The sequence below is a fragment of the Cygnus olor genome, chromosome 1 (genome assembly GCF_009769625.2).
Source record: "Cygnus olor isolate bCygOlo1 chromosome 1, bCygOlo1.pri.v2, whole genome shotgun sequence".
Classification (NCBI taxonomy): Eukaryota; Metazoa; Chordata; class Aves; order Anseriformes; family Anatidae; genus Cygnus; species Cygnus olor.
In genome coordinates this window covers 37,678,107-37,750,195 of record NC_049169.1, presented here as the reverse complement: position 1 = coordinate 37,750,195, position 72,089 = coordinate 37,678,107, and the positions used below count along the sequence as shown (strand labels likewise).

Sequence of the window (72,089 nt, the reverse complement as noted above, 5' to 3'; positions counted from 1 at the left end):
GAGGACAAATAGAAATGCTGTCTGACCAGATAGGGATTAAGTAGTGGCTTCAGTACAGTAAGCTGCTGATACCTGTTCTAGCACGAAGTATGCATAATCTTGGAGGAAAGCTTATGTTTGCCCACAGAAGCTCCTTTTCATTGCACGGTGCCTTTCTGATGAACTTTGGGTTTTTAAATGAAATCCCAAGCACCACTCCAGTTATTTTAAAGGTGAAGATAGCAAAACCATTGCAAACTCAACTTTAAGTTGCTAAAAGCGTGTGACGGATGGGTTTTCCCATATCTGGAACATATGACTCAAATCATCATTACCTGCTTCTGAATAAGAGGAAAATAAGCTGGTTTTGTTGCTGGCTTTCAGTTTTTCATCAACCGTCCCTGCCAATGTGGGGGTCCGGTGGAACAGCACTCTTCTCCCACCACCTCCCTGGAGCGCAGCTGGGGACAGAGGGCTTCGGGCAGGAGGCACTGGTGGTTCTGCATCGCCTGCTGCCAAGGGCTTGGTTATCAGGTGTGCCTTTATCCTCTGTTTTCCTACAGAGAAATCCTCCTTCGTGGAGACTCCACAACAAATGTTGCTTAGGCAGGGCTTCCTGTTGGATAGGAAGGAACGGGAGCTCCCTTAGCACTTCTCTGTTCCCATAAGTTCTGTTTTAAACATATTTGTGCATATTACCTGCTAATAATACATATTAGTCAAATCAAACCCCCTCTGTGGCAAGACCAGTCCCAGGAGGCTTTCTTCAGACATGGAGCCTGTCGAATTATCCATCAAAGATTTATAAAGAATATTTTTAAGGTTTCCAGGACAAGGATTCATGGGTTAGGAGAAGCTGTCTTTAAAGGCATGGTCCAGTGCTATGCAAACACAAGGTCAAAGGAGGGAGAGAGGGAACTAGGGTACTGGTTTTAGTCGTTTGCTGCTGCATCACTGAGGGCATCTCACACAAACATAATAACAAGTTGATAAATCCCCACAGCTGCTCTGAAATGTAAGTAAATGTTATTTTCCCCCCTCCTCTCCCCAGCCTTCCCTCCCTCCCTCCCTGCTTGCTGTCATTCCCTTTACCTGCTGAATACAAAACTCTTTTATTCTTTTATTTTTTTTTGTCTCAGCCACAACTCTCCCAGCTACCTTCTAATTTCTGCACCAAGATGGGGCTTCTGTGTCCATATTCTCCTTTCCTACAGAAACCCAATTAACCTCAAACAGGTTCCTTTTTGTAGTGAGTGAAAAGCCATACACAGCCCTACCTTTGGGCATTTGTTAACCTTTGATTTTGTGGTGGTAAATGCCTCCTTTTAACTAGTTAGCTTAAGAAGGATGTCTTTACCTAGGATAGTTTATCAAAAAGGAAACTGAGCCCTCTCCCCCTTCATGACTTCCATCACTAGGAAGCAGAGGGTCATGTTGGCCTTGCAAATTCAGCATTTGTCTTTTATGTAGTCAGATTGTGATGGGTTTGGAGGTCTTGCTCCAGTTTTCAGTGAAAGAGAACACAGGTGATAGCTACACAAGGGGGCCGTGGTGTTACTGTCCAAGGCCAGACCTTTGCAGGCAAAACTAATGGAGTAGTTGATGGTGTTAGTGCCTACCCCACCCCAGTACAAAGCAAGATTAGAGGGGGCAGAGCATGGGTTTGTCAGTGGGTTTAAGGAGGTGCTTTCAAAGGATGTGTATTCTCATGGACAGACTGCTCTTGGTCCTCCCAAGCTTTGCTCTGAAATTAGAAATAACATGACCTCGTCCTTTCTGGTGTCTCTCATACCTGGCCTGTTTTTCCCATGCTCATTTTGGAGCCTGCCTATTTCATCTTTCTTGGACTCTCCCAGATGGCACTGTTTAAATTTTAGTCTGTCTCCTCCCATAATATCTTGGTCTCCTGGTCTCCTTGTCCATCTGGTTTCAGTTCTCCTTTTGTATCTCCCCTTCTCCTTACCGTTTCCTACTGCCTGCAATTTGCCCCTTATTTTCCCTTTTCAGTCAAGCTTTCTACGCTGAATCTTAGTCTTTCTGTCTTCCTACAGTTCCTTGCAGTCTCAGGCTTCATGCCCAATTAACTTTTCTTTCTGGCTTCTTTCCTGCACAGCAGTTCTGGTCTTCTCTCCCTTTCCTCCCATTTCCTTGCTAAACTGCATACAAATGATTTGCCCCCTCTCATCTCCCATCCTACTGTTTTGTTTCCCCATCTACTCTTTCTCTCCCCCCTGTTCTGACTTTGCTCCTTCTGTTTCTGCCACCCCAGCTCACAGAAAACTGTTCAACTGTGAAAAGCTGTATTTTCAGGAACAGAGTTCATTTTGAATCAGAACAGAAAGCCAAGGACATGGCAATTTTGACCAGATGAAAATCCCGCCAACAACACATTTCAGAGATGCCAGTGCCAGTGTTCCCAAAGCAAAGTGCATCCCTCGTTGGCTGGAGCAGATCTGGTGACCAGGATCTTCATGTCAAGCTAAAAGACTTCAGTCATTTTTGCCAGTTGTGAAAAACAAGAGAGCTGCAAAGAGAAAAAAGAGTGTTAGGCGTTACTTATCGTAAGCTTCGGAGTTTCCAGCACCATGTGAATCATGGGTGTTTTAACAGGTACAGGAGCAGCCTGCAGCTCAGGGAGCTAGGAAGAAGGGCTCGTTGCAGTCTGTAGGACTTAGGAGCAGAGCAATCTACAGGGATCCTCACTCAGTGGCTATGAGTGACGGAGTAGCAAGGCAGTGGTGGTTGGCAGAAAAGCTGGCAGATTTTTGGCGGACATCTCACAGATCCTGTAGGAATCTACTCTGAGTTCCTCTGTGAATTTGTGGAAGCGGGATAGTTTCTGCAAAACATTTTAACTTGAAAATTTGAAACATTTCTGCCCAAACTGCTTGTTTGATTAGTCTATTTCCAAAGAACTCAGAGGAACTTTTAGTGTTGAGCTTTGTCCTAGCTTGGAGCAGCTGGAAGCGACCACTACAGGGTACATCCTCCTGTTCTCTTTTGAGATGTAATGCAGGGAGACCTGCTTAGCTGCTCTGTAATGAAGTCACATCTGCAGTACTGCTGCCTGCAAGAGGTCTGAGAAGGTGCTTGTAAAGTTTGCTCAGAGCTGGAAAGACTGAGGGGCTGTGGAGTACTTGGTGAGGAGACAGGCGCATCAGATCTTTTATCTATTAAGGTGGAAGTTTCCTAAACTGATGCAAACTGCACGTGCATGGCCATTTATAAACCGCGGTCTCTTGAAACGTTTATATCTTGGCTATGGTTGGTCCAGCTGTCATGGCAGCAGGAGAAAGGACTCCTGACACAAAGCACACCCACTATTGGGTTTCATCTGGCAGAGAAGCACACGAGCTGTCAGAAAGGTCAGCAGGTTCCGTTAGCATCAGCAGAGCAATGCATTTTTTTTCCCCTTGCATTTTCTTGGAAGTGATTAAATCATTTCTAGTGAAAAAAAAAAAAAAAAAAAAAAACCCTCTGGATTGAACCCTTTGCATGGAAAAGCTTAACAGTTTAAGTCTAAGAGGGCTATAAACCATTAAAAAATTCTTCCACTGGGAAGAGTCCAGCAACATAAACTGTGGTAGTATGGCCTGCTCTGCCTTAAGTGTAACACCTTTGTCACACATGTGGTTCCGCAACTTTTAAATGGAAAAATGTAAAGATGGTTTAATAATATTCTTTTACTGGCAATTAGAAATTTATAGCAATTTGACATCAAACCAACATTTTTTTCTTTAAATAAGAAATAATCATCCAGAAACTGCCAACGTTACATTTGTATGTACAAGTGAGAAATGAAGTACAAGCCATATAGCAATAGCTTTTCTTCAGCCTTTGAAGGAATGAAGATTTCTAACTTTTGCCTATGTTCTGCTTCATGTGCAGTTTCTTAAAGCTGGGGATTTTTGAGCGCTCAGGTTACTATGGGTATGTGTGTGTATGTAAGACAAAGAAACAACTTTGATGTAAAATTTGTGAAATTCATTTAAAAAACTAAAATAAACTACACTAGGTTAAAAATATTGGGTTAAAGTTAAGGTTTGTCACTTGTTAGATACGTGCTTTGCTTAAGCCCTCAAAAATATAAATTCCAAAGGTTTAGTAGTACTTAAAAAGCAAAGGATTACTTAAATAGGAAATATTAGATCCTCAGATGATAAATATCATGAACCATAGCACATTATTTCCCAACACTCATTTTCATTTTCCATTTTGCGTGTATAGTCTGTCCCTATGCTGTCATTTTCAGTATGTTACTTTTTATGTTTGTTTTTTTTTTCCTGGCAGTTTGTTGACCAATTACAAATTTTTTGCAAGTACTAGACATTGTTTGCATCTATACACCACGTAAAACTTCGAAAACACCATAGTACCCTTTAGACAGAACAGTGAAAAAATATTTATTTTGCAATTAAGAACTAAATCATTAATATCAAACCACTTAGTCAAATTGCATTGCATTTAATATCTTAAAAGAAGCTTTTCGTTACTGTCTGTTCAAGTGGTTTAGAAGCAAAAAAAGTTCACAGGCATCCCAGGCAGAAAATGAGTATGGCCCATTCCTTCCTGTGCTGGGATGGCTTGTATTGCTATCTAATTCAGGTTCGTACACAGACCAGGAAACTTGTGTCCCCAGAGAGAAGGGCTCTTTTTTTTTTTTTTTTTTTTTTTTTTTTTTTTTTTTTTTTTTTTTTTTTTCTGAGGCAAACTGGAGACATGATAAGCTGAAATTACTTATCACATTGGCGATCTGACAAACAGGCTGCACTGTACTGATGAGGGTCATTGCCAACCATTTCCTCTGGCCACGGTGGAGGAGAGTTTCTGCAGTTTAGTTGCTACCTGACTTGGGATGCCTACAGTCAGTTTTCAGTGGTCCAGGTTGGCAGGACCTGGCTCCATGCTCAGCCTGCAGAACCTCTGATTGCAGGGGCTACATCCAAGGGCAGAGTTTGCCTAAGAAAGAGGGAGGTTAAAAACGTGAGTCACATCTGGGAGACTTGGTTTACTCAGTACAAAGACAGAATCTCCCTCATTTGGAGAAAACCATCTAAGACATCCGACTAAATATCTTAAATGCTTCTCTGCTGTCTTTTCCTGTTGTTTATGTTGAGTCTCATGCAGTTGATGGGTAGCAGGGGGCAGGTGCTGGCCTTCCATACATGCAGGAGCCCTGAGCTCGGTGTAAGTTGAGGTCACTTATATTTCTTCCTTGCTCTTCAGGCATTACGGAGTACAGGACTCAGTGATTATGAGATATGGAAAAAGGACAATTTCTCCCTCTTGTCGTTGTGTTCCAAGGAAATCAAAGTCACTTTGGTGTCATACTAATATTCTTGTGAAGGCACCAAGATAAAAGCAAACTAAAACATTTCCTGGAACAGGTTCGCTCATAAAATAATATCTCTGCTAGTGCAAGATAAGGTATCAGGCAGCTATCTTTGTATGCTGCAGTTAGTCAGATATTAATAGTATGCTGACCACTATAGCCACAAGAAAGCACCACTAAACTCCAGTCTCTGTTCCTGTAACTGCTGCTTCCCTCCAAAAGCTTGGCTTCCCTGGGATAAATATTTTGGAGGTGGGTCTGAGTTAAGCAACTGGTATGCAGGTAACGAGAGTCAGCATCTTTTTCCCAGAAAAAAGGCCTGACCTTAGGTACGGTAGTGTTTTTTCCATTTCATTATGCAAGGCAATTTTATTTATCAGTCATGCACTATGTGATACAGTTAGCAAAGCCTACACTAAAAAGTGACCCTATGACACCCTGCCATAAGGGTTTTTGGCTTAAAGTCTTTCAGATCTTAACAAACTTCACTTACTGATCCAGACTCCTTCATTAGAGATGCCTGCCACAGACTGAATTGATTTGTTTTTGTTATTTTGTCTTAGGAAAGGAGATTTCTGCAAAATGTTTTCTGCCCATTTTTTTTGAACAAGCTTAGGTGGAAAATGTTTTTTGCCTCTGCTAGAAAGTCTTTAGCAACCCCGTTAAAAAGCACCAATATGCCCACAGTTTGGAACTCAGATGGAAACCTTGGCCAAAGGGTTGCTCATCTACCAGGTGAGCTCACTGACCTGAGCTAGCATTTGTTCTGTGAAGAAGGCCAAGCAAGCACACAAGGCCACAGGATGACCGCCTCATGTCCCCCACAAAGGGTAGCAGTCCTTCACTGCCATGGGGTGAAATCTCTTCATTTCATTATCCTCATTTTAAAGTAGGGTTAATATCATCTTCTTTCTTGATGGGGAAATAAAAGCCAACAAAGAAGTTAGGAACGGCTTTTTCAGAGAAAGACTCGAGTACTGTGCCATACAAATGGCTTAAGGCTTTATTAAGCACCAAAGAGACTATTGAGTACTTATCAGATGAGCACGGTGACTCCAGCAGCATAAATGGGGCAGGTGATACACAATCACCATGATCATTAACGACACTACATTAACTATGCAGCAAGATTAACTTACACAGGCAACCTCAATTCCGCCATTTCCTTGTTTTTTATGCCTGGCCTTCCAACAAAACTAACATTCTTTTAACACTCTGTGTGTGTGTGTGCGTGCTTCTTTAAAGGATTCTTCAGCAATGTGACAGGATGAGCATTGTCCAGGAGGAGTTTGGGAATGACTGAACAGGAAAAGAGCTTGAACTGAACCCCGAACCTGTTCTATGCTGTCAAAGTACAAGGAGACAAAAAAAAACTTTCAACTTGCAAACATACTGATATCTGATTTCAGTTTGCATATCCTCTTACTGCAATTCATTATCCAAATTTTTGCACCACCATTTTTTCCCATCATTTTCATGACAGAGTCATTTAGGTGTGAGCAAAGAATGTTCATTTGAAAAGCCCAGTGCATGTGTCTGCTGTGATCTACTGGTGAAGGTCAGTTGCCATCATTTAGACTGTAATCCACATTAAACGAAAAAGACACATAGAGAATTGCATCACTTTCCTTGGGATGTTTTCATTGTCAGGTTCCTTGACATTTAACAAACTAACTTGGATTGTGGAATATTCATCTGTGAAGTGCTCTCTATTTCCTCCCACCATTCTCTTCCAAATATAAACAATAACAATGAAAACAAGAAAAAAAAATAGAGAATAGTCATTCTGTATGACAAATGAAGTGACAGATTTTTGCCCTTATATGGCAAAAGGAAAGTCAGTCATTTCAGTGGAAATAGGGATGGGGTCAGGGTGAGAAACTTTGAGGCTTAATGATAAAGTCTTTTTCATATAAACAATCAGAAAAAAGAGTCATCTCCAGTCATACTGTAACAGAATAAGGCTCAGTAAGCCAGAAAGATAAGCCCCAGTTCCTTCTCCTCTGCATCCCGTGGCAGCAGCAGTCCTCCTCAGGATGAGCAACTTCAGTGTTTCCCTTCATTGTTGGGAATCCTAGAGCCAAGAGTAGCCAGAAGGGCTTCATGGTATTGAAAGCCAGGCAGTGGTGCTTGCTGGGGAGCTGAAAACGCATATGAATGCACTGGGAAAGGGAATGGCAAATAGAAATGGAATATTTGCTTTTTTTTTTTTTCATTTTAAAATAGGAAAGTTTTTCATGTGTTGAAAATGTGGTTACTATATTCTGCTCAACCCAAGATAGCAGACACTCCATAACAAATGGTGTATAAACTCTGTACTAGATGGAGAACATCTTATCCTTTGGGAAGCAAGATTACCTGTCTTCAAAACAAAGAAATAACATAATCACTTGACTGAACAGAGAACATTGTAGGAGGGAAGGGTACTGATTTTTCTTCAATATGAACAAAATGACCCTATTTGTTTTAGTTTAATATATAGATTAATCTATACAGTTTATATACAGATTACAGAGATTGTGACAATTATATAGTTACCTATTATATTAATCTGTTTCGTTGCAGGAAAAAAATAGGTTATTGTTATTTATGCTGCTAATGGTAACCAAGTATGGAGATGGGTTTAAATATTACAGGAAAGATTTTCATACTGTTATGAACTTTGTAACCTGAAAAATAATTTGAGAAAATAGAACTACACTGATTCACTATTTTCTTATTTATGTTGTGTTTCATTCAAAACAGAAAATGAAATCAATCTTACTTGGTACATCTGACACATACTCTAGAATACCTTTGTTTCAATGTAATTATCTAATATCTGTGGTTACAGCTATAATTTGTAATTTACCTCCTACTATCTTTTTATTAGTAACTTGTGGCTTTCTCGGTGTTTCTGTGTTGTTTTGAGCTTTTATCTTCTATGAATCTATGAAATCATTGTGCTCCACTGCATTGCTGTTTGTGACTGTTCTTTACAGATAATAAAACAGAAAGCCCTGCAAGATGAACAGCAGAGCTCACTGCTATCTTTTGAACTCTCCTCTGCCTTCCTGCTATCAAAATGGACAACTCTGGTGGGGTAGTTCTTAAAGATAGTGTGCATTGGCTTGAAAGAGACTCTTTCTCTTTTTGAAATCCTTTTTTTTTTTTTTTTTTTTCCCCCATAAACTGCACATTTTCCAGCTTTCTTTACAAGAGAAATAGAGCTGTTATGAGCAGGAGTCTCCACTACGCAACTCAGAGTCTTCCTCCACATCTTGCCCCACATGACCTGGCAGCCTGTGGGTATGAAGATTAAAGCACACTGTCGTCTAATTGAAGATTATCATTATGTACAGAGAGAAGGGAGACAAATGACTGCTGTATGGTTGCCCTGAGCTGTAGCATTTCCTATTTTTGGAGTCTTGCCTTTATTAAAAGTTAATGTTCTATTACTATGCAATTTCCTAGGTTTTTAAGAGAAGTTTATTAAAAGAGATCCCAAACCCAAGAGTGGCTCTTGCATAGCCCCCAAAGCTCTTAAGAGTAGGGTTAAGCAGAGTTACCGTCTTGGGATCACAATGAGAAGCTCAAAGGTTAAAACAGAGATTTAGTATGTACTGGAGAAATGTTCCTGGGATATGCTGGAGTAGACTGAAATCATCCTCTTTTGCTTTTCTAAGTAGCAGACAACTCAGAATGTTTCTTGACACACACCTCTGCCACATGAATCGATCTTCATGAAGGCTGGTCAGGAAACATTGTTTTCCAGTTCACAAAAAACAGGTAATGGTGCTGACCATGGGAAGTCTGCTCTTCCTTGGCTTCAGAATGGAAACAAGACTTTTTGATGTCCTGCAACCAAATTTTTATCAGTGATCTAACCACCTTAACTTTCTCATGACAGAAACAAGAACATATTGAAATATTTCCAAGGGAAAGAAAATAAGAAAGGAAGAGGTATTCCAGAATGGTTTAGGCTGGGAGGTTCTCTGAACCAAACCCCCGCTCAAGGATGGCCACCTAAAGCAGGTTACCCAAAATGAAAGAAGAGGAATTCAGACTTAAACTACTTGGTGAAGTAATTTATAGTTTTAAGATGCTTTGTCTCCACTGTAATATGGATGATAAATGATGTTGATGGCTAAAATAATAAATAAAAATATTGTTATAGAAATTTAATACAGGCTATAAATACAAGTCACATGGCTTCCCATTTTGATGTCAAGTTTTGTGATAGCCTTTATCTGGTGGGACAATTGGGAAAAGAGTGACAGAGATACCCAAGTAAAAGGGCAAACAGTTTGTTAATTGATGGGTTTCTTCAAGTCAAACCCTCTAGCCTCTAATAAAACCTCAGATTAACAGTTTTTAAATATTTTGCAATGTTTAAAAAATATTGCAATGGAAAACTTTTAAGAAACGTTGAGCAATGTTTACTATATACCAGCAAGATGTAAATGTGTCTTTGTTTTTACTGTGAGCTTCAGTTATCTCCTTGACCACAATGAAATATCTAAAGGGTATATGTACACGGTGGCTAAAAGTTTGAGTCCTGACTCCCTCTTCCCAAAATTTCAGCTTGTTTTAATCAGAATATAAATAATCAGAATGGTTTTGTCAAAAATTAGCATTTGGTGCTTTATGACTTACTTTAAAACCAGTTTTGCACATTCTTCAGCACTTCACTTTGTCACAGGATATACTTGCTACCAAGAACAGTTGCATTAAAATGCTTGATGAGCCAACATGTGCAGTAAGTTGTCTAAAGTACTATGGGGTTCATGTATAACACTTTCAAAATAGAAATGCCTCACATTAAAACCAAAATACTGCCTACTCTGGAGCAGTTTCGTCTGATTAATTAGTTGTGGCTGTTGCCCCCTCGCTGAAGTACTAGTCAGAGCTATGATTGCTGCTGAATGAAATGCAGAAGTCACAGCAAAGTATGAGAGCAAAGCCTTCGCTTTGCTATGGAGCAAATCTTGTACATCTTTACTATTTTTTAGTTTAGTATTTAGAGTTGCTGAGGTTCTTCTGTCTATGATATAAAACACCTTTCAGATGTGACCTCTTGCCGCAGCAAATGCTCCCAAGATGATATCAGCTTTCAGCTAACTAAAATCTTCATATTGATTTTCAGTCCAGCTATAGAGAAAAATACATACTGGTATATTCAGACTCAGGCTCGGACAAATTCTTGGGATTTGTTATAATCCATTGTAAGAAATTAATTTTTGTTTTGTTTTGTTAAAGTTAACAAAAAGATGACTTCATTCAGAATCCAAGAACTTCTTGCCATTTCTGCCTTGGAAAAATGTACTAGGGACTAGGCTGTGCATCCTTTGTTGCAAGAGAAGTTTCTTTCCCAGATGTTAGGCCCAATCCAGGCCCAGCATGGTGGTGTCCAAACCACTAACCCTAATAATGGCTCTTCTCTGATGCTGAGGTGGGCTGCTGAGGGATCTGTGCAACTGCACATCCATCAGTTTATCCTTGTTTTTCTGAAGGGCAGCCCTGTCCCACCCAGCAGGTGCTGCAGCCCAGTGACACAGGCAGTAACATTCAGGAGTCTCCACCCTGATGGAGAACATCAGAGCATGAGTGCAGTGGGATGTGCGGTCATGGAGGCTTCTGGAGGAGTTGGATGTTGAGAAATGACCCTGCCCAGAGCCCTGGGGGTATGTGGAAGGCTTGTTGTCCCTCTGGCACTATGGCACCCCCGAAGGAAAGGCCTCTGAGTTAAACAGAGCTGAACAGGCAGGTATTTGTTACCTGGTATTTTGGTAGGCAGAAATGAATCAGCTCTCTGCAGTCCTCTCAGGCACACTGAGAGAAGGAAGGGATAAGTTCTCACAGGGAAGATATATGAAGGAAGAAGGGGAAAAAAATGGACAAAAACGCTTCTTTGAATGAAAGAGCCAGTCAGTCAGTGGAAAGTGTCCTGGTTAAGCCATTTATTGCACACAGATGGTCACAGGTTTGGTTTAAAGTTTAGCTAACAGAAGCATGCTGTTTGTTATGATTATACTGGCAAATGAAAATGTAATAGTACTGGCCAAAACTGTCAAGAATGAAATCTCATCACTCTACAGGTACTATACCACAAAGAAAAGTGGGCTGCCTGAAAGCACCTAGGTAGAAGGAGAGCAAAGAAAAACAGTGAAAAACAAAAATGCTATGTAGTGAGTGATACTTTTCAAGCCAAATTCACATAAGAAGGAGCCAAATTCAACTCCATAAAACCAAGAGAAGGTGATGAGAAATGGCTTTTCTTCTTGACATAAACTCTCAGGGGAATGTGGAGTATTTCAGGCTTTTGCCCTCTGACAGTCTTACAACAAGCTGGAAAGGACCCTATCCACACACCCTGCTCAGTTTCCATCTTGTCTTTGCTAGCAGCTGCCAGAAGATGAAGTCCTTATAAAAAAGGAAAACCTCATCTTTGCCAACAAAATCAAGTTGGTAGTAAAGCAGTTTTGTCTCGGACATGTGAGTGTGTGTACATACATGCATATACATATACATTTATGTACATGTACATAAGCACACACCTTCAGTAAGAACTGCACAGCATACTAAACATATTTTTAAAAGAAATTTTAAAAGAAATTTAACAACAACAAAAAAAGTAAATCCCTAGTGCATATATTTCTCTGCTTCTTAGCAAGGCCAGGTTGCCTCTACCATATCCTCACCGTCTGCCACTTTGGCCCTTGGGGCTTGATGTTGGCTTGATATCTGGTGTTCATGGTGGCACTATGAACACTCAGCTGGTGTATACTGTGTGGCTGTAGTGTGTGTGAGGAACTCAGGGCAGCTGAGGGCTGGAGGGAGCCCTCTCTGTTTCTGTGAGTAGCTCAGATAGGCTGGTGGGAGGTGGGCCTTGTGAATGCCATCACTCAGATGTGGAGGAGAAAGAGGTGGTGGTGAGGTCTTGGAGGAGAAATGAACTCATACAGCAATTCAGATTGGGGTCTCACAGTGAGAGTCAATGAATGCTCCCTCTGTACCCTTATCACAAAAGAAGCTTGAGGTATTGCATTTTCTGGAAGAGCACCAAGAGCTCTAATGGGAACTCAACCCATTATCTTAAGGCTGGTCCCATTTGAGGACGAATTACATGTCCAGGAGCTCTGTACAACAAAGCCACAACTGCAGAGTTACCATCTTTGCACCTTTGCAAAGCATTGCTCTCATGTGATAAGGAAGAACATTTCTATTTTGGGCTCCTAAACCATATGAAAGTTCTGAAATTGCATCATAGTTAAATGCATCTAGTAGAGACTAAAAATTAAAAAAACAGAACATGCATAGAAATAGAAACAAATACAAGTGCAGACGGCCTCATGCTAAAATAGTTTTGCTAACATACCATAAAAAATGGAGAGAAGGTGAAAACAAAGTGGTACTTGAGTGTTGCTGTGAGATGAAGTTATTATGAAATAGAGTGCATTTAACATGGCCAAAGAGAACTATTCATATCAGATGATCTGGCAGTGTATACCGTCTTACACCTTCCAAAACCTGCTGATTACAAACACACCTCACCCTCTGTTGTTTCAGTAGAGAGACACATAGGAAAGTGTCTTATGCATCTATGATTAGAATCAAGCTTTTAGAAATGAGTGAGCAACTACTTTTGATCTAACACCAGTATGTATATTGTTGCAGTCTTATCTCACTTAGGAGATTCATATCTTGAAACTAATTTGGACCTTATCTTAAAAGAGCTTTTTCCTTAAGCTTTATTAGTCTACTACAGACTTGCAAAAAAAAACTCATTCCACCCACATTTAAAGTGGGTTTCCAAATTGCAATGGTAGATAAAAGATAAGACATTCTTGCTCATAATGATATCTTGTCTCTTTATTAGCTGTGGAAAGAGAAAATACAGCTAGGGCTGAGACGACTTACAAGATTAATGGAGGGTACAGAGAATCTATGACTACAAACTGATGACCCCAGGGAAACAACTGCCTGACTCTTCTAAATTTAAGGGTTCAGAGTTGAGTGACACATTATGACATCTAGAGAAATTGATGACTATCCGGTAGTAACAGATCATCTAAAATTTTCAGAGGTGTTTGATGTGTTCAAACGGGTCTTTCTACTATTTTCATGTATGGGTATGGCCATGATCAACAACAAGTAGACCCTGTTTCTGTCAGAAACTCTTCTTGACCCCTAAAAGATTTCAGGAGGAGATCTGAAGGGGACACGATCTGAACAGGGTTTTATTCTCTGGGAGAGTAAATCCCATCCTCAAAAAGTAAATTGCAACCTCACAAAGTAAATCCCCTGAGATTCCTCATCTCAATGGTTGTCCTTCAATGAGCTTATACTCAAAGTTGGGTAGCACTGCACCAGAACTCCATGATGATGGAGCTAGCTTCAGGGCAAGTCTAGTTCATAAGAATTATCTTGTGAAGTTACATCAGACCAATGTGAGAATGATGAGCTAGGCTTGATTGTTTTGGCAATGGTGACATAACAGTAAATATTATATACCTTTAGGACTCTATTATTTTTTGATAAAATATGTTTAGCAGTTCCTAAACACTGTATTTAAGTTCTTAAAAGTGTTCAAATTTACCATCATGTACTTCCAAATTATTTCAGTGATTTTAAAATGTCTGCCAATTAAGCAGTTTTCCTTCTTGTTGTGTAGCAGTGTGCCTCATCGATACCGCTTTTTCTCAAGTCTCATTCAGATGCTTTTCCTTATGTAAGTGTTTAGCATGAACACAACGTTGTGTATATACATTTGCCACTTACTGCTTTCCAAACTTTTGAAAAAAATACACCTGTTTGTCAACTCTGATTTCGAAATTCAGTGCCAAGTAATGATGGAAAGTACTATAACTCCACAGAGAATACTTCATCTAGCATCCAGCCAATCCATTCAGGTACAAGAATAGGGTGTGTTTGGGGAGCGTTGTTAATACAATATTGCTCCAAAAAGAAATCAAAACTCTGAGGTCCTTAAATGTGGACAGAACTTTCTGCCTTTCCATGAACAGTGGATTCTTGAGTCAGAGTCCACAGGTAAATGGACTTATGGAACAGTGATATTTTAAAAAATGCACTGACCTAATATTCATGGAAGTCGTTGGTGCGTGCCTTAGCTGTATGAACATATATGCACTGCAACCTTTCCGTTATTCAGGAATGGAAAGCCTCGCCGGGAAAACATAGCCAAATGATAATAATAATAATAATAATCCTGTCAGGCTGACAGGATTATTGACACAGTTGACACAGTTGTTCATCTCCAGCTTACCCTCTTAGCCTCATTTATTTTTCCCAAATGTATTCCTTGCCTGCATTATGTGGTTCTGTCTCCTACAAAGTGTGCAATGAACAGTGTTTGAAATAAGGATTCTGTGACTTTGAGAAAGGAATGGAGCTGATGCTATGAAATAAGGCCTTCATCTGTTAGTCAGTGCAGCGGCAAAACCAACTGATCATCACTTGAAGTCGACCAGTATGGGTGCAACAGTTTCAAAAAGAGAGGAGCTAGTCCCAAGGCCCCTTCCACACTCATCCAGTCCTCAGGGACAAGACTGGCACCTAATGTGACCAATTACCTGGAAGCAGCTCATGAAGTGACTCCTTTACTGTTCTTGACAAAGTCACTGAACCAACCTGTTGCTGGTTACAACTTCTGATCATTACCAGCGTGGCTCAGACATAGAGTTGTCATTAGTTAACATCTGACCCATGCTGGTAATGATCAGAAGTTGCTGCTTTTTCTTTATAGGATTATGTCCTGTGACCAGTTATGCATAGATGTCATGGTGGAAGTCACTTGTGTTTATAAGAATGTATTCCTACAACACTTTGTTTACTAAAGCTGTCAGCTAATGCTATATTTAAGCATAACTTTAAAGCTGAGATTCATTAAATACAGATCTGGGTAACCACTTTCTTTTACCAGCTACAGCAGGTACTCATGTAGGTACAAAAGGAGAGTCTACCTACGACAAATGAATAAACTGTTCTCAAAGGCTGCTTGCTTTAGAGAGACATTCGTTTTATTGATCTAAGTGACACATATAATACCTTCTGGTCAAAGCTGTAGTATCAAACCGCCTGCACATTCAGCACTGCGACATTTAAGGAAATACAGTACATTTTGAGTGGCTTAATCTATGCTGCTACTTTAAGAACAGACCACAAAAAGGATTGTTTTATAGTGGTTTTTTAAAGCACTATAAATTCTTAGTAACCAATTTTCAAATGTTGAACCGCAACCCACAGTTAATTAAACTGGGTCAAGTATAATTTTTTTTAGACTACAAATGGAGTGGCAAATAACCACACTTCACTTCAGCAAACCATGTCATATGTAAACACAGTATCTCTTCCATCTGTCTCAGGGTTTTACCGTCAAACCACTCATGGTGGTATCTGAATACCCTCAGAGCAAAAATAGGTAGCAGCAGCAGCAAACTCTTGGACACCCACTGCATGAAGAGGTCTCCCTGGTTCTTCTGCAGCTTCTTCTCTCAGAAAAACTCAGTTTAGGAAGTGAGCATGTGTGTATGTGTGCATATATGTGTGCTTGAATGTGCAAAAAGGTATAAGCATTTGTTTATTTATTATTGCAATACCTCCCACCCCCCCAAGCATTTCAGGATGTTTTGTTGTGGTTGTTTTTGTTTGTTTGATTGCTTATTTTTTTTTAATAACTGGTTTCTGGATGTAAGCTTTAAAATGATACAAAACCCCTTATTTCAAATTTGTAAAGATGGGTTTCATTCAATTATCTCTTCAAGTTTTGATCAAAACTGCTTCTTCCATAGCTTTTGGGCACTTTGCCCTGGGTTTTTGAGTTCTGTCTTGAAGCAGATCAATGCAGCTCTTATTGGCTGCATTATAAGTGGCTCTTGCATTATAATTCGGTCTTTGAGAAAGATGGACTTGATTTGATTATCACTTGGAAATTATGGTTGTATCATTCAGCTAGCCAACAGTTATGACTGGGAATCAGTGCAGAGACTCATCCCTAGCCCTACATCAGGGATGACACAGACTACCACACTTTGTGCTTCAGGATTGTCTCAGCTATAGCTAGAATAACTCACATGAATCTAACAGCAGAGGGGGTAATGGCCTGGCTCTAATGAAGGAGATAAAACAAAGTTTCTTACTGGAATAGAGATAAAATTTTAGCTATAGATGTGACCTGGTCATTTGAGGCAGGATTCAAACAAGGTCCTATTCTTTACAGTATTTTATTAAAAACAGTAAACCACTGATGGAAAGCTGAAACATTACTGGGGGGAGTCTTCAAATTGTTTCTGCCTTATAACTAATAACACCTGGATCATACCCAAATTAAGCTCAAGCTTTTTATCTGATGGCTCAGTTTTCTGTGGACAGTATGGCACACCCACTTGTGAGAGTACTTGTAGAAACTAGGGACTATGCAAGCACAAAGTGCAAGTGCTCACCTTGATGATTAGTAAAAAATTAAAAAGAAAAGACAGAATTCAAAAGAACAACTTACCCTTTTACTGAATGCTTAATAATACAATTTAAGATATTCCCTTGGGTGGAGCAAAAACTTAGGAGCAATGCTTTTGGATTTGCAGTATGTCCCTAGAAAGAAAAGAAGAAGTAGATAAATATATATTTATGTTGATTACCTAGGAGATAAGAATCAGTGATTTGAACAGTTGTGTTTCAAAATTCATTAATATTCAAATTTCTTCCAAAAGTTTCATGTTAGATCTTGATGTTAAGTACCTCTCATCTTTTTCAAGAAACAAAGCATAGTTCCTCTCCACAGGGTAAAGTGATCTAACAAGTATTGGTAATTCCTTTGAGATCTTTGAGGAGAAAAGACAACTAAGTAAACTCAATATTACAAATGCAGCAACCTTTAGTTTTGAGTAGAGCTGTGGAAAGCCCGTATCTTTTTCCTCCTTTCTCTTGGAAAGAACCTATGTAGTAATTAGGAACTGAAAAGTCTATGCGCAATATTACAAAGTCTATAAAAAGAACGTTTTGCCTATGAACAGATTGCTAGAAGGAATACTGAACATACACGTGTAGGAAGTGTGGGGTTTTCTAAAACAAACACTTCTTTTATATGAAAATACAGCATAGAACAGTGTGTGGTCTAAAGACATTGACCAGTGCCAAGATTAGGATTATTGACATCCAGAGCATAAGCAATCTATCAAATCCAAATAACATACTGGTATAACTTAATCACCAAAGCAATCATCAGTAAAATATTCCTTCCTTTACTCACATTAATGTTGAAAAAGGACCAGAAAAAAATAACAGTAGATTCTTTTTGGTTCCCAAAGTAGGCAGGGACTCAACCATTTTATTTTTTTTTTTGGTGGCTAGTCTATGCAGTGCTGTTTTTTAATGCCCAAAGGTATGACTTCCATGGAAAGGTTTCCTAGCATGCCTGCTAAGTTGGCCACCCTGAAGCTGAAACATCTGGAATCACTAGCCACTTTCAGAGATGCTGCCTGTGACTTCTAAATAACTTGTTCCCACCATGTTATTTTTTTCATATTTTTCATCATACCCTTCCTACTTTAATCTCATTTATTCTCAGGCAATGGATCATCATCTCAGTGAGGCCAAAATGCTTCTGTGGTTTACAGATATTATCTGGATGCTCTGTCCTTGAGCACTGGTTGGTTTCTTAGGTTCTGACTCCTTCAAGGAATATTTCAAATCCTGTGGCTTTCTTCAGAAAGAGTCCTGCTCTGTTCAGTGCAATAATGGTGCATGAAGCTATGATTCACAGTATGTGTGGTGTTGGTCTTTCACAGAATAGATAAATCTGCATCAAAACTACAATGCATCTGCAATGAATCTACCAGGAGTCTACAAGGAAGTCCTCTACAACTGTAGAGGAATATACCATGGTGATACATTTTATTCTACAGCACGTCTAAGAGGAGAATTGAGTATTATTTAAGGAATATTTATCTCTTTCCACTAATTGTACAGTAACCTAAAGAACTTGGACTAGATACGTAACTTTTAAACAAGAAACAGTAGTTGCAAAAAGACGAACAGATTGCCACCAAAGCTGGAAAATTTTATGTCCAAAGGCTGTAGAGTGAAATGAACCATTGGACTGTCTATCTTGACATTCTTCTATGTGACAAAGATCTTAATTACCCCTTTTTTTCTCCTGATAAGTTTCTTACTTATCTTCACAGTCACGTCTCAGTTTCATTTTGATAATCTAAGCAGATTTTGCACTATGATTCTCTCACTCAAAGAAATTTTCTACATTGAGTATGTCACTGTTGTTTTTAGTTTATTAATATCCTATAAAATTGTGGGCACCTTTTAAATTCTTATTGACATTTCATCTGGAAATTAAACCACTTCCCTTCCTTTTCACGTTATTTTTTTTATTTAGAAAATCTGAGGACTGTCATATTAGCACACTGGAAACTTATACTGTCACTGCAAATTTAGCTGTTTTTAGTTATCACTTTCCAAGATGCAGTCATTTTTCTGTGGGTCTGGATTCCTTAGTTTAGATGTTTAGCTTTACATTGGCTGCATTAAAATGCATTTGGCTTAAATAGGCCTTCATTATTAAAGCCATCTTTACACATGGCTGCCTTGATTATTAATCTGAATAGGAGTCTGGGCATACGACTGCTTTAGGGTCTTCATTGGAAGATAATTCCTTGTGGACAGTCATACTTTAAGCAAGTTCTCTTTCTGTTCAATTCAATCAACTGGCATTTTATAGAGCTATTTTTTTTTAAATATAAACATTGAGTGATAATAAGTCAAACACTAAGGTTTGCTTAATAAGATCAGTATTAACATTTCATTTGTGTCCTATTGTAATTCCCTTGAGTATTACAGTATTTCTCTAAAATTATCCGTGGTACCAAGGTTTATCCTGACAAAGAAGTTTTGCTTCCTTAGATATTTATAGATTGGAAAAAGATCCAACCTCCTCATGTAGCCAAGCACACCATCCCTTCCCTGTTGAAAAGCGACATAAATATTTACTGAGATTTTTCTTTTCTGCATCATTTCTGAGCATTCTACTTTCTCCATCAATTACATTGCTTGCTTCTGTATTAATACTTATTGCTTTTGCTGTACTGGAGTCTACCATAATTCCTGTTACCTTCCCTTAGACTCTAAATTGTAATAACTTTCAGTCGTACTGACTGCTACCTGGTCTCTTTTCCCTGCTTGTCCCTTGCTTTATATATATTATATATATATATATATATATATATATATGCATATATATATATTAATGCTCCTTAGCATCAATGCACCAATAAGTCCATAAATATCTGAAAATGTTCTGAGATACAATTTTGACATAAAAGACATTTTCAGGAATGTCACTTTCAAAACAGAGACCTGTAAAAACTCTTTAAGCACTGTGGAAGACCCTGGGATATTTCATCTGGCAGCACTGCAGCATGCAGCTGATGCAGGGTGCGTGCTCCCCAGAAGAGGACAATGCTGCTCATCAGCCAGAAGCTGGCAGAACTGCATGGTCCCGTGCCACACAGAGAAGCCTTCCGAGTCTTGATGATGTGATGCATTGCATTAGATTAAGTAAGAGAACAGCCTCCAAATGGATGGGTATACGTTATTTTCCCTCTAAGATTTCACTCACAGCTTTCTTTAATGGAGACACTGTACTTGTCTTAAGAAAGCCTTTAAAACAGCTTTCAGATTTGTGTTTCTGTTTTCTCATTGATGAACAGATCAGGAGACAGTGTGCTTGAGGCACATCAATGTCTGTGGATATTCCACGATGGACTAAGCATATCACTTCACATTATGCTCAGCCTGTTTCATGACCAATTAAAGAAAAACTCCAAAACATAAGATTGGAAGGGCTTAAGTGGGACATCTCATTAAGTCTTCCACAGCCACGGGCCCTCAGGACCCAGCTGTGGCTGGCAGTGGCAATGGGCACGTGCCTTGTGACAGATGCTTCATGCACAGGTGTGAGAAATAGCAGCAAATTTTCACAGCAAGTCATTCCCAAGCACTGAACTTGTCACTATAAAATTTTGCTGTTCCTGGGCAAATATGAGGAACTATCGGTAGAGGATCAGAGATGCTAGCAAAGTAGTTGTGTGCTTCTCCGTAGTTCCCTGAAATCCGTCCTTCTCTCCCCTAATGTGGTGTATGAGTTCCTTTACACTTAAAAATAGGAGTTACGAGCAGGGACCACCTGGCTTGCTTAACACATCCTCTAAAAACAGAAGGACAGTGTGGCTGGAATGTCTTGAAAAAAAACTGCAAGTAGTGTAAGTCACAGCCTCTTGACTTTATAACCCTCCATGGCCAGTGTTTTGTCATTTTTCTCAGCGGTAAAATCAACTTCTTTTTTCCTTACAGAAAACAGCTATGTGGAATTTAAGCACAGCTTGAGCCATTTGAGAAGGAGACACCTTGCTGCAGTATGCCTGTGCTTGAAATCCTTCTTTCTGAGAGGGGAGTTACATTTCATTCTCTGCTGCCAGGATAAATACGTCTGATGTGAGCATGGTTATTCTGCCTGTGACATGATACAGTATGATCAGCTATACTAGGCAGAACAAGCAAAATGACCGTTCACTAGGTGGCATCGCTGCCTGCCAACAAAACGGAGATAACCAGAGGCTCCTGTGCTGCTGAGAGCTTTCTCACTTCTCTTACAAAATCACAACAGCTGGTACGAGATGCTAGCCCCTGCAATCCCTGTGAAGTACAAACTTCACAAGGCACTGTTTGCTATTGTGTTCCAATGACTCGCTCACCCCCCCCGCCCCCCCCCCCCCCCCCCCCCTTTTTTTTTTCCTTTCTTTAGCACTGTTGGGAAAGCTCTCGAAATTTCTGTAAAGAAAGGGATTAGTTTCCCTGTGAAATTATTAGTTTCCCTGTGATTATTGCTTGACTTGTTAATATGCACTGCCCTCTTGTGATAAAATATGTTTTCAGTGTTCTCTAATGTTCTCCTCCCATTTTCCCTTTTTGTATTTTTCCGGGCTTTTTGCTTTGGTTTTCTCTGCCCACTTCCGTCATTTTTTTAAGGGTTTTTTTTTTTTTTTTTTTTTTTTTTTTTTTTCCCTAAAGCATGCATAATTCTTACCATTAAAAGGATGAAAGAAAAGCAGAAAATGTTTGATCAAAATATTTTTGTTAAATATTTCACTCTTACACTCTTTCACTCTTTCGGCATGTCCCCAGATTGTTTTGCTAATTGTACAGGAATCAGATGCAGACAACAATTACCCTAATGTAGACTTTAAAGGATGAGAATAGTACTGAACAAGTTCCTCTGAACGGAAACAATGCACGGGCTCTATGAGTGATTCCTCCCTGCTGACTCTGTTGTCTTAGCCACACAGATATAAATGAATCTGTGGAGTTTATTTCCTGGAATCAGCTACCAGTGAGGTGGGAAATTTTCCTCACATGGATGGCTTTATTCAGCATCACCAAGTCAGTGAGGAGTTTTGTTTGCTTTGCTCTACTATTTCCACTTCTTTGTGTTTTTCATATTGAAATAATTAATGTTGTGGCCACCACTGAAGGACCAAGCATCTTACGAACAGCCCACCATGCTTCTGAGCTCCAGGGAGAATTTTCTGAATGAAAGGCTCAACCGAATGTTATTAGGTACTTTCTCAGAAGTTGTATGATCGAAGGGAGATTTTCACATAATTTAGCTTTTATTTATGTCCACAAGAGGAACTGAATGTCATTACAGCTTAGGATGAATAATTCAATAATTATATCCAGAGCTGGGATCTTGAAAAGTCCTTTGTAGTCAAGAACCTTGACACACCACCGGCAGATTAACCCTCAGATTAACTTCTCTGAGCTATTTAAACTCTGCTCTGACTCCAAATAAGAGGAGCTGAACAGTTTCAAAATTAAACTATCATAGTTATAGGAAGCAACAAAACAAAATCAATGAATGAATAGCAGAAAAAACTTAGCTGCAGGCTCCCTCCCTCCAAACAAGCAAACAAAAAGATCAGAAAAAAAGAAAAAAAAAAAAGGAAAAAAAATGGTATAAATTTTGAAGTCAAGGCTTTCTGAGTCAAGGTTTTCTGTGCCATGTACTTCAATCTTTCCATGCTTATGGAGTATGAAACAGTCTTTAGTTTTGGGATAATTTTTTTGAGAAAAAAATACTATGTGAGCTTGTAATTAACTACAACACTATTCCTGATGTGCTGAAAAGAGAAGATGGAATAGAATGACCAAAAAAAATAAATAAAAAAGGTGTCAGAAAACCTAAATTCTAGCCTTTTCTGTCTTATGATTGCTTTGTTTTTTGTTTTGTTTTGTTTGTTTGTTCAGATTTTTTTAATGCAATGCCACCTGATATATATCAAATAAACAAAAGTAAGAAACAGAAACCGACTTCTCTAGGCTGAGATTTTGTAACCTTAAATCACAAGTCTGATCTTCTGTCTCCACTCCAAATCCCAAGACAGAACTCATCAGATAAAAACTGATTTTTTATTTTGTGACATCAAAGTAGGGAATATTTTTCCTGACCTTATTTTTCATATGAAGAAATTGTGTCAGCCAAACCATCCAAAACCATAGATTCCCAAGACAAACATCTCACCTGGCAAAAATGTTAAAAGCTGAATCTGTGATTCTCCATGGAGAACTATCTGGCTATCACAAATGGAGATCCAGCTGTCTCTCATGAAGAACAAGCAAAGGATTCAGTGCATACGGTCATGCTCGGAGAGGATCCACTTGCACCCTTAGCTTAACCTACCTTCTCCAAAGTCAGATGAATGTGATTGTTCTTTCCCTTAGATGCTGTGTGGCTCAGAAAGGACTGGTCAGTGCCAAGCAGCATGGAAAAGAAAGGAGCTGAGAACCTGCTGCACCTCCGTGCGGTCTGTCCCAGGTGTGCTCCCGCAATCAGCCTGCTGGGCAGGGGGACACAAACTGTTGGGGAAATGGCTATGCACAGCACTGCACTGCTCTTTGCCTTGTGGAGTACCTGGAGTTAGATGACTTCAACAGGCTTCCTTTTCATTGAGGCATATCTCCTCCCTCCTCTCTGCTATTTCTAGGACAAGAGTCTCTCGACAAGTATTTGCAAGAGTCACTTGAAAGATCCTGGTCACAAAAGGAAAATAGGGAAGAGACCTACACAGGTCTCTACCTAAACTTTCCTGGCCAAGGAAATTAGTGAATAATCAGTTGTGGTTTTTATGTTGTTGTTGTTCTTTGTTTTTTTTTTTTATTTTTTTTTTTTTGGGGGGGGGGTGTAGAAAAAGAGTGGTAGAAAAAAGTAGAAAAAGTAGAACCTGAGAAAAATGTGTCTTTCAAGTCTCTAAAGAATCCTAACTTCAGCATTTGCACATATCTACTTTGTTTCCTCACAGTCATGGAAGCTACCTCATCACCACAGAGGCGGTGATGCTGCACTCCAGAAAAGCATCCAGGAAATATTTGAACTGGACTTGAACTTGTTACTGTTGAATCTGCAGAACTGCCCTCAAACTGTCACCAGAACAATCTCACTCAAGAAATTTCCATAGCTTCCTGCTGTCAGCAGTGCTGATGGACTTTCTGTCATACATCAGCAAGCTGGGGTGAAGTGAATGACCCCAGCTTTTGCTCAAAGTCCTTGGCAAAACTGAACCAAAGCAAGACAAAAATAGACATGTGTGTATCCTTCCCTAGTATCTTGCAAAAACACTCAAACTGGTCTGAACTCAGAAATCACATTTCTGTGAGGTTCTCTGAAATGGGAGGAAAACATCACGTACAAGAAATCCCCATTAGGAAAGCCACATGTCCTGGGAGGTGGCCAGCAGGGGATAAGCTCCAGCACAGGGATAGGAAGATGCAGCTCCCCCTTTCCCCATTTATCCAGCTTTCAGACTGCCACAGAGTTGGGTCTGGCAGCCCTGGGCTTGCAACCACCTCCCATGTCCCTGCAGAGAGAGCAGGGCCAGCAGTCACACAAATCACTGTGCGGGGAGCCAAGCATTGGCGTTGGCTTTCCCACGGGCACTGGGGTGCTCGCACATCCCCCTGCCCCACCTGTGGGCAGAGAGCTGCCGCCTGTCCCCAAAACCCAGGGACCCCGTGGGCTGTCCCAGGGAAAACAGCTTGGGAGAGGTCGCCCATGCCAGCTTTGAAGCAGCCCCCAGGGTGTGTGGTGGAGCAGCCAGTGCTTCTGTTTCAGTTCTTCTGACAGCTCATAAAACAAAGCTGCATATTTAGAGAGAAACGATTCCAACTGAAAATTCCTGACCAGCCCCATCAGAGGCTGCTCTTGGAGTAAAGACAGCCTGGGAACAGAGAAGTAGGACTGAACGTTTCCCTTGCAGCAGTGGGTTTGTCCAACTCCCAGCAGCTTTTTTTTAAAGTGCCACCACCTTTGTGTTCCCACTGCCTATGGCACTGTTGACCAATAAGCTGGGAAAATACAATTTCTTTCTCTAGTGTTAGCTAGGAAACACAAATTTCATCAATATCAATTCTTGATGGCTTGGTAGGAAAGCATATCTCTCCTAGCATTCCATCCAGGTTTATTACCTGGAACAAATCTGCAGAGAGTCAGGGCAGCCTGGTGCAGAGCACAGATCTGCCCTAATTACTGGTGCACATCTTGTCCCATAAGATCTGGACAGTGATCAGGCCTCTATGGGGAGCACACATTCACTGAGCTGACCACTATCCTCTCCCTGTTTTGTCATCTCGTGGGTCACAGTTTACAATTCACAAACCGCGGTTAAATAAATATGGGCTTTTTTTGAGTAAATTATATTCCTGACAAAATCACTCTACCACTTGGCAGCTCAGTGAATAAAAAGAACAAAAAGTCCTCTTCCAAAAGCATGGAAAGTGGAATAACAACATCCTGCTTTCAGTCTTTGGTTTCCTGCAACACACCAGTAACTAATCTGGGGGGACACCTCCTGGAGGTGGTGGGGCTGGTGGCTCCATGCTCCTTGGTGCTGTTGCCAGCTGGGCACTAGGATGCAGAAGCCCTGGGACTCTGGGAGTCAGTCCTGATGTTTGTGAAGGGGATGGTGACCCTCACTCCAACATCTGCACAGCTTGGTCCTCTCCTAACCACAACTCCCATGCTCACTGGGCCATGCAGGCAGCTCTGGCCAGGAGAGCAGGCAGAGCAGATGTCCATGCTGTGGATGGGGATGGCCCTGCCTGCCAGGGATGCAAGCGCCCTGCAGGCCTGCTGTGCTGTGCCACGCCATGCCGAGGGACATTGTGTGTCCGTGGGTGCTGCGGAGGTGGCAGTGTGGACATGTCTGGCACACCAAATGCTTGGGCTGCTCTCACATGCCACGTGGGCTCCTGGCTTTCTGCTCCGCCCCAGCCCACCGCTCTCTGCCAGGATGAGCACACGTTTCTGGTAAAACCAGCACAGGCTCCCCTTACCACCCACTGGCACGCGGACATGGTGGCAACGTGTGTGTGTGGGGTGAGTCACTGCAGGAATTTCTAGTGAAACTTCCGCGTGGTCAGGGGAATGATGACAGTAACACAGCTGCCGGGGCTTTTCTGCCTGACCCCTTGCTCAGGATTTGCGGGTGGAGGGCTGAGCACACACAGCGCTTTCCCCACATCAGCCCCCGTGCCATTCCTCTCCACCCTCCCACGCTCTGGTTCCCCATGGGGTGACAGCATCATGGCATCAGAGCAGCGTTTCCCTGGTCTGGCCCCCTCTGCCATCCCAAATTTACAGGGGGTGGAAAATGTTTCCTGAAACAGCCTGTTCTTTGCACTCTGCAGCAGGCCCCGTGGAAGCATACAATCCTCTCCACAGCATTTTCCTTCTCCTGTGGTGAGAAGAGGTGGAGGGATGTGCTGTTTTGCTCACATCTCTCTGGGTGCCTTTCCATTTTTTAAATATTGCATGTGTTTCCTCAGCTTGTCGGCATTTTCCTATGACTAAGCTGTGACCGCACAGGCCCGATGCACTTTCTGCTCAGCGCTTGGGCCTAGGTCAGGAAAGGGGTGCTGAGGCATTTGGTAACAAGTGGGTACAGTGGTGGGAAGGTGCGAGAGAGGGTTCCTGAAGGCTGTGGTGGCTAAACTTGCAGGTACTTTGTATATCCAAAGGAAGGGGGTTAAGGTGAGAAACCTCTGACAGTCCCACTCTGGGTCCACTCGTACGACTACTACACCGCACTCGGCGCTCTATTAGCATAAACCCACATCTTGAATTACAAGCTCCACATCTTCTACTTTCATTCTACACTTTCAGCATGGCATGTTTTTTACACAGTATATTATTCTAAAAGCCCATGAGCAATCTTTCTTAAAACCAGCTGTTTAGTCTATGTGGGAGCATGCTTCCAGGACACTGTACACATTTCAGTACCCACTTTCGCATGGGGGCAGCTTCTGTTGTGATAAACTGCTGTTTGCTTTGCTGATGCAACCCAATGCAATACCACCCAAGGGATAGATAGGTTTCAGGCTGCAGCACTTGATAAATAAATTGTTAAAAATGTTTTCTGTTAAGGAGACAGTTCTTGCAGGAGCTGGGAGGATGCACACACACGCTTAAACACAGAGGGTCAGTATGTTTCCCCCTGCAGGAGTGCTTAAGGACTAAAATCAGTCCTGATATTGATTTTACTAGTGCTGTGGGGGCTGTTGTCCCCCCAGGTGTCCTTCCCCTCTGGCAAGGCACTGGGGCTGAGGCAGCCACTGAGGCTGTGTGAGGAAGACAGCGGTGTTTCCCCAGCCTCATTATTTTTTTGCTCTGTATTGTTATGTAAAAGAGCAATGAGCAGCTCTGTCCCTGTCTATAGGGATAAACTATCACTGTTAAAAAAAGATCAAGCTGTATTGTTGATGGCTAGATTACATTTTACTGGAACAGCATTAAAAATGCTGCCCTGATGCATAAAGGGGGAGTAAGGTGATGTACCTTTCAAACACAAAGGAGAAGCAAAAAGAGAAGCCTGTGGTGTTATTTCCAACAAGTAAAAGAAATTTAAACAAACAAACAAAAAAAGAAAACAGCAACAACAGGCTAGCTAAATAAGTAGACAACAATTGTACTCAGCAACAGGCACTCTACCTGGGTTTGTCTCTGATCCCCCAGAGATAAACCTCATCCATGGAGTAAAACATGGGCAGGTAACAGCCACAGCTGACAATTTGGCTCTTCCACCCTTATGGATCTGGGCGGATTCTGCCCTACATGCTGGAGTGAAGTACTTCCAATGTTGTAAGTGTCAGGGTGTCCCGTGCTTCTTTAGTTCTGGATAAATATACCAGTGGCCATAGGTCAGAGGGGTACAAATGTGTCTCTATGAAATTTTAAATAAGGCAATTTAGTAACAAAAGTAATGTTAGTGAAAATGGTTCAAAGTTTTCTGCTGAGACTACATATGTAAGTCATCAAAGACTGCACCACTACACCTTCACTCTCATACTCCTGCAGTCTTGAAGTCCCTCTAGGCTGTGAAAGGGAAAAGACAAAAGTCAGAATAAGAAGTCTTTGAAGCCAAATATAATAATTCATATTCAGTTTTAACTTGAATTTTGGCCAGAAAGAAGCCATCAGAGTGAGGCTCCTGTAATGGTTTTGCAAACAGTGACTAGATCAAGCAGTTTTTAGATCATGAATAAACCATGGCCAATAAATCACTACGAACCTGTTAGATGCATCATGAATCCCTGAGGAAACAGGATTATCTTCAGAGGATAACATTCAGGTTAAGAGAGCACAAGTAAGATTTGTCTTTAGTTTGCTTAGAATTTATTAGGTTATGTCTGTAAATCTTGATAACTTTCCCTGTCCAAATGTGCTTTGCACGGGAATGTACAGTAGAAGAGTAGGCATCGGAGGTCAGCTCAAGGGTCTGCCTGGCAAATGTCACACCTGTGGAAGTGGCCATCAGCTCAAACCTGCCCTAGAGTATGGAAACGGGGAAAGCACAGAGTAACCTCTCTCAACCCCATTCCTTTTTCACACCATTCATGTTCACAGGCCTCTGCTGTGACTGTTGATTTTCCAGACTGAAGAGGTTCTGGTGGCTTCCACTAGGCCACCCTGCATCCCTGCCTGATGCTTCCAGTCATCCTCCTTTTATTTATTTTATTTATATTATTTATATTATTTATTTTGAAGTGGCATCACCTGAGGTGCACAAAGTATTTGAGGTGCACACACACACCATGGATTAACACACTGAAAAATTGTGTGCGCCATTTTGTGCTTTACGCTTTTCTTAAGAAGACTTAGCATTCAGTTTGACTTTTAACAGCTCCTGAGCATTGACAAAAATTTTCAGAGAACTTTCCACAGTGATGTCAAAACCACTTTCATGAGCAGTAACAGTTAAGTCCTGTCATCCTGTACATCTTAGTTTGTCCTAAAAATGCATTGCTTGGTGCTGATCAGCTTTTTTTTTTTTAATTGCTTATCAGCTGTTTTGCTTATTGCCCTGTTACTCAGCACCACAAAATATTTTTGCAGCTCTCTGAAGTCCGCTTCCAGCTTGAGTATCCTGAGCAATTTTGTGTCATTTGCAACTTTTGCCACCCACTATTCCCTCCCATCTTCCAGACCGTTCTGCATTTCATAGACAGTGTGAGTCCTGGTAAACGTCTGTAGGGCCTTGCTACCTTTCCATTAGGAAAACCAGCCACCCTTCCTCCTGCCCCCAGCATCTGAGCGGGGCAACATCTGGCTTTGATTTTTAAGGCAGCTTTGGAAATCCCAGCAGCTCTGTTCAAACTGTGCATGGTAAAGACAGCTCAGACACGCACCTCTAAACAGGGGGGAATTTGGGGCCAGCCTGCCCAACATGCAGCCAACCCAAGGCCAGGAGAAGCCCAGTTTTGCTCCAGCCACCGAGATACAAACACAAACAGACACATGTGCACGCTGGTAAATGCAGGGCGCAGAGGTGTTGCTCTGCTTTTGAACAGAGAGCTTGAGCATTGGAAAAATACCGTATTTGAAGTGCCGGGCTGAATGTTGAACCAGCAGCTTTGCCTGAGTCAGCACTGCAGGATCAAGCCTTTTGCGCACAGCTAAGCAGTTTCTTCCGGCTGCAAATCAATTTTGCTCACCTTTCGTCATGAGACGATGATTTCTATTCCTCGTTCTCAGGGCCAGGGAGGAGATTCAGGCTTTTTAATTCTTTTAATTCTTCTTTTTGACTCAGTGCTGGCCTGTTGCTGAGGAATATTCCTGTGAAAATGAGAACTTAGAGTTTGAGCTAGTAACACCTCTCCTGCTTGCATCTCACTTTGTAAAAAGCAAACTTTCTCTGCAATATGTGGGGAGAAACCTGTCTAAAAAACAGGAAGTGCCCTCAGGCTGCTGCTCCGTGGTTGCTTGTCTCACCAGGTCCTCACAACCAAATGAGGCACCAAAGATCAGCTCTATTCTACCTGGCACAAGATTTTGCCTAACAGTTTGTTGTCCAACCTATTTTCTCGAATCATTTAAATCGTAAGCGCACATTTTACAAAGTTGTTGTCTTTGCACAATGGCAACAGAGGAGCCCTAGGGCTGCCTGGGGTTCCCCATGTCAGGTGCTGTACAAAGACAGGTGTGGTTGTGTCCTGCCCCTGAGGTCTCCAGGAGAGGAGATACATGAGAGGGAAAGGTGCAAGGTGGCAGGCTGCCCCAGAGCGGCCTGAGCCTCATCCTGGCAGGTGGTGGTTCTTACGATGCAGTAATAAAGCAAAGCTGCCCTCATGGATGTCAGCGTGCAAAAAGCTGGAGATCTTCTCTTGATTTAATGTGGTGTTAGCACACCTGGTGGGATATGTCCTGCCCATGGCCCAGGCAGAGGTCTCCACACAGACAGAGGCTGAGGATGAGAACATTGCTGTTTTCAGGGCTGTAAGGGTTTTGTGGACACACTTGCTCTCAGCTGGGTGGGGAGCAGCCCTCCGTGGGTGTCTTGGGATAAACGCAGACAGCCCTCGTGTGCCGGGCTGGAAGACAGGTGGCACTGGGTGGCAGCGATAAACTCACTGCAGTTTGCCTTCCCTTTTGGTGCGTGCACAGATGCTTTCTCTGTAATGACGCTCTTTGGGCCTCATTTGCTGAGCTTCTCAGTGCCTTCATGTCCCCTGACATCAGCTCTTGGTATCCCTGGCAAATCAAGATTTTGGCTGTCTTACAGGTAATGTTGAATATTCCTTTACTTCAGCATGAGGAAAATTTTACTCCTGTTATCCACCTTTCTGCCCTGACCTGCACTGAGCACTGTACCCCAAGACAAGAGCTTGCTTGCCTTGGGGGGCACACAGGTGGCTCTTACTCGTGTAGTGTGCAGGTTTGCTCCGGTACTGCCCTTTCCTTTAGGGAAAAAAACACCGTTTCTGGAGACCTCTGTTTGGGTTTTGTTTCACGCTCCCATTTTGAAAAAGGAATTCGAAGTGCTGTCTTCAGCCACAGGCAGAGAATTGAAAGCAGGAGCTGAAACACTGACTGAAGATGGAGTCATACTGATAGGCGACTGAAAGCAGGCTTCTGGACAGATGGTGCCAATTGATTTAACTGCAGCTGCAGGGCCTAACAGGGGAGTAAATGCAGGTGTAAACCTAATGGGAGCCCTGCCCTAGTTAAGTCAACTTCTAATTTAACTTACCAGCAGTAATAATTGGTAATAAATACCAGTTAAACCAGTGACAGAAAATACAAAGTGTTTTGTTAGGCTTTGGAAGCAAAAGTGGTAGAGCTGTGAACCTTAAAAATGTACTTTAAATAAATCTACATATATATATATACACACACATCTAGAATACATAAAATACAGACCATGCTGTATTCAACATTTAACAAACTGTTAACATATATCATAGGTATCATGCATATAATATACAGCAGACATATCTTGCCATTATCATATTATCAATATGTACTGATATAGAGAGTTGGGTTTTATTTATATTGATTTAAACGTACATAAAAGTCTATAAAAAAACACAACTGAAAGCAACATCACTATTGCAAAGTACAGGGATGAAAAAAGATGAGGAAGCATTGCGGAGGAGTGGGGAAAACGTGTGAAAGGGCAGGAGGGAGGAAAATCAAATGCTTGGGCCAGCTCCTTGCTCTTCTGCCCCTCTCACAGCTGCCTGTGTTTTGGTGCATCCTTGGAGATCTGAGGTTGATGGGTGTCCCGAGTTCCAGAGGTACAGTGCCCTGACAGTGAGCTGGGTTTACTGCAGGTGCTAGAAGGGGATTCAGTGCTGCAGGACCTACCTGTGGTAGGGTTTCCTCCCCTCCTACCACAGCCCCAATGTCAGGAGGCCAGGGAGCAGAGAGATGTGTCATTGTCTCTCCTGCAACCACCTCCTCCCCATCACATATGAAGACCTCCCCAGCATGGTACAGGATCACAAAAATCACTCCGTATCACATCAGGATGTGTCTGCATGAGGGTACAAACTATTTTGTGGCAAACCAGCAAGCTCGCCCTGAAAAGCATTTGAAAGCCTGATTCATTTATTCACAACTCATCCAAGAGTAAATTTGTTACCCTTGGCTGAAGGTTGTGTGTTGGCAGCTTTCTAAATCTAGCACAGGTTGGCCAGCCACAAACTCTCTCATTTGCTTGTCTCAAGTCTTTCAGCAGAACCCCCCTCAGAACAGCAACAACTTTCTGTAAAGAGTTTTTACTTTGGGGAGCTGCTGAGCACTGGGAATTGCTGCAGTAGCCATGAAGCCAAGGAGACCCAGCACTTCTTGGCGCCAGACTCAGGTTCAAGGAATTGAGAGGATTTTTGCTTTCAGGCAACTTTGCCCTCCTATGCACATGGCTTTCTTTTTTATTTTTTATTTTATTTTTTTCCCTCTCTCTAAGCCTGTGTTAATGCAAGAAAGCTTTCTGAATTACTGAGAAAATCACACAAATCGAGTAAGCTGGGTGAAAACACCACCTGCTTGCTGTGTTGTTGGTTTTGGCATTTACATGCTACAGCTGCCAAGAGACTTGAGACTTATCATCCAGGGACTTAGCACAGAGTAGGGGAAAAAAGCAAAAACAGAAACAAAAAAAAAGAAATGATTGCTTTGTTTTATGGCACTTCCATAGCAGGACTGCAAGTTGTCAGTGAAAAGCGAGCGCTGAGAGCAGAGGATGGCTCCTGCATGGAGCATGCCAGTCTCCTGTGCACAAACCCCCTGCTTTATGATTTCAGGGCACAGCTGGAGTGCTACGGGCTGTCTTGTTGCTTGTTTCTTCCCCAGCCCCTCATAATGACAGGCAACTGTGGTAAGGACTAGGAAAAAATTATCATTATTATTAATGTGCAGATTTCTATAGCATCTGAAGTGAGTCAAATGGCCACGTGTCCAACCACGCTCATCCTCAGCAAGTGTATTTCAAAGGCTGATACATTATCCACAGCATATCGCAGCGTTGGCTTTGATCTGCAACCACCACCATTACCACTTAAAAAAGGAATCTATTGAAGAAGAAGATGAAACAGAAACTTCTCCCTGCCTCACTGCAACGTGTTGTGGGCTGGGAGACGCATGAAGCGCCCTGCTCGGCTGCTGGATACCTGCCTGGCAAACTGGGTGTTGGATAAAAATGCCCTGGGCCGTTGTATCAACAGCAGTACTACCAAAGCCTGGTGTCCAGCTTTCTTCACCCTGGTATTGTACACAAAGTGAGCACATTGGTCTTGTCTTGTATGGGTCTGGTAGGGTTTCTCTTCTCTTCCAACCCCCCCCGGCTTAATCTGTTGCTGATGGGATCTCATCAGAGCAAGGTGTGGGGTAGAGAAGGGTTGGATGCCCTCCCAGCTGACCAGCAAATGCAGCCAGGCTTGCATGAAGAGGTCATCATTTGCTGATGGATACAGATTGAGAGGAAATTAGCTCCTGGCGAAGTAAGGAGTGATCAGGACTGAACAGTCAGAGAGAAACCTCATCAGTAAAATGTACTCAGCTGATGCTCAGGCAATGCAACTTGCCTACATCACTGATCACAGTGGGGTCTGAAGAGTGGAAGACCAGCATTTAGTCAATAAGTAGTAGTAATGATAAATAATTTATTGTTCTTAATTCCGAAGCAAAATCTTCTCTATCTGTGGAGCGATGTGCTGGACATCATAAGCAACCACAGCATTTTCTCAGTAAACCAGAGGGACTGATCTGGGTTTTCTTATCCCTTTCTTTATCCGTAACTGTTTAACACATTTTCAGAAACTTCCTCTCCTACAATGTGTTGTAGATTTCTGTAAATTCAGCGGTTGCCTTGCAGACCACCCAGTTGCCTGCTGCCAGCGTCTGAGGAAACCGCATGCCACAGTCCACCCCCATGGCTTCTCATACCAGCCAGTTTTAAAGTACATCTTCATGTTTCTGACTGTTTAGACTTGGTCTGTCAGGCGTGTGGCTCTTCTCAAGGCTTTGAGGTGTGCTAGGCGGGGTTCGCAAAAGGATGTCACACAGAGAACGTTACCAATACTTGGATGCTGTCTTGCAGTGATTTTGATGGGGTTTCTGTTTCATAAAAATATCCTGTCAGGTTTAGACATGAATGACTTGTCAGGATTTCCTCTGCCACCTTCCAGTGAGACTTGTTCTCTGTAGAAGGACAGGCCAAATGATTTCCATCCATAGTGTTCTCTTTTGATGATAAATTGGAACTCTATTTAAAGGAAATTTTTCAGAAAAAAATCTTTTCTTTGAACGCTGTTGCTTTTCTTTGAAACAGTGATGCTAGAAACCCTCCAGATTTTCAGCAGCTGCTGAAAAACAACTAGTTTGTAAGCATTTTAAGTGTAGGGAGTTTTTCATGAAAAGGCAATGTTTCCTATGGAAAATTCTAATGAAAACGACATTCAGTTCATAGCCAAAACCTTCTGCAGAAACTCTCTCTTTCCAGTCCAGCACCATGTGAGTATTCCCCATCCAGGAGCGTGCATTAGGAAATTACAGCAAGGGCTCCACAGAGGTACAATCTTTACACTGGATTATTCAAGGTAAAGTCCTAGTGCAGACCTGATGGTTTGTGTTTTTCCAGTGAGTAGCAGTTTCACAAAATGACACTTATGACTTCAACAGACCACCTCACCTTCTCCAAGGCTCTTCTGTAGCTGGCCAAATGGAGTTATCCGGGTTATCTGATCACTCCCATCAGGCCAATAGAAAGACTTCAGCCCTGGTACATCCAATTGTCAGGTCTCTCTCCAGGCCTTTTTTTTTTTTTTTTTTTTAATCTTCAGTTAATAACCAATTAATGTGAATGTGCATAAACAGAAATGAACTTTTGCAAAAGTATATTGCGGCATTTTCTTCTACTTCTTTATTATGCATTATTGCAAAGCAAGTTGCATGCATTTTCTCTCAAAAATTAATTTGAGATTAATGTCACATGTTGCTCGTATTTAATAACAATGCACTCCTTGCCAGCCAGCTGTGTCCAGCTCAGCAAACTTCCAAATTGCTGCCATAAATTAACGGGATGGTAGAATGTGTTTTGCAGCTTACAACACTAAGATATTTCTCTAGCCATTTGTTGGCATGAGTTGCGGATCTCATGGAAAAACACAATATGTGGAAAATAATGAAGAAATCAGGATTCAATTAATAATGAATTTTAAAAAATACCACTGCTAATATGCATATGAACAGTATCATTAAGGTCTGGTAGGATCAAAAGGAGACCTGCCTCCCTAGAAAGGCTCCCAGCTCTGGGACTGCCAGGGAGTTAATAGTCTATAATACAACCTATTCATGCTCCTAGATTAGTCTGTCAAAGACAATTAATCAAAAGACAAAAAGCTTTTTCTTCTCAAAATAGAAATGTATACACAGTTAATTTGGTGGGGGGTATTACTGAAATCTTGCAGTTTTCTTCATAGATTTTGCTGAAGTAGGAGTGGGAGAAAAGGCCTGTCCAGGGAAATCCACAAGGCATGGAAGGTCACTTGGACCTTAAGGAACAAGCCAGAAATCCGCTTCCGTTTGCATGAATTTATTTAAGAACACATTCATCCATTCAGTAAAAATGGTGATATTTACAGAGGTTGCACTTTTTTATGCACTTGTAATCCTTTGGAATATGTTTTACAAATGCATTTCCAATAGACAGGCAGAGCTATATTCTGCCATCATTCAAACGTGTGTAATCTCATTGACTTTAATGGCACTGTATCAGCATCACTGGGGGCAGAGTTGTGCACCATTCAGGGATCTCATCTTTGAAGATAATTGAAAACGTCTCTGAATAGAAGGACACGGGACTTTCCATTAGGATTTTTTTTTTTTAAATCATTATACAAAATATTAATTTATAGTGTGTAGTTGGTCCTGTTATTACTTCCTTCCTTTTTATTTTTTTATGCTAAGCAAATTTATAGGCACTTTTAATAAAGAGGGACCAGAATGGAGTCAATTTCATAGGAAGAAATAACTGAGATACCTATTTCTTTTGGTGTTGTCTCAGATGGCATTTCCTCATTGCTGGTTTACGTACAATGGGCAGAGTTCGATGCCACAATTTCTGAAAACATCACGTACACATTTACACTACAGTTATTTGAACACATTACTCCTAATCACACCTGATCCATTGAATTGAAAAAGATCCAAAAAGGTGAGGGTCCAGTCTGTGGGAGGGTGCAGCAGGGCTGTGCTCTCCTGGCATATCCTTCCCTGACGTCGAATCTACTGTCACACCTGCCTCAGGGTCCCCAGTAAGGTGGTAGTGCCCGTTGTGTGGCCTTGAGCTGGAGGCGATGGCTGCTCCATGTCCCACTGCAGCTCTGACCCCAGCACCAGTGCCACCATGTCCACCTTGTCTTGCCATCATACCACGTTCGTGTTGGGGGGGAAGCCGTGAAAACCTGTACTTCTCTTCTTGGTGGTGCAGTGAAAATGAATGTTGAAATGTCAAAAGTGCCCTTGGGCTGAAAATCACAGATCATGACTCTGTGGCAGAGAAGTTGGGCTATGACTGTCGATGAGGCAAGTGCCAGTTTCTAGAACTGACACACACACATAAACTATGTCACCAGAGCATGCTTATGCTGATTATTTTACATTTAGTTACAGTCTCAGAAGTTTATGTTCTTTGAGGGTTTTCTGGGGGAAGAGAAGACTTTAATATTAAAGTGTTCGATGTTGCCAAGTTTTTAAGTGAGCTTTCTCCTTTCCAAAGGTGCTGCATTCCCACTGGCTTAACATTTTTTGGTGCTGGATCTTTGGAGACAGACAGTCTACCTGCCTCTGAATACCTCTCACTGACATGCAAAGCCATTCAGAATGCAGTAAAACCTCCCCCCGAATCCCTCCCTTGCCTTTTTCACCCAGCAGGGAAGCACAATGAGAGAGACTTGGAGACAATACAAAATTCTAGTCGCAGCTTTTGTTTCTTATTACATTCGTCCTTCCCAGAAACACAAGTGGCAGCTTGCCATGAATTAGGTCTGCTCAATAATTCAGACCCCTTGTAAGCAGAAGACAGCCGTCGGGGCTGTGATGGATAACAGCCTCGTGTCAGATGTCAATGTTAGGTCTCCCCAGTCTATCACCAGCCTTTGCAGCCATTGATCACGTTATTCCACTTACCTGCCCACTGCCACTGGCAAATGATAAAGGGCTTGGCTTGCATTAAACTCTTAATTTGCTGGACTAGACCCTTCCTCAGTGGAGGCCTGGAGAGATACACTGCTTTTCTTGTCTTATTGCCCAAAGGCAAGGAGGACTGTGAGGCAACATGAGTATGTTGGGTCAAGCTTCATCACCCCGGCTGGAGGAAATGCAACTCCCTTGCAAAGGCAAACAGAGAAATTCAGCCACAGCTTAACAAAGCTCTTGCAGTTTTGATATGGACAAAGCCACTGAATTTCCTGAAAATACCACTGTGTATATAAGGTTCACAATTGTTCTTCAGTGCTCTTCAAGGTTCATGTCACTAGTCAAAGCATTTACTAAGTCAGATTTCCTAGTTCGGAAAAGAGTTTTTTCAGACCATGAAACTACAAGTTTAACTGGCTTAAATCTTATTTGGGTCTTTGGTATCTTAAACAACCCTGCTTTTGTTACGTGTGGAAGGCTTTTTCATTTGATTTCTTTAGGAAGAGAGAATACAGCAAGCACAGCCTGCAAAGATAACCAAGGAAGGCACACGGACAAGCACAAGCCCAGACACCTAAAATGAGTGCAGTGGTGGTGGGATGGCTTTCACCACTGAGGGCCACAGACATGCAATACCAGGCTCCCATCAGTGGTGCCTTCTTCCTGGGTTTGGGAAGACCCCCGTGAGTTTGCTTACTAACAACTTGTTTGCTACAATGGCTTCTTTCTGGCTCACAAGTGTGGTATACCTCATCCTTGAATGCCTTGAAGAGATTGCTGTGGGTTACCTGCCCATAAATCACTGCTGTGTAACTAGTTGACAAAGGATAGTTTTGTACATTTCCAAAAGTGAAGAATAAAAGTGTTTAGTGACTTTTTGGGTTACACAGACCTGTTCCTGGGACTTATATCTGATGAACCCTGTGGAAATTTCTCCGTTTGGTGTTTTATGTTAGTCTTAGGCTTAAAGCTTTCCAGAACTGGAGTTGAACAGAAATCCTAAGAAGACTCATACATTTGGCTATTAGTCAAGGTACCTAGAAATCAGAGTTCTAGCTTGCATTTTTATTTGAGCTTTCAGCAATAATTTTAGCTATGTTGATTGTCAAAAGGCTGTTGACATTTGTCATAGAAATAAATGAGTGAAAACAGAGAAAACACTTGGTAAGGCAGTGATTCATTCACTCGGTTGGTGAGGTGAATCAAACCCAGGCAACGCCCAGTCTTGCACATTAAGATCATCTGCATGCTTGTGTTTTTCTCCTTTTAATCAGAAGTATTATTCTGAACCCCAAAACCTTTCTAACAAAAGTTTCATCTGCAGATATAGATTTCCATGAAAAGTTTTGGTTTCAATGAAACTGCATTTTCTGGTGAAAAACATTTGATTGAAAAGTTCCCTTTCATCTCTTGTTTTGACATCCTCTTCAAGCACTAGATGTGAATCAGAAAGAAACATTGGAGCAAGCATTTTATTTTATTTTTCATTTAAATAAAGTTAAGAAAACAGTTGCATGTGACAGTAATTATGTATTTTATAGATTTAACATCATTTTGAATGACAAGTCATAGTTTGGGTATTTGAACTATATATATATATATATATTTAATTTTCTTCACCTGGATGGTTGCTGATCAAAATTCTACTTTGCTTTCCTCTCTTTGAATTTTATATCAATGAAAACAAAACCAAACAGAGAATATTCTGAGAAGTTCTGGGAGGAAATGAAATTGAATGTGGTGCTGAGGTGGGGGATTTTGTGGGGTGTTTGTGTGTGTCAATGGAGGAGATATTCCTGCACCCTTGCCTGTGTTACTTCATACAGAGGGTACAAGTGGCAGTGTGCTGGAACTCAAACAGGTGCGTCATCCTTCTGGACATTTTGGCATGCCACCAGGCACTTGCCTGCCTTGAAAGAGTAGAGGGAGGATAGGCATGACCCCATGGCTTCACTCAGGGCCTTTACAGTGCAGGCAGTGAACAGTGTTCATCTCGTGAATGAGTGCCATGGATTATTTCAGCCCAGTATGGGTTGTTGGTGCTGAGAGATCCTCACATCAACCAGCTCCAGGGATTGACCCCACTGGCATCACTGGCTCTCAAGCTGCAGCCCACCTATTGCCAGTGAAGCTATAGGAAGTGCGTGGCAGCTGGTTCCCCGCGTGTAGACATGTTTTGCAGTAATTTCTGAAATAGAAAAAAGGGTGTAATGGTGAGGTTATATGGTGGCTGGCAAAAACCTGGAGGTTTAATGGTTGCCCATTAATCCCTCACCTTTATAAATGTGCTAAAATGTGTAGCTTGTCTCATACTCACTGATTACATTCAGGATCTGATTCACTTTTATATCTTCTCTCTTGTGCTGGGATTTTATCTAACTTTTAGATGAAATCTTTCGGGCATGTTATCATTCAACATATTCCATATTGAGAAGTGTTCATAACATTACTCAGTTTTTTTCTCATCAAAAATTTTGATTGGGGACATATTTTTCCTAATATTTCCATGAAACAGCAGTGTGAATCAGTAGGATTAGGAAAAGGGCATCCCAAGAATTATATCTACTATCTTCTGACAATCCTTAAGCATGTCCTTCCATTGTGGTTTCCACTGTGGCTTGAGAAATTCCCCTTTTGGAGGGAAGCTGGGCGCAGATGTTTTCAGAAAATGCTGTCAGCACAACTCCTGCAGAGCTGCAGGAGGGAGGGAGCGAGCTGGGGGAACGTGATAGAGGCCCAGGGCACTTTTGGTAAAATAGTCACAACATAGAATTGCAATATCAGCAGTGAACCATTGTCAACTACAGGAGAAAAACTTTCCATTTCCTACCAAACGTTGCAACACTTAACGGTGTCACTGACATGAACAGCAGTAAAGACAAAATCAGTCTGATATGCAAGGCTGGTTTGGGACAATCTAAAACAAAACCCACCCATCTGGATCATCAGCAAGGCCCAGAAGTCCATGGACAAGGTTCTTGCATGGATCAAAAGAGCAAGAACTCCCCACTTGAGTGGGAGGATTGCATGGATGGAAACCCTGAGCTGCAGGCTGAGCATGGCTGTCCCACCACGCAAGTACAGGGAGGCGTTGACTGCCACACAGCTGTGTTAGGTTTCAGTTCAAGTCTGAAATATTCAGTTCAGTACCTACATTGAAGTGTTTGCATAGAGATGTTGACACATGAGCTCAGAGGGTGATTCAATTGCCTCCACAGAGACTTATGTTGCTTGAGATGCTACAGGGAATATGAGACATCGACAAGGAGTTGGCAGATGCAACACAGGACCTCCCAGTGTAGCACATGAAGGCCTGGAAGGATGCCCTGAAGTCTGGCACTCAGCACCTATCAGCAACCTGACCATGTCTAAGGGTGTTTAATGTCCCCATACAGTCAACAGAGTCTAGAAAATAATTTAGTTTGCCTGGAAGGAGGCTCTTAATGGAAAGGACAACCCCTGTCTGTATTGACCAGCTCTGCACTATGGAGACTTTAGACATCCAGCTCGCAGGCAGATGCCTAAATGTAGATATTTTAGTCTTCCAAACCTTGCCTTATCAAGAAAGGCGAGGAAGCAAAATCTCTGCACTCCAGAAGTACGGTGCCAGATTGAGTCAAGCTGCTGCCAGAAGTGCCCTCCATGGCAGCAAGACCAAAAAATTCCTGAAGTTCACTGGAACTGCTATTGACTCTCTTGTGTCCCATAGGCAGATTCTTACTAGAGCATTTTAAACTCAAATCAAAGGAATAAATCCAGCATGATTAACTTTTTAAAAACACACCCACAAACACTAAATCTGGGTGGCCTTCTTGACCTAGAGCCAGCAGTATTTGCTGAACCAGCCATTTCTGGTGTGCACCAAGCACTGCAAAAGTAGTTTGGTAGAGGTTCATTCTGAGTGGCTGCAGTCCTCCTCCAGCAGGGCACAGACCAATCCGAGGGTATTACAAAGGGGCTTTGTACTGCTCTTAATCCATTGCTGGTGCAGAAAGAAAGCACCTGATAATCTACACAACCAGTCTGGGACTGTTTCAGCACCTCATTGCTAGAGGCACATCTTTTTCCAGGTGTGCAAACCAACATTGCTGTGATTTTTGTGGGAACAGCACTTTTCTCTTCTCTTCTCTTCTCTTCTCTTCTCTCTTCTCTTCTCTTCTCTTCTCTTCTCTTCTCTTCTCTTCTCTTCTCTTCTTCTCTTCTCTTCTCTTCCTCTTCTCCTTCTCTTCTCTTCTCTTCTCTTCTCTTCTCTTCTCTTCTCTTCTCTTCTCTTCTCTTCTCTTCTCTTCTCTCTCTCTCCTCTTCTCCTCTCCTCTCCTCTCCTCTCCTCTCCACTCCTCTCCTCTCCTCTCCTCTCCTCTCCTCTCCTCTCCTCTCCTCTCCTCTTCTTCTCCTCTTCTTCTCCTCTTCTTCTCCTCTCCTCTCCTCTCCTCTCCTCTCCTCTCCTCTCCTCTCCTCTCCTCTCCTCTCCTCTCTCCTCTCCTCTCCTCTCCTCTCCCCGAGTCTCCTCTCCTCTCCTCCTCCTCTCCTCTCCTCTCCTCTCCTCTCCTCTCCTCTCCTCTCCTCTCCTCTCCTCTCCTCTCCTCTCCTCTCTTCTCTTCTCTCCTCTTCTCTTCTCTTTCTCCTCTCCTCTTCCCCTCCCCTCCCTCCCCTCCCCTCCCTTTCCTTTCCTTTCCTTTTCCTTTCCTTTCCTTTCCTTCCTTTCCTTTCCTTTCCTTTCCTTTCCTTTCCTTTCCTTTCCTTTCCTTTCCTTTCCTTTCCTTTCCTTTCTGCTCCTTTCCTTTCTGCTCCTTTCCTTTCTCTATCCTTTCCTTTCCTTTCCTTTCCTTTTCCTTCTGCTCCTTTCCTTTCCTTTCTGCTCCTTTCCTTTCTGCTCCTTTCCTTTCTCTCTCCTTTCCTTTCCTTTCCTTTCCTTTCCTTTCTTCTTCCCCAAAATGAGCAATTACTGGCAACCAGTATTAAGGTATTCTCTGAAGGACTTCCTCCTCTCAGCCTAGGACCTGTGGAATATCATTGTTTCCCTCCTTGGGATTAGATTAAGTCCATTTGATACCTTCATTTTTTCTCAGCTGCTTCATGCCTTTTCTCCTCTATCAGCTGCTCACACCTGGTAGCGGTGCAGTATGAACGAGCGCAGTGTTTTTTACAACAAGTCTCTGTTTTGGAAGTAGAAGAGGGGATGCAGTCCAACCAGTTCCAGGAAGCACAGGCATGTTTTGAATCCGTGATGGCAAAAATCTAATACCCTGTGAAGCAATAAAAGTGTATTTTAAAGAAGCTCATCTCTGCTGGACTGTAAGCTGATTTATGAGGGCAGGTGCCAAGTGACTGCATAGCTGTTGGGGCCACTGAAAAGCAAAATTTCAACATTTACTGTTGTCTTCATTTTATTTTTTATTTTTATTTTTTAAACTAGTCTAAGTAGAAGCACTGTGCTAATAGGGGGTTTATATGGGTTTAAATGGATTTGAGAGTGAGCTCAGGATTCCTGTACAATTCAAAGGCATGCCAAGCCAGAAAACCTGCCAATACTCTGAGAGCCAGTATAAAGTTCAGCACGCAGTGAATATGCTCAGAAAAGGAAAAGAAAAATCTATTGTTAAGCAGCTGTTGCACCTGCTGCAATGATGTCTTTTCCTTACAGTGTTCTTGCACTGGCTGGGCCCGTGAGTTATGTCCATGAACAGGGGTCATGGTGCCTATTTCTAAACATTTGCACAGGGCCATGCGGGCTTCTGTGATTCAGGCACTGAAAACTGGCTGTGCTATATTTCCAATTGATAGCTGAGCTCCTTTTGCCAAGGTGAAAAGGGCTGTGCAAGGAGCAAGGGTAACACAGGAACTGGCCTTATTTCTGCCACATCTCCTTGCTTATTTATCCTACATGGAGGTTGTTTACTACGGTTTGTGCTACTACAGCACAGAGCAACCCCAGACTTGGGCTATCGCTTTGCTATAGGTGCTATGCATGCACTGGACAAAAATAGGACCCTCTCACCACAGAGCTTGCAGTCCATGGATGTGTTGGTTACAAGACACATCCGTGGCCCTCTCCAGCTAGGCCAGACGTGTGATCCAGTTGCAGGCAAGAAGCTGAAAAGCTGCTCTAGCACCATCAGAGCTATGCTTCCCGTAGGGCTCTGTCACGCCACGGGGCACCCAGTGCCATGCTGGCAGGCAGGGATGCTCTAGCCGGGTTTATACCCATCCACCTAACACAACCCTCTGCGACAAGCCCTCCGGGCACATCCTTTCTTCCCAAACCGCCCCCGTTGCTTAAAGCTCTCCCAAACCAGTACAAGAGAGCCCAATTTACGGCACGTTTCAGGGAGCCCTGGCAGCTGAGACATGCAGGCTGCTGAGAGATGCCCCACACGTGGCGTGGAAAGGGGGCCGCGGGGAGCCGTGCCCAGCTCGGGGCTGCTCAGCCCGCACCCCAGAAGCAGGGGAGCCCCCACACAGCCCCTTCCCCCGGGCCGCACCGCTGCGGGGTGCAGGGGGGTGCGAGCGCACCGCTAGGTGTCACTGCCACCCCTGGGTGCTGCTGGGAGCCGGCCGGGGCACGGCTCTTGGCTGTATAAATGCAGCGGTGCTTGGGGAAGGAAAAAAAAAAAAAAGGAAAAGGAAAAGAAAAAAGAAAAGGAAAAAAAGAAAAAAGAAAGAAAAAAGAAAGGAAAAGGAAAAGGAAAAGGAAAAGGAAAAGGAAAAGGAAAAGGAAAAGGAAAAGGAGAGGGAAAAGGAAAGGGAAAAGGAAAAGGAAAAGGAAGAGAAAAGGAAAAAGGAAAAAGGGAAAAGGAAAAAAAGAAAAGGAAAGAGGAAAAAAGGAAAAAGAAAAAGAAAAGGGAAAAAAGAAGGAAAAAAGAAAATAAAAAGAAAAGGAAAAAGAACAGGAAAAAGAAAAAGAAAATGGAAGAGAAAAGGGAAAGGAAAAGGAAAAATAAGAAAAAGAAAAAATGAAAGAGAAAAAGAAAATAAGAAAAAAAATGGAAAGGGAATGGAATGGGGGAAGGGAAGGGAAGGGGAAGGGAAGGGAAGGGGGAAGGGAAGGGAAGGGAAGGGAAGGGAAGGGAAGGGGAAGGGGAAGGGAAGGGAAGGGAAGGGAAGGGAAGGGAAGGGAAGGGAAGGGAAGGGAAGGGAAGGAAAGGGAATGGGAGGAAAGGGAAGGAAAAGGGAAGGAAAGGGAAAGGAAAGGAAAGGAAAGGAAAGGAAAGGAAAGGAAAGGAAAGGAAAGGAAAGGAAAGGAAAGGAAAAGGAAGGAAAGGAAAGGAAAGGAAAGGAAAGGAAAGGAAAGGAAAGGAAAGGAAAGGGAAAGGAAAGGAAAGGAAAGGAAAGGAAAGGAAAGGAAAGGAAAGGAAAGGCTGTACTTTTTCCTCTGCACAAGCAAAATCTTTTCCTGCAGCCTCACCCTGCCCTGCAAACCCTCAGACAGCTCCTGCCTTTTTTCACCAGGTCTGCAGCCTGCTTTTTAGATCAGCAAGATTAACATCACTGGCATAGAGCAGCCAAAAGTGAACTAGGCAGGTGCTCAGTTTATGACAATCTCAGCTGCAAAATTTCTGGCCCTGCGGCAGTGAACGACCTCAATCCTCACTGTGTTCTGGTCATGGCATTAACTTTTTTTTTTTTTTTTTCCCAACGAGGTCTTCTCCACAGGAGTGATTCCATAATAAATAATAAATATATCAATTAAAATGTTGCACATATGGCTGAAAATCATAGCAATGAGCACTGAGACAAAACATTCTGGGTTGGAAAACCTTTTGCTGCACAAATCAGCTATCCAGATAATGGATCCTTATAAGCATGTAGGACAAATAGCTGTATGAACCATCTGGGACTCACTCAGCAGCAGGGAAAAGACTGTTAGTCTTGCAAGATCAGCACGCAAGAGTGACTGCTCCAAGGCTTCTTTGTAGAGAAAACAAAGGCTTTGGCATTTGAGCTATTAATAATTTTAATGTAGTCCAAGTGTTGTAATATATATTTTTTGCCCTAAACCGTAAATTCAGAATTTGTTAGATATTTTTCAGATTGAGGGTTCACAATAGGCTTAAGCTCACCTATGTTCCCTTGTTCCCATGTCTCCCATGTGCCAGTGCTAGAGTCTGTGAAGTCCCCAGCTAAGCCTCATCTGGCTGAGTACTAACCAGGTATAAAACCCAGCAAAACTCCTTTTCAGCTGATAATTCCCTGGCTCGACTCATCCTGCAGCTGCAGGGACACTGCTGCTGGAACAAGAGGGAACAAGCAGCTGGAATCAGGTCTTTTGGGGTGAGCCTCCCCTTAGGCCAATTTATGCTGATAGTGAGATCACAATTTAATTGTGCTGGATGCTTTCTTCACCTTAGTGTTACAATTGAATGAAAGAATAGTTAAAAGCAGTGACAATTTTAATCAATCACCAAATGTGCAATTTCAGTATAAATCTAGCTTGTGATTTTTGCTCACTGGAAAAATGTCTGACTGGGGAAAAATGACAAAGAACAATAAAATAGTTAATGATTTTATAATCAGGCACATGAAGTTTTGTACATTGTCCCCACTGGGTTGCAATTTCCAATTACGAACTGATATGTTTAACAATGGATAACTAAATGCTCAGCTATCTAAAGTTGCAGTTCCTTAGCAGTACTTCTGGTGTCCCACGCGAATTTGGCTCGATCTGAGAAGGAGACCAAAGGCATTACTGTTGGGAAACACTGAATATAACTTGCCTCTGGAAAACCAAGGCTAAGATTTGTCTCCAGATGAAGAAACCCGTGTGTGGGTGTCAGTATGCAGGAGCCTGCCCCAGCACGGGGTGTCCAGGCTGCCTTTCTGGCTAGGGGAGGCCTATGGTCTGGTTCAGTTGCCTTCACCCAGGGTGCAGTGACCCCCTGATGGGGCCAAAAGCTGTGAAAGAGGTTGTGCCCTCCTGGGGTGGCACGTGGAGGCCAGGGCTCATAGAGCAGAATTAGAAACCCATGTTCACAAGGCTGAATCCTTCCACTACACCCACTGGCCTTGTTCATCTTGTCGCCCACCAGGAGCTTGGTTCAGCTGCCCACACATGGATACCTAGCACCACTCAAGAGGCCCTCAGGTACACAGGACACCTGCATGGGGTTGACAGATGTGATGAAGGACTTGTAGGAAACCTCTCTCCTCCTGGAGGAGCGATGCAAGGGCAGGTGTGGACTCAGTGCTGGTTGCCTGTGTTGAGGCAACGGAGTGGATTGTGAGTGCCGGTGTTCCCTCTGTTCACATGAACACCAGCACGCTGGGCAGGATTTTGGTGTTGTGGCTAATATTCAGTGACCTCTCCCATTGTATCTGTAGTATGAGATTCTTCCTAGTGCAAGGCAGGACATCTCAATCTATTTGTTTGGAAATGACAGCAAGTAGGTGATGCTAATCACACGGTAGCGATCAGCACATAAATTAGATGCTGCTTTGACAGGGTTAAAACCACCAGGCCTCGCCGAGCTGACTCTGCTGTCCCGCACTGCAGGGTAATACCAAACGTGAGCGAGGCCATCAGCTTGAATAATGGGGTCCAATTAGAGATGTCACAGCATCCACCTCCCGGCAGACTTTTGGCCAGGAAGGCCGGTCTGTGAGCCAAACCACCGTCTTCCTGCAAAGGTCAGAACGTGTCCCCAGTGACCTGTAATTTTATCTTGACTGATGGCCCTTCCAAAAATATTTCAACAGCTGTAAAAACTGAACATCTGGCCATGCAAAGTTTCCTGAGAGCGTTGCCTTCTGGAAGCAATAAAGATGGACCAAAAGCAATGGGAGTGCTCTGTTCTGTCTAACAAATTGCTGTTTCCAAGTGGTCGAGCCTATTACTTTCTGTCTTCATTTTGGAATGAGGTTGTTCCCACTAAGGCCTATTTATGTAAGGCACTTAGAAAAGAAAATGTTACTGTTTTCAAACTTACAAATATGAAACAACAGAACTAATGCGGTGATGAAAATGCTGAGTAACATGTGTCATGTAGTATTATCCACTGCACTCTCAACTGCTCCCTCCAAGGCAGGCCAGTGTGACACAAAAACTCACACCACCTTTGGCAGGAGATGTAATTAGAAGTGCACCATGTTAAAAAGAAAAGGCAGGGGCTGGATTTAGCAGAAATACATCTTTACCAGGGACTAATGATGAGACCACAAATGAATTAAAACAGGTGCACATCAACCATGAACCAATAAACTGAGATAAACGTACCAAGGAGAGAAATTGGCTAAGCAAAATTGACCTGCTTGTGGGATTCATATGTACTTACAAGCCTAGGAAATCACTAACAAAGCAAAGCCCAAAGCTACTGGAATTTGGTTAGCACTGTCTTTAGACACTTTTTGCCCTTTGCAAACTGCTTTAAAGGCCCATGGGACATTCACTTCATGTGAATATGAAACAGAAATGTTGAATGTATTTCTAATGGTTTATTGGCCATTTTTTTTCAGACATTCTTTTCATGGAGGTGATGCAGAGAGAGATGGAAAACATCGTAGTGGTGCATAAAACACTAGCAATGAGAGGAACCAGGAGGCCCTGTGTGGTGGTATTAAACACAGGAGCGTGCATCCTGAGCATCACTCACCTGCTTGGCAGCAACACCACAAGGGAGCACTTACATGGCCTCATACGGCAGCAGAGGAACTTGAAAAGCAGTAGTCACTCCAATGACTGCTCTGGAGGAGCAGAACAAACTATTTTGAAAATATCCCCAATTATCATGTGTACCTTTAAAGCTCCCGTCACAAAGGCCATTTGAGAATATTATTATTTATATTGCATGGGAGGTGCCAGCCAAGACTGGGTAACTGGGCTGCCACAATTTCAACCATAACATTGAAACTGCCTTCCTTCATTCCCAGTTTCTTGGGACAGTAATTTATGGCAGTGAATTGTATTCACCTTTAATTACAGGTTTTTTTCTTGGGTAGCAGAATTACCTATAATTCCAAGACTGCAGTTAAATCCTGAATCATTCCTTCCTGCAGTTGTTTATTTCTCATTCAATATACGGCTACACGTTAGGGACTTTGAAACCCAGGACTATTTTTCCATGATCTTTTTTTTTTTTTTTTTTTTAACACTTTTGCTTTGACCTTTTTTTGACTACATTAAGCCAGGTGATGGTCTAGACACACACACACAAAATTGCTCAACAAGGTGTGGCCAGATTATTTTACGCTGGGGAAAAAAACATTGCCTCAATGTATCAGATAAACAAAATGTCCTTCATACCAAATGTTCTAGGAATTGGAGTTCTGAGCTCAGCAGCAGAAAGATTACGAGCAGGCATTGCTTCAGCTTCATTAATAACAGAATCCCCACTAGATGAAAGAGGTCATCATGAGGATTAAAAATAAACAGTAGAAGATTAGGAGAGAATCTATTAGGATGAGGAGTTAAACTGTTATGAAATATAAAGGGGAAATTATAAGCAGTCTGAAGGTTTTCCATAGGAATTGGTTGCATTATGTTGGTCACACTTAGGCTTATGAGTTTGAGAATATTTGTTTAATAAAAACATCTTTCTCAACTTCTGTTTGATGGCTGCAGACCGACCTCTAGTTTGCATTTGTTCTTATACTGATGAAGTTGACCAGTAATATAATGAACTATGATGTGAAACCAAATTTGTGAATCCTGTCTTGGCTAAGGAATACTGTTACCATCAAATTTGCTGAATGGAAACTAATAGGCAGGCAGGTGTCACTCCTCGTACGCTTTGCAGATTTGCAAGGGTGCATATGAACGTAAATGCTGCTGCAGAGCACAGAAACCGGATTGTGATGCTCTTTCAGTCCACACACTGGGGTCAGTGTGTTTCAGACACACACTGGGGTCCTGATCGTGCCCACCTGGACACACAGGTAGGACAGCCTCAAGTCCTTCTTCCAGGCTCTGCTGCCTTGTAGCCTGGTGGGGAGAAACCCCACGATGTCCAACCCAGTGAGCTCAGCGGTGGCACTGCCATGCTGTCTGGGAAGATGGGAGCTGTGCTGATTTGGGGGTGACATTGTTTCTCTGGTGGAGCATGCAAGGAATGAAGAAGGCTTTATGTCTAATATTACCTTGGATTGATACAGCTCATCTCCAAACCGCCTCAATGCTTCTTTCTACTGCTTGCTATTTGTGCCATGTGGGGAGCTGTGCCGTCGCTCCATGCTTTCCCTCTCGTGACTGGGTAGCAAACATTTATGAGAAGAGAATAATAAATAGAGAAGCATTTCATTTCAGGCATGAATTCTTAGATGAATGATCATTCGTGCTAAAATTAGCAATACTCAGAAGGACATAACAAATGTGGAGCAATTGTCCAAATAGTTTCCCATAAGAAACGTCATGAATTGGAATAAGCCAAACCTTGCTCTTTTATTTGTTAAAAATCTGTGTTACATATTTTTTCTGTCATATAGCCTTAGCATCCTAAAATGATTTATGTACTAAATGATCAATGCTTATCTCTTTCTCCTGAGAATGGTTTATGGTTTGTATTGCAAAAGCAGTATGATTCCAGGTATTAAAATGTGGGGCTCAGCCTACACGTGCTTTTGATTTGACATTCCTAAATATCATTTATTCCATTTAGGAGAGCAGAATTTCATTGTTTTGGAAACATCAGCACATTAAGTCAGGCAGAGGACAGGCTGCTGGTTCCTGGAGGCAGCCTTGCACTCTAGGCTGCCTCTGCGGTGCTCAGCCCCACTATTTCCAGTGGAGTGGCAGTTACAGGAGACCATGCGGCATGTCCCAAGGCCACCTGAGGGTCATCACTTCACAGCTCTAAAGCAGTTAAGTGTTCATTTATAGCCCACTTAAACCATAAGTATTCCCAGATCAGACATACAATATTTTTAGCAGGGTACTGTATTCCTCTCCATATATTATGCTCCTCGCTTTTAAATACCTCAGGCTGCATTTTCAGACAGCATCAACTTGTTATGTAGAGCTGTAAGGATGCAAGTGCACATATGTGCACCTCCGTGCATGCCCACAGAAACGCGCACACATTTTCTTCCTTATGTAGATAGGATGGTTTTGCAAAAAAGGATCCAAGCCAGCCTTTGGTGGGCCTTCTTGTGACACTTGCTATAGGGGAAGCCCGAGGAGGTGTTGGTCCCACCTCAGGTGCCTGAGCTGCCTGCCTCAAGTTATGTACCAAGAGTTTAGGCATCAAAGCACGCAAAAATCAGTTGCATACACAGTCTGAAGCCTGGGAGAAGAAGCACTCAGGAGCACCTTTGCAGGCTGCTGCAGAGTGGAGATAGGAGATCAAGCTGTGAAATTTATTCATTGGGATTTTTCCTCCTCGATAGTTGAACCCCATGGAAACCATGCCAGGTTCATCCAGTGATCACCGGGGGAGAGTGGTCTGGCACCCACTGCAGTTTGAAGATAAAGATGCTGTCTTGGATTTGGAAATGTATACTGGCGTAGAACATCCTGCAGGAGCAGCCAGGAATCAGCACCACAGCACCTGCAACCCAACTCCTCTTGGCAGCAGGCCTGGCAGGTTTCTGTAGCTTGAGAAGAGCATGCATTCAGATGTGATATTTTAAGAGCCAGTCTCTCCTGAGGACAGTGCTGACATTAACCTCTCGCCTGCAGGTGACTCACCTGGTTTTGTAGCTGAATTTAGCCCTGGTGCCCAGTGGCCTGCTCACGCTGATATGCTTGTCTCTGTCTTAACACCACGACCCTCCCTGTCTTAACGTATAGCCAGTGTTCATCTGCCTCTGTATGACAGCCCATTTAATTAACGTGAGCCACAAAAGTCGCCTTACTAAGAAAGATCTGGTCAAAGCACACGTGAGAGAGGCAGCTCTCTTTTTCAGCTGAACTTCTCTCCCTCTGCCAGGATTCAGTATCTGGTACAGCTGGCTCATCCTTCGGGCACATCTGCATGCTTCTTGCTTTAAATCCCAAATTTCACAGGTGAAATCCAGCATGAGTTCTTTGGCCTCAGGTTCCAGGCACAAGGTGTGAAAACTTTTTACAAACTCTTCTGCAACAACACCAACACCATTCACTTGAGGGCGCAGGATGGTAGAGCTGCAGGGTCATGCAAGCTGTGAGCACAATGTCCTGCTGCCCCATTGCTCCTCCGTGAAGGACACATCATGTCCCGGGCCCAATGGACGTGGGTCACCAAGGTCTGCTGCCAAATGGGAGAAAATGATGACAAAATAAACGTAGTAATGTGGAAAATGTTGTTACTTCGTGGTTTGCCTGACGCTGGTGGTGCCTTTTCGCTGGACTGGATAGTGCTTAATGGATGGGATTAGAGTGTAGGTAAAAATGAAGCATCCCAGTACGAATTTTGAGCCTACAGAAAGAATATTAACCCTTTGACTGCCTGCTTCACCAAGGTGCCCCACTTCGGGAAAAACAGAATATTCATGTGGTCAGCCCTCTTCTGGTCTTCTTGCTACAACAGGGTCCTTAAAAATCATTTACTTAGTTTTTTCATCTGTCCATTTTATATTTGTTTATCTGGATTAAAGTGAAGAGCAGAGACAGGCAGAAGATGAACTGTAAACCCCTGAACAAGACTCCGCTCCTTGTGGTCGCCAATTCCCTCAGATAACCCTGCTGAATAATTTGCAGAGGATTTTTTTCAAAGCAGCACAGACTGCTCAAAATAAATTAGACCTCATAAGCCCTTTTGCCCTTCATAACTTTGCAAGGCTTTCATGTGTTAGGTGTTTTGCTTTTTCTCCTTTTGATTTCACTGTAATTTATAATCATCAGGAATATACAAAACATTTCACAGTGGCCAGCCAGTTAATGAGTGTTAAGATTTATTATTTACTGTACTATGCTACTGTGTGTTAAGAACCTCAGATGAAGAGGTAACATACACAAAATCTCCTGTTTCATCTAACACAAAAGAGAGCTCTTAAACTTGCAAAAATCCATCAAGTTATGTCAGGGTGAATGCTCAATATGATATTGCTCTGGTAGACTTGACTGCAAGGACCTTTTATGAAAGGTTTACTTGCAACCATCTCTCTGCCTGGAAAAGCTGTTTGGGACAAAATATTGTACAGAAAATATAGTACAGAAAATATCAAAAAATATTGAGATTTTTTTATTTTTTATTTTGGAAGTTGAGAAATATTCCATGTTCTACCCCAAGAAGAAATGCCAATAAAATTAGTTTAATATTGAGCACAGAGCTGAAGAACTCATTGCCATGTGGTGTTTCAGATGTTAGAAGTAATTGGATGAAGTCAAAGAAGGACAAATGTCAAGGCCACAGTAAACTCAACAGGAATGGATGGATGCACTGGTTACTGAGAGGGATCAGCAGGATATATGGCGGGAAGTTGTACCCCTCTCCTCTCCCATTTCCAACATGCCTCCTTACATATTTGTAAGCTGTTTGATTAATTTGTGGCTGTTTGACTAAATCTGGTATGTACTCAACAAAACTTGGTTGAATTGTATGGTCAAAAGGATGTGAGAGCTCCGCCTAGTTCCAACCAGCAAGTGTGAGCTTCACATATTTTATTTCAAAGCCATAATTTTTTCTTCATCTGCACACAAAACCTTGTGTTGGTTAGTTGCTTAGAGAAACTGAAAATGTTTTGGTAAAATATGGCTGCATCTTTGACTTTTCTGGGGCTCACAGTTGTTAAAAAATGCAATGCCTTGCAAATAATGCTGATATTTTCTTCTTTGTCTTTCATATAACAAGGAAGATCACTAAATAATTTATCTTCCCTGCCTTTTTTCCTAGAGTGTGCTTCCCTGAGGAGCTGCAAGGCACGATTCCTGACCTAGCATTGCCGCAAACCTTTCTCTGAGTGGCCCGTGCTGTTGTGTGCTCTGAGCTCAGATTTCTGACCAACTTTGTTCTACCCTTCCCCATTTGCTTAATTATTTATGTCTGACCCAGTTTGTTTATATTTACATTTTCATTGTTGGTTGTACATGCAATATAACACACCTTGTGGGCTGTGTGTTCCACTCCTCTGCCTTTACACTTTGTGCTGAAGCCATACAAAAATCCACATGCTTGAACATGACCATGCAAATCAGGTGTTGAGCTAAAATAATATAGTCCTTAATTATGGCTGTAAGTCAAGTAAAAATCTGATTTTTCTAATCAGGTGTTAAACACAGTTTAGTTTTAAAGAGAAGAGCAAATTTATGATGATTTACAGTGTATTTTTGATCAGAGGTAGTTTCTTTAAAAGACATGATTTTCAAAGAAAGTGTGAATTGCATCCATAATTTTTGCTGGATCAGTTTTTCCTGCCAAGTGCACGTGTCCATCATTCACTTTCTCTTCCACCTTCATCTGCATTTTGTGTTTATTATCCAAATACATCTGAGAGCCTTGCCGAATTCTTTTAAAGCACAGACACAGACACAGATTTATAGGTTGGAAGAGACCTCAAGATCATCGAGTCCAACCTCCGACCTAACACTAAGCACTCCACTAAACCATATCGCTAAGCTCTACATCTAAACGTCTTTTAAAGACCTCCAGGGATGGTGACTCCACCACCTCCCTGGGCAGCCCGTTCCAATGCTTAATAACCCTTTCGGTAAAGAAGTACTTCCTAACATCCAACCTAAAACTCCCCTGTCGCAACTTTCGCCCATTCCCCCTCGTCCTGTCACCAGGCACGTGGGAGAACAGACCAATCCCCACCTCACTACAGCCTCCTTTAAGGTAACTGTAGAGAGCGATAAGGTCGCCCCTGAGCCTCCTCTTCTCCAGGCTGAACAAGCCCAGCTCCCTCAGCCACTCCTCGTAAGACTTGTTCTCCAGACCCCTCACCAGCTTGGTCGCCCTTCTCTGGACTCGCTCGAGCACGTCCATGTCCTTCCTGTAGCGAGGGGCCCAAAACTGAACACAGTACTCGAGGTGCGGCCTCACCAGAGCCGAGTACAGGGGCACAATCACTTCCCTAGACCTGCTGGCCACACTGCTTCTTATACAGGCCAGGATGCTGTTGGCCTTCTTGGCCACCTGAGCACACTGCTGGCTCATATTCAGCCGACTATCAACCAATACTCCCAGGTCCTTCTCGGCCAGGCAGCTTTCCAACCACTCATCTCCCAGCCTGTAACTCTGCTTGGGGTTGTTGCGCCCCAGGTGCAGGACCCGGCACTTGGCCTTGTTGAAATTCATACAGTTGACCTCAGCCCATCGCTCCAGCCTATCCAGATCCTCCTGCAGAGCCTTCCTGCCCTCGAGCAGATCGACACACGCACTTAGCTTGGTGTCATCTGCAAACTTACTGAGGGTGCACTGGACGCCCTCATCCAGATCATCGATAAAGATATTAAAGAGGACCGGCCCCAGTACCGAGCCCTGGGGGACACCACTTGTGACCAGCCTCCAACCAGATTTGACTCCATTCACCACAACTCTCTGGGCCCGGCTATCCAGCCAGTTTCTAACCCAGCGAAGCGTACGCCAGTCCAAGCCCCGCACAGCCAGTTTCTTGAGGAGAATGTTGTGGGGAACGGTGTCAAAAGCCTTACTGAGGTCAAGGTAAACCACATCCACAGCCCTTCCCTCATCCACCAAGCGCGTCACTTTGTCATAGAAGGAGATCAGGTTCGTCAAGCAGGACCTGCCTTTCATAAACCCATGCTGACTGGGCCTGATCGCCTGCTTGCCCTGCAAGTGCCGCGTGATGACCCTCAAGATAATCTGCTCCATGAGCTTTCCTGGCACTGAGGTCAAACTGACAGGCCTATAGTTCCCCGGGTCTGCCCTCCGGCCCTTCTTATAGATGGGTGTCACATTGGCTAGCCGCCAGTCAACTGGGACCTCCCCCGATAGCCAGGACTGCCGATAAATGATGGAAAGCGGCTCGGCCAGCTCCTCTGCCAGTTCTTTCAGTACCCTCGGGTGCATCCCATCGGGCCCCATCGACTTGCGCACATCCAAGCTCCTTAGCAGGTCGCCAACCATTTCCTCATGAATAGCGAAGGCCACATCCTGCTCCCCATCCCCTTCCGCCAGCTCAGGGCACTGGGTATCCAGAGAACAACCGGTATTGCCGCTAAAGACTGAGGCAAAGGCGGCATTAAGCACCTCAGCCTTTTCCTCATCCTTAGTAACCAGGTTTCCCCTCGCATCCAGTAAAGGATGGAGATTCTCCTTAGTCCTCCGTTTCGCATTGATATATTTGTAAAAGGATTTTTTGTTGTCTTTAATGGCAGAAGCCAGGTTGAGCTCCAGATGAGCTTTGGCCTTTCTAATTTTCTCCCTGCACAGCCTCACTACATCCTTGTAGTCCTCCTCAGTGGCCTGCCCTTTTTTCCAAAGATTATAAACCCTCTTTTTCCTGCTAAGCACAAGCCGCAACTCTCTGTTGAGCCAGGCCGGTCTTCTTCCACGCCGGCTCGTCTTTGGGCACGTGGGGACGGACCGCTCCTGTGCCGTTAAGATTTCCTTCTTGAGGAGCGCCCAGCCTTCCTGGACTCCTCTGCCCTTCAGAACCGCCTCCCAAGGGACTCGGCCAACCAGCGTCCTGAGCAGCTCAAAGTCAGCCCTCCAGAAGTCCAATACAGCAGTTTTACTGGTCCCCTTCCTGGCCTCGCCAACAATAGAGAACTCTACCATTTCGTGGTCACTCTGTCCAAGATGGTTTCCGACCACCACATCTCCCACCAGTCCTTCCCTGTTTGTGAAGAGAAGGTCTAGCGGGGCACCTCCCCTGGTAGGTTCACTGACCAGCTGCATCAGGAAGCTATCTCCCACACTCTCCAGAAACCTCCTAGACTGCTTTCTCTGTGCCGTGTTGTGTTTCCAGGATATATCCGGGAAGTTGAGGTCCCCCACAAGGACAAGCGCCGACGATTTTGCAACTTCTGTCAGTTGCCTATAAAACTCCTCATCCGTCTCCTCATCCTGGTTCGACGGTCTATAACAGACCCCGACCAGGACCCACCATGCACTTCCCTTGGATGCACCTGCTGAGCCCTCCCCATTCTCTAAACTAGCTGTTTATAGCAGCGTTCAGCATGAAATGCAAGTAAATTAATTCAGTGGAGTGATGTTTTTTGACATTTGGAAAGACCTAGATGCTAAGAGCACTCTGACAGTTTCACGGTGGTGTCATGCTGGGGCTTGTGCTGGAGTGGCCACTCCAGCAAGGCTCCCCAGCAGGGTTCACAGCCTCACCAGCACCAGGTTTGCTGGGTTTGCATCTCTCAGTCCATCCACTGATGATTTCTGCCACACAGGCCTCTCATTGGCACGCTCAGAGTCCCAAATCTCTACATCGAGCCAAGTCCCAGCATCTTACGTCTTGCGTGTACTCCTTGTTGGAATAGCTGCGGATGATTTGCAAAGTATCCCTGAAACAGAAAGCCTTAAAAATAATTTTCCCAATATATGGTGAGTCTCAGTGTCACTTCAATAATGTTGAAATTATTTCAAATTGAAATTTTCCTTTTGAAAAAATATAGAGGGACATTTCATTTTATAGACTTTCTTACCTTCTAATGAAATATTCGTATTTCATGGCAGTGGAGAATTTCAATTAAGGTATAATACATATATATGCATATATAAGAAAAAACAACAACAACATTATGGACGACTTCTGGTTAGTTCAGAGTGGAACACTGTATTCTATTTTCTATATTAAATGTTTTATGCTTGTTGTAGTTAAACAACCCTTTTCAAGAACGAAAATGAGCCATTCTTGTTTTATTATTCAAACTGTCATACATTTTCCAAGTTGTCTCTATGTATTGGAAAACATTATGTTATGGAAAGTAAATTATTTTAATCCATGTTAAGCAGCAGCTGATTATAATGCTTTTTAAATAATTCAAGTCAGCTGTAAACTAACCAAGTATTTTTTTTTCTTAGCTATTATGTCATAACAGCATATTACATTATGCACCAGTAATTCTGATATCACAGAATAATACAGAAATAGCAAAAATAATATACGAAGACATGCTCATCTGGAATGTGAGAAATCACAACAGCATACAAGTGTTTTTAAACTAAATTTCTTTTTTTTATTATTTAAATAAATTATTTTTTGTTTCAAAAACAATTGCTGTCATGAGAAATATTTTCAAGGTTGCTGTGATTTTGCAAATAAAGACAATAATCAACACTTCTGTCAAAAGGCCATTTTCCTGGCTGCCAGGGGAGCAGCCCCATGACCCAACATGCTCTGTCAGAGCCCGTGCCCACCTGCAGGGCACTGAAGTGCTGCCTGAGGCAGTGCGTTGCTTTGAGAAGGTGGCAATGGGCGATGGGTGGATGGCCCAGAAGAGATCAGAATGTCATAGATTTGGGGAGAGAAGTGGAAGGGTAAAGAAACATTTGTGGGTTTCAGATACAATAAAATTAAGGCATGATATTAGTGAAATTAAGAGCTGACATGGACAGTCTTCCTCTTCTGTCAGAGATATCAAGGCTGGGACATTTATCTGTGTGTGCATTAAAGTCAGGGAATTTATTTCAGATGAACGTTTCCACCTGTGTTGAGTGCCTGGTGCCTGTACCATGCACACCACTGCACCCAGTAATATCCTGTGTCTGCTATTGGCCAGGCAGGTGTACGCCACAGCAGTGGTTTATCTCTAGCAGCAGCTAAAAGCTCTTCACAAGTTCTACCAACTTTCACTGTCATCAATAACCCAGCTCACTGAAGAAAGTATATGTTTCAGCCGTGTTGTTCCTCATCTTTTATTTCTTCAAACTACAGGGCCACAGAGCAAATATCCAGGACTTGTGACACTTCTAGCCTGGTAAACACTGGGAAAGTAAAGGCCATAGATCTGATTTCTATCATAGAACCGTTTCTAATACAGAAGGACTGTGGAATAACAGCAGGGCAATGCCATTTCTTTTGTAAGGGCTCCACCTGTAATCTGAAGGCATCATTTGCTCTGCAGCAAGCCACAGTATGGAAAGAGCCACAGAGAAGGTGTGACATATAGTTTCTCACCTCAGAGGTAGAAGTGCTGTGCAATGGTCCTGCACCAGAAGTGGGAAATCCACCCGTGGGACCGCATCGTGCATGGCACGCGTGCTGCCAGGAGCCACGCGGGATGTGTGCCGTGAGGACAGGCAACTGGAGATCACGACAGAGGGATGTGCCAGAGCCTCAGCTCACTTGGTCACCTCATTTAGGGTCCTGTGGTGACATCCTCATGTGGTGCATCCATCTGGGGCAGCAGTGCCAGCAGCTCTCCCCATGGCTGCCTCCAAACATCACCGGGAGGAGGAGGCTGCACAGACAGACTGTAACTGGACCCTGAGAAATAAATCCATTCTGAAAGCACAGATAGCCACCAGAAATCAGGAAATGAGCAGTTGCTCAGCAGGCAGAATAGTCCACTCCAGGCAGCCAACACATCCAGGCCCATGGACATCTGTAACCAGGCTGTATTTTTCTTTTATATTGCGGTCAGCGGTGAAGAAAAAGCACAAAACATTTATATTTTTCTGCAAGTGATGTGTGCAATTCATTTCTTGGTGCAGTGAGAAGAGTAATGTGGCACCTGTGGCCATTCCTGGCTGCAGGGGACTAATTAACCCCAATGATTACCTGGTTCACTTTGAAACATAAGCTGCTTTTCTTCACCACAAGTCAACCTCTGTAACATATAAAATCTGTAATGTCTGCTTAGAGACGAACACTTTTTGATATACTTAAAAGGGGGGAGGACACTTTCTGACACATCACCAAACAAGAGTTTTCAGATTTTTTTTTCCCTCTGCAGTCCTGGAAGTGCCAGACCTCTCCATTTCCCTTGCAGCTGCATTAACCGGCCATTTCTTCTCAATTAGGAAGAAGTAATCAGCTGGCATAGTCTGTTCCTGGTGCAACGGACTGAAAAATATCACATTATTTATTTTGGATTAACTGAATGAGGCTGGAAAGATTCATTTCTTCTCAGTCTGCTTTGACAATGTAATTTGTTACGTGGCATTTAATTCTACAAGGTAGAATTAAGCTGGGAAAATGGAGGATATCAGACACTGTCTGCACGGGAGTTCAGTGCCTGTGAAGGACTGGGTGCCCTGGAACCCCATGGGCTGGACCAATAAGCCATGGGACATGAGCCATACACCATTATTTTGTAAGTGGAAAATGATTATTTCCATATGACCCTATTTATTTATTTTATTTTATTTGTGGCTATTGCCATCTATAACACCAGTTACAGAGATTTCAGCAACAGAGACCTATCTACTAAACGTGCACTGAATTAAATGCCAGTCAAAACCTCTGTTAGTCCAAAGTGATTTATCAGGGGGGTGAATCAGCAGACAGAGGTTTGGGAGATCTGGCTAATGTTTCAAGCCTTGCCTTCAGGCTGTCTCTCTTTCATACTTTTCAGCTTGTCTCCATCATCTGCATCGACCATTAACACCTCGGGGACAGGACCATCCCTGGGAAGGGTCTGTACAGCACCTAGCACACTCTTCTCCTCCTCCTGCTCCTCCTTCTCCTCCTGCTCTTCCTCCTTCTCCTCCCAAGCTCTGTTGTGCACATCTGTGTGCTACCACCATGCATAATCATGAAAATTGTTCTTTATGTACTGTAAATGCAGCAGGGGAGAAAATTTTATCCTTTTTTTTTTTTTTTTTCCCCTCTGACTTCACTTGCCCAACCTGTTTTAAACATACAGCACTGTTGCAGAAAAGTCACTCTCATAACCTTACCTTACTTTAATTATTTCCTAATTCCTTCATGTTTTCCTTGAAAGCACTGTATTTTTGTCCTTTCTCTATACTTCCTGCCGGCTACAGGAGTTGAAGCTAATTCATGCTAAGTGCTTTGGGCCAAATTTTGCACGGCTTTACATGGCGAAAATCAAGGGACTTCCAACTAGTGTGGAACTCACTCCACTGTCTCTTAAAATGTACTCCATTTAGGCAATATTGTTAGCTGTAGTATGAGAGAGATTGTGATTACTAGGTTCAGACACAGCTCAGGCAAGCATTGAAACTTAGAAACTGTTTTACCATTTCTTCCTTCCTTCCTTCCTTCCTTCCTTCCTTCCTTCCTTCCTTCCTCCCTTCCTTCTTTCCTTCCTGTCTCTTTCTTTTCTTCCTTTCTTTTCCTTTTCCTTTTCTTCCTTTCTTTCCCAGCTTAAAATATCTTCTTACAGAAAAGAAAAAGCTGTGAGAAACCCTGGTAGGTCACCTGTCCATCCCTGCAGGCACAAGGCAACTCACCTCTGTATAAACCATTGCTGACACATGTTCATCTGACTTTGCACTTCTTCATATAGAATTGCTTCCTACTTTTCCACACCGTTTCTCCAATTTGTCACACTCACATTGAAGTCCAGGCATTTCCTTCAAAGTGCTTGCAGTCCCTCCTGGCTACATACCAGCTGCCCCTTAGTACCTATTCTCCTTTTTCCAGCATCTCAAGCACTATAGAAAATACTGACTTGCCCTGGACTTTAGACAGACCTCTGAACCCTCATTCGTTACAATTTTCTGGCTTGGCACTAAACATCTGATAATTATTTCTTGAGTGCAGGTTAGGCAACGACCTTATAGTGGCTCCAAGAACATGTTACTACAGTCTGATTTTAAAAATGCCAGGGGAAACAAGGGGTCAAAACCCCTACTACACTTATGTTATCTGACATCTTTTGATTTTCTGTTTTCCATCAGGCTTCTGGCACTGCCTGGGAAGAAGAATGAGGTAACTCTGCCATGTTTCATTCTTGAGAAGTCCATATTTGTTGTGTTTTTTGGTGCTTATAGGTAGCATGCATCTATGCTCCAGAAATTAAATCGAGGCTGGTGGATGCATAGCTTTCCTAGTTTTCCTTTCCTCTTCTTAAATAAATACAGTAATTTTGCTGCTTTCCAGTTTTTCAGTAATATCTGTTAATTGTTTTGAAACTGCATTGCACCTTACTGTTTGGGTTTTGGCTGGACATTGTGTATGAAATTCCTGCCTCACAGCCTCACAGCACCTCCTGCCTCCCTGTCTCTCTCCACTCTGTCTCTCTAACACTTTTTCCTGCCCTCAAACCACACTTAGCCCTCTCCTGCACGTATAAGTACAGTTGCTGAGGTCAGCCTGTAAACTGTGTCAATGCAATTTTGCCAGTTAAAAAATCACACTCTCCCCCCTTATTTGAGAAGGACTATTTTAAACCAAGGTTTATCAGCAGTCTGGTTTGTAGAGCATAACTGAGGCAGAGATGAGCAGCCAAAAGATGTTGCCACTGGGCAGCTTCAAAGCACAGCCTCCTCCAGCACCCTGGGCACTCAAAGGTGAACATCATTGGTGCTAGACAATTGGAAAAACACTGATTTGGCTAAGCTCACACTTCAATTTTTAGACCAGAACATTTCCTCTTTGCTCTGATGTTGGTTTTATTAGTCCTTGGATCACAATCAGTGAAGACTCTCAGTTTTTTAATTGTTTGTGTCATTTTTGGTGCTCTCTGCTATAAACTTTAGCTCCTTGTTGGTGCCCGAGCTTGCTCTGACTGGCTCCTAGCCACCACACAACTTACAGGCTGTTTTGTTCTTAGTTTTTATTTCTCTTGCAAGCTGAATTTTGAGCCTTGACCTTTCTTATGCTTCCTTTATTCACTCTTTGTAACTTGACTGAGTTTCTCCTTTCTGTGCAACTGCCCTCTCAGATATTCCCAGTAAAGCTCTGAAGGGGCCTCAGGATGGTCCAGTGCTGAAAACTAAAGGACCAAAGTCATAGAATCATAACATCATAGAATGGCTTGGGTTGGAAGGGACCGTAAAACCCACCCAGCTCCAACCCCCTGCCATGGGCAGGGACACCTCCCACCAGACCAGGTTGCCCAAAGCCCCATCCAGCCTGGCCTTGAGCACCTCCAGGGATGGGGCATCCACAGCTGCTCTGGGCAGCCTGTGCCAGTGCCTCACCACCCTCACAGTAAAGAATTTCTTCCTAATATCTAATCTAAATCTCCCCTCTTTTAGTTCAAAACCATTCTTCCTTGTCTTGTCATTATCTAACTGAGCAAAAAGTTGCTCTCCATCTTTTCTTTAAGCCCCCTTTAAGTACTGAAAAGCTGCAATAAGGTCACCCTGGAGCTTTCTCTTCTTCAGGCTGAACAGCCCCAGGTCTCTCAGCCTTTCTTCATAGGATAAAATTCTCTCTGTATTAATTCAGCAAGTCGTGATGGGTGTTGCTGTGGATCCACTGAATAAATAATCTTAGTGTACCGCTATCCTGATCTACTGGAGGACTGCAAAGGAATCCAAATCTAACAGTGAGCCTGGCTCCAAATTTGCATCTCTATCCGCAGTTATAGGTAAGAGCATTTTTGAATGGAGTTATAAGCAAAGGAGCTACTGCAAGATGTCCAGAAACGAGTGGGTTGCCTGGCAGACCAAAGCAAGTTTGGTGCTGGGAGGGCAGTGTCTCTAGGAGAGAAAGAAGCTGTCTATTCCCCTGCCCTGGTCCCTGGCCAAGAAGAGCACCTGGACATCTAACAAAGGCTGGCAGCTGGGAGGACAAGTGTGGGGCCAATATAGCCTGCTTGTGAGGCCATTAAAAAGCAGCTGGGTGTGAAAAGATAGACCTGTGATGCTGCCAAGTTCAGCCAGACCAGTGGCATGATGAACTTCCCAGTTGGTAATCCGTGCATTACTGCAGAGCTGCATGTGGAGGCTTTGCCATTTTTTCCCAACATATTGAGCCATTATAGGTGAGAATATGAACAAACTTTCATTTCTTAACCTGCGTCTTTCTTAACCTTTCCTTTTTTATGTGAAAATTTACTGCAAATCTTATGAGACCTGGTGTACTGGGTTAGTTCTCTGGTGCCAACATCCTCTGGTGTCACTGTAGTGCAGCCCTGGCAGAGCGAGCTCTGGGGTGACTTGTTTATTTACGTGCAAATGCACATTTGATATTCCCACTGCATGTACCTGGGCTGATAAGCCTCCCAGAGGCTGATGTGAGGGAGGGAGTTGTAGCTAGCTTGGAGCTCATAGATCCAAGGATGATTTACAACAATTGAGTCCTTCTAGACACAAGCTAACTCTCTGCAAAACCAGTTTCCAGAGCACAGTGGGATTATTGTGCAGAGATACCCTGACTGACCCTGCATGGAGCTGAATGTATTAATCTGGGCTAATACGCTCCCCAGATAAGTTGAATACCAAATAAATCAGGCAAATGTCCACAGTGGTGGATCTATATCCAGTGTAGCTGGCTCATTGAGAGCTGATTGCAGACTGATTTCTGAGAAATCTGAATCAACTGGACCTTAAATAAAGTGAAAATCCATCAAAGTCTGAAAAGAATGAGGTCCCTCAGGTTTTGGGCTTTGTGAAAAGCATAAATACTAGCTTGTTCATTTCGGTTGCATTTTGCTTGCAAGATAATCCTTAAGTCAGAAATCTATTTTAAAAAGGGGATGAATAATGCATATTTTACATTTAGAGAACGAATTACATTGGGAATCTCAAAATATTTTGCAGACACTGAAGGGTAAAGCCTTTCAGTAGACCTCAAAAGGAGGTAAAATTATAACATTATAGGTGCTTAATAGGTGGCAAAACAGAGGGACCAGTTGTTGCAGGATCCACAGGAAAATCCATACAAAGCTGAAAATAGCATACAAGTCTTCTAAAATTCTTAGCATTTTCTGCCTTGCTTCATGTCAGCACACTAATTCTCTGACATATTTAGATTGCCACATAATACTTTGTTTTTCCAGATGATAAAGAGAGCTAATTCTCATTTAAACAAATGACTTTTCAATCTCTATAGATTAGGAAGCAGGCAGCATTTCCTCCAGCTGCGATCCAGCAATTACACTGTTTGGAAATGGTACAGTCATTTGTGATAGTGTAATCCCTTTGGGGTGTGGAAGTAGCTCCAGAGTCAGGCTTGATTAGAAATGCCCAGTTGACTGCCAGGGACACATTTCAAGCAGGCTTATTGTGGGGAGCTGATATAGTTGTAAGCACAAGTCAAAAAGCCAAACATATAAACGACCCAATCTGCATTTGCAAAGCTAAACTGTGCAGCTCTAAACCCATTTTCTGGCCTAAAGAGTGCCACACGCCAAGCACATAGCTAGAAAAACAGTTCCTCGTGTGCGCTCAGAACAGGGAGTGATGTTAATCCGGGGAGCTCATCGGTGTTTGCAGACTGTCAGCTTTAAGCTCGGGGCGTCATTGCACCAGGAGCACATTTTAAACCTCATGAAACGTATATCCACAAACTCTTCTGCATATCCACAGAAAGCTAATACAAACCCACTCCAAAGACAAAGCTAGTCTTTTAAAACCTGTGCCAGAGCCTTCAAATTTTCTCTGCTCACTTGAAATCTGTCTTTAAATTCCATGTTGTTTTTTCTGCCTTTGCTTAACACAAGACAAAGAGCAGCCAGACAGAGGAAATGACAACAGGAACACTTCCTCGTGTTGTCTCTCAAAATCTTATGCATTACATAGAAATTTTTTTCTTAGAGAGAGACAACTGAAAGGTATTTTAAAAACTGAAAACAAAATCATTGAGGACGTCAGCAAGCAGATTCCTATTCAGACATCAGGCCTGGGGATGCTGAGGCTGATGTGTGTGATTTCTCTCCTGAGCTGAACTCCGCTTTCCTGGGTGTGCTCTGAGCACAAATCCCACCAGGTCCCTTCCAACAGTCTGCATGCAGCTGATGTAAAGCCCTCTGGCCAGCCACCAAAGGATGCAACCTGCAGACGAGTGAACCTACTATAAGCTGCTGCTCTGTCCTGGCAAGCAGGTACACTGGATCTCCCTCTGCAGTTATAAAACCTACTGGATGTGTTTGGAAAGCTAGCATAAGAGGACAGTGAGCTACAGGTCCTACCAGCTACCTCGTGGAGACAAGGGACTGCTTTCTACAAGCACTGCAGCTCTTCAGGTCTTGTTGAAAATTCAATGGAAAAAAAAAGGGGGGGAGGTTTCTGTTCCTTGATGGCTCTGACAGACCAGCCAGTGCAGCATAACTATAACTGCAATGCAGTGTTACTAACGAGATCTGGATCACAGTGAGCTACTACATTATTAGCCTGGCTCGAATTTCCATTTCAAGTTTGCATTTATTTTTTCACTTTCCTAAATCTACCATATTAACGTGGCACCAGACATATCCATTGGAAAAGAAAACAAAACTTCTGACCCTGAGGGGAAGGATGGCAGGGCTTCTGGGGTGGGTGGGTGGTAGCATCTCCTTAACCTTGGCTTGTAAGGAATTCAGCACCTTGTCAACTTTACTTTCAAAACTTATATTCCTGATCAACATCAGTCATGGAAATTGCCCTAGCTATCACATCACTTAGTCACAGTCATTCACCCAGAGCTCGTGTCTGAGTTGGAAGCTGCTTCAAAAAACCACCTTGGTTTAGTTCTCCCTCTTGAAAAACGTTATTACTGTTTAATCATTCTTGGAGGTAAGAGACACGGCCAGGTTTTGCCTCTTGCAGGGTGTCCTGCATGTCTGATAGAAGTGCAGGGGCCCTGAGCTGAGTTATTCTAAGACAAGTCATGTTGATCCAAAAAAATTCCATCATGGAGGTGAGAGAGGTATTTTTAATCCATTAGGATGCTAGTTATGATTACTATATGAAACAACTAATCTCCTCTGACAGGGCTTCAAACAGCATGCCATGCAGCCCAGACCTCAGTCTCAGTAAAGCTGAACATCTTTGCATACAAATTGACTTTGTTTCTTTTTTTGGTGAAAATTCTCATATTCTCATCTCAAATCCCTTCTCAGAGGTGTAATTATTTAGTGTTGTTTACTACGTTCCTTAGCTGAAACAAGTAACAGCTTTGCCAAGAGTGTTCTCCCTCTTGCCTCCGCATCAGGAGGAGTTTAACATGCTGACAGTATCCAATATGGTCTTCCCTGATGAGCCAAAGCAAGTTTTCCAAGGGCTTTTCACGGAAGGTGGCACTGATCCAACCCCAAGGGCGCTTTTTTTCATAAATGCATATTATGTAAAACATGCAAGTCACTCACCTTTGAGGAATCCAGCCCAGCCCAGCTTCCTCTCAGGCTGCTACTTAGTGATGAACAAAGGTGAAGCCAAGACTTCTGTGCCCCACTGTGAGGGTTTGGGGGCTACATACCACTTCCAGTCTTGCGCAGGCTTGAAACTTGGAGCAGAGCTTATCATTTGCATGTGTCCTGAAACCATAACAGATAAACATCTCAATACTGCATAGCAGAAGCACTACATCAGGGGGCCTTGAACTCTCCCAGAGCAAAAAAGGGGTGTTTTTACTCAGATTTCATGAACAGGAAAACTGTCATCCCTTTTGCTTACTCCACCTGCAGACACAGCTCACCTGGACTAGTCAATAGATGGAGAGGCATCCCAGCTTCAGGAGTGAACTTCCACTTCTGCCCTTGCAAACAGAGGTTAGTACTGCTTTTTTTTTTTTTTTTTTCTACTGTTCCAGTTTACAGCCCACTTAAGAGCAGGAGATCATCTTCTGAGAACTACCCCCACACTAGGACTGGTGTGAGCAGAGATAAAATAAAGAGAGGAATTTTCTTTATCATGCAACTAACTTTTTGCTCTGTTTCAATTTTCCTTTTTATTCCTGTGCTTATTTCTCCTTCACATTTTCATTCACTTTTTTCCACATTTTGTGTTTCTCCTCACCCTTCCTTCCCACCTGTGTAGCAGTGGGGGGTGGATTTCCAGGTAAAACGTCTTTCCCTCAACTTGAACATAAGTGACCACCGGCTCCTCTTGGTTCAGATATGTGCTTTAAGGTTAGGCTAGAGCAGATGCTGGTTCCTCATGGGAGTTCAGGATTTCAGCATCCCTCTGCTTTGCTTGAGCAGGCTGTTGGTGAGGAAGAGGGAATCTGCAGCAGTTGAAGGGCAAGAGGTGGTGCTGTTGTGCTCATGGCACACAGCTGGAGAGCTGGCTATACTGCCACAGGGACAACATGGAAAGACTTTTTGGCATGGTGGGCCACCTTAAAGTGCCTGAAGTTGACCTGTCCAATCATCCAGCATCTAGCCTTTTTATTTGTTCTTATTGCTCATTTTACCTCCAATATATTCTGATAAACAAAAGAAACGACAGTGGCAGACAAGGTTCTACATTGAAATTAAACACAGCTGATCTTTATGTGTAGGCTCGCACAAAGTAACTTTCGCCCCTTGCCCATGAAGCTGCAGAAACAGCAGGAAGTCTGGCTGAATCTGAGTAGCAGCAATCCAAGGGGTAAAAAGAACAGCAAACCACTCACGAATAAAACTTCTTTCCCTTGTACCTTGGGGAAGGAACTGTTGTGCCACAGACAACATCTTAGTGCACAGCACACTGTGGTTTTAAGGGACTTCATGGTGGGTGTCAACAAGAAGTGCAAGTACCCAGCTGACATTAGTGCAAAAAAGCCTCTCTGCCCCGTAAGTCTCTGTACCCAATGCAGCACAGGGCAAGGAGACGTTATTATATATCATAGGTGCATATAAATGATTGCTATGTTATGTTATTTTTGTCACATTTTGTTATTACATTATATGTTATGTTGCCTTATTATGTTACAGTAATTTATGTTAGCTTATGTAAGGGGATATCAGCATTTCAAAATGCATCCCAAGCTCCGTCTACACAGGGTCAGAATTTTGCTCTTACTGCTTGGGCATGTGCTAAAGCAGCTACTAAAAAGTGCAGCCAGGACCAGTCTGGTTGTGTCATGCACTGTGAGCAAAGAAAATGGGACAATCCTGTGACTTGCTGCAAGATGTCAGGGCTTGCCATCAGGATTGATGAAGGCAAGAGGGAAAGGGAAGAGCAGACAGCCCAGAACTACCAGGCTTTCGATCCTGTTTTTCACCTTACAGCAAGAAATTGCAGCCCCGTTCCTCAACCTGGAAGGTGTCACAGCTCCTCTTTCTGCCCAAAGCCTTTCCAAGCACCCCTGTTGCACAAGGGCACTGGCAAGATGGGAGCCAGGATGAGGCTCCACCTGAAGATGAACATTGCTTTCATTGTGCTCAGCTCTGAAGTGCTGAGCATCGCAAGCCAGCTGCATCTCAGCTGCACCCAGAGCAGGGCTCTGTGTCCCATGGCGCATGGGGAGCCCACAGAGACGAGGCAGTGCTGCCCCCAGATCACAGCACCCCGTCCTCCTCACACAGCCCCCCAGCATCAGCAGGTGTGCCGGGATGTCTGTTAGGAAAAGGCAGACAGGGAGGAAGGATGATAATAGCCCTGCCACGCTTTGTTTTGGGACACCAGCAGCTGGATGGGAGCACTGGTGGGGACAGCAGACCCCAGCCTGTCCCAGCACTTCACCCTTGCTGTCACACGTTTGCTGGTCCCGTGCAGCTCCAAAACCAAGATGCTGGGGGTGCCTGGACTATTTGGCCTCTAGGATGCCACCTGAGAGGTTAGAGGTGGAGAGTGCTGGTGTAGCCCGGGGGCGTGATGTTCTCCTGGCAGCACGCCTGCACTGCAGCAAGGACCAGAGCCATCGCCTCCCTCTCCTCCCTCTCAGCTGGTGGTGACAAGACCAGCAGTGTGCAAGATCACCCAGCTCGCAGGCGCAGCAGAAACTTGTCTTGTCTGGGTTTGCATGCGTCACACCTCCAGGACTTTACTTGCCAGCTGCTATCAGCTCTGTTGGCTTTCTTACCGCTCCAAAACCTCAAACTGCAACTTCTCTGCACCTACTGACTTTAAAGGTCTCACGTCAAAGCCATGTAAAAGTACTGAGTTTTTTTCAGGCCCCCAAAACCAACCAAACAATAACAACAACAACAAAAAAGCAACCCATAAATCAAACTTACAACTCACAACTGAACAGAGTTTCACCCCAAGTTGATACAGTTTTATAGAGAAACTTGGACCAGGTGACTTTTGCGTGGATTCATTCAAAGCATCTGTAGAACATCAATTAAATGTAGCTCTTCTGTAAAGCATAGATTTATACATTGGATTTTTCCACTGCCGAGTGAAGGATATATGAAATGAAAACATACTATTAGGACTTAAAGGTTTTAAATATCTTTTTAGAAGTTTAGCTAGGCATTATGGATTTCTGGACAAGTAGGTTAAAGTAGAACACGTGCAGCAGCCTATGGAGGAGCTAGAAAGCTGGGAAAAGCACTGATGAAAGTCAGGGCCAAGAGCAAAGGACCTGAGTTCACCCAAAGAAGACAAGGGAAGACAGAAATCCTGGCTGGTGCTCCACAGTAGTCTTAGGCAGGAGAAAAGTCGGAAGACTGATCTTTATCTGGAGCAAAAGACAGGATGGAAGATTTTATTTCCTTACTTGCAATGAAAACAGAAACTCTCTCATTCAGTGGAAGGAAAATGGGCAGCAGGACAAAGGTCATAAATGAAATGGGGAACCTGAGCAGCTCCATTACTTATGGCTACACACCCTGCTTTCCTTAGAAATCATGGCCAGCAGCTCAGTGTTTATTGAAACACCTCAGGAGCTGGAGGGCTGCGTGAAGAGAGAAATCCCGAGGAACAAGATGTGTTTCTGGTGACAGCAGCTTCCTGCGTTTTGAGTGAGAGGCATCGTAAAATGGTGCAGGCTTTTGTCTTGCTCAAGAAGCACCTGTCTGTCCTGCAGTGGCAGGTGCATGGAACAGCAGTGCATCGTTGGGGAATCCTATTCAGGGACAGGACGGAGGTATTTTAAGCAAACAGCAATGAGGGGTTATCATGTTTGCTCATTTTCCTGGGCTGATGGTGTGTCTCGGCCGTGCTCCGTGCTTGCTGTTTCACCTTGCTTCACTGGTGCAAAAACTCTCATTTGCATGAGAAACGGCTGCAGCGAAAGCGGCTGGCTCTGAGGAAGTAAGGAGTGCACCTCAGAGGGAAGGAGTGCACCATGCAGCTGGTGGGAGGTGTCTGTGCACATCGGTGCACAAACCTCTCTGGCAAGGGAAAGCTGCTGGCATGCTCCCGGGCCGTGCACAGGCCACCATGGAGAGGCCTTTGTACATCCAGGGGAGAGGGAGGACCAGGACACGGTGCTGATGGTCAGACCTTGCTGTAGAAACGGCAGAGTCCAAGCCTTGGAGCAGGGAACAGGGCTCTGAACCCACAGGGGATTGCGGTGCTGTCACCTGGCTGTTTTGTCCTGAAAAGAGCGGTGCCACACCAAGCAACTCCTCCCAGAGAGGTGACCTGTGAGATACTTCAGGGATCTTACACCTGCAAGGATGAAGACCAGTTTCACCTCAGAGAGCACATCTCTGTGTCTGTTTCTGGGACCTGAGGTTTATCACAGACCCTCTGCTGCTCCTGCACGTCTTCACACCTGGCTCCAGCTGGTTTCCCTGGGTGGCATCCTGGAGCCCTGCCGGCCAGATGTTGGCTTTGAGGAGGTGTCCTGGAAAACAGTCACATTCCAGCTCGCATGCACTTGTGGGATCAACACCTCTTTTGCCAGGCACAGACCCCGAGCATGATTTCACTGGGAAATCTGTGCCTTGCCAGCTTACACTACTCCATCAGGGCTGTGCCAAGCCCTCCTCCAAGCAGCCTCCAGGGAAGACAGAAGGCACAAGAAAATTCCAGAGGACAGGCACAGAAATGCAGATGGATTTTAAGGCTTTACTATGGTACTGGCTGTTAGGGGGCACAATGCTGGCCTGTGCAATGTGTTGGGTAAGGTCCTACAGCTCTGCAGGTGGGGTAAAGGCAAAACCCAAATGCCTGGCAGTGATACAGCCAGATTTTGGCAGTGGATGGTGGTTTAAACTTGCATTTCATTTCAGGCTCAACCAGCAAATGAGAGTGCACAAAGGTGCGCATTCGTAACTTCTCCTGAGAGGACGCACACCTCTTCTGAGACCTCACACAGACAGCTGCTGACTTCTAACCCCAGCCCCTCTGCCAGCAAAGGCACGGCGTGTTATGGACCACTGCTCAGGGGCATGAGAAATGTCTGCACACACCCATGCCACAGGCACAGAAACCCTCCTCCACCCAGCTCCCAGCTGCTGCAGAGAAAAGCGCACTGTGAACACAGAGAACCTGTCTCACTTTTTGACAGTCAAAGCAAGGCATCTTCATCAGCCCCATGTCCACTGGACTGGCTCTGAGATGCATTGTCAGGGCCCTTGAGCACAGCCAGGCTTCTTCAGGGGACACATATGCCATCCTGATGGTGTACAGCCAACCCAACATACACCAAGGCACAGCGTGGCCAGGCAGCACCACAACCTCGGCCTCCACACTCTGAGTTATGCAGACAGAAATTTCCATAATCGCCACGGTCGGTTTTGTTACGGTCTTCTCACTGCCCCACTTCACAGGCGCCATCCACGGGCATTTGCAGCCATGAGACTCATTTGGGAGGTAACCTGTGAAGTCTTTATATGTTTCAGCTGTTCCCAAAATAGAAGCTTTCTTGAATAAGCTGCTGCCTGAGCATGACTGGCCATGCATGAGCCCTTCTAACTTATTAGGATTGAGCCGATTATGTGCCAAAGGATGTGCATTAGCCTCGTAAGCCAGCACTGAAAATCACTGATTTCCACATGGAAACATTGAAGCTTTATGGTCTGTAATTGATGAGTGGGAGTTTGTGAAGGATGTCAAGTGTTACCTTTGTTTTACTGTGAGTCACTATCAATGTTGGCAAGCATAATAAAAGCAGAGGAATGCATTAGGCACCAAATATTGTACTTCTTGCAGTAAAAGACACTAATCACGGGGATAGAGATGTTATGCTGCCTGTGCAGACTGATGTCCTGGCAATTTGACCGCTTTACTGCTAAGTGCCGTGTCTCAAAGCTCAGCATGTCCACGTATGTCTCATTTGGTCATGCATTTCTGGGGGGCAATATTTAGTATTACAAGGAATAGAATCACACTGAACTTTCCACTTACCTCCGGATGAAGACAGCAAAGTCATATACATAAATTTTGAAGCACCTATATGCTCAGAGGTACCTACCTCCCCCATCTCTACAGTGAGCAATCAGTTCTGGCTTTATTTCCAAAACAAAAAGTCATTCAAGGGATGGAATTTTCAAAAATATATTACACAGCTCAATACGAGCCCATTTTTACAGCATTGGCTTAGCCTACGGTGTAACCGCATAGGAGGTCTCTGCATGGGCAAGCTGGAGGGACACATCTGGTTTATGCCAGTCTCTCACCCGAATCCAATGTGATTCCTGCTATGCTTGGCTGGACTGTCAAAACTCCTGCAGCTACAAGACCTGGGCTCATCAGCTGCCCTAATGACTGGGGAGGCTAGATCCATGTAACCACAGACAGTATTTCCTCCAAATATTTTTGTTGT

At 43.3% G+C, this 72,089-nt stretch overlaps 1 long non-coding RNA gene across 1 annotated transcript; it reads left to right on the top strand.

Annotated features, from left to right (window-relative positions):
• The first annotated feature begins 62,373 nt into the window (after positions 1 to 62,373).
• On the top strand, positions 62,374 to 69,227 carry LOC121067904. The gene is made up of 3 exons (XR_005818507.1): positions 62,374 to 62,511; positions 66,133 to 66,216; positions 66,649 to 69,227. It is a non-coding gene; the product is annotated as an uncharacterized LOC121067904 (long non-coding RNA).
• The last annotated feature ends 2,862 nt before the right edge of the window (positions 69,228 to 72,089 follow it).